This window comes from Ochotona curzoniae, unplaced genomic scaffold (genome assembly GCF_017591425.1).
Source record: "Ochotona curzoniae isolate NIBS_2020 unplaced genomic scaffold, NIBS_Ocur_1.0 scaffold_4683, whole genome shotgun sequence".
In the NCBI taxonomy this organism is placed as follows: domain Eukaryota; kingdom Metazoa; phylum Chordata; class Mammalia; order Lagomorpha; family Ochotonidae; genus Ochotona; species Ochotona curzoniae.
The window spans coordinates 32,569,447-32,641,349 of record NW_024467121.1 but is presented as its reverse complement, the minus strand read 5'-3'; the positions used below and the strand labels follow the sequence as shown (position 1 = coordinate 32,641,349).

The following is a 71,903-nucleotide window of genomic DNA, read 5'->3' as shown; positions in this document are numbered from 1 at the left end:
CCCCAGATGGCTCCAATGACCCGCAACAGGCCAGACAAAAGCCAGGAACCGGGAGCTTCTTCGTAGTCTCCCAGGTGGGACCAAGGACCCAAGCACTGAGATCTTCCTGCACTGCTTTCCCATACACATTAGCATAGAGTTGGATCAAAAACAGAGCTAGGGCCCGGCGCGGTGGCGCAAGTGGTTAAAGTCCTCGCCTTGCACGCCCGGGATCCCATAGGGGAACTGGTTCTAATCCCGGCATCCCCGCTTCCCTTCCAGCTCCCTGCCTGTGGCCCGGGAAAGCAGTCGAGGACGGCCCAAAGCTTTGGGACCCTGCACCCGCGTGGGAGACCCAGAAGAGGCTCCTGGCTTCTGATCGGCATAGCATTGGCCGTTGCGCTCACTTGGGGAGTGAATCATTGGACGGAAGATCTTCCTCTCTGTCTCTCCTCTCTGTATATCTGCCTTTCCAATAAAAATAAATAAATCTTTAAAAAAAAAAAAAAAACGGAGCTGTAAGGCATGAACGGGCATCCCGATTGGGATGCAGGCATTTCTCATGGTGACTCTATGTCCTTCCATTTACACACAGATAAAAGATCTGTGGCGTGGCCATAAAGTAAAATGCCACTCATCAAGAAAAAGAAATGAAGTATCGAGATTCAAAAGCATGAAATTTTCAAAACCAATATTTAAACAAAATAAACCAGATTCACTGGGTGTACATAGTGTTTGACCCCCTTGATATCAAACTCCAGGGCAAAATATCATCTATAGTGACTCAGAGCGAACAGGAGAGGAAGATGTGGAGTCAGATGTGGGAGAGGCACAAGGAATCTTCCTGAATCAGAGGAGGCAGTCTGTAATTTCATTATGGCAGTAATTAGATGTGTGAATAATTCATCAGATTTCACGGAAATCTGCGTTAAGTGAGCACATTGCGTTGTATGTAAATTACGAATGGGTGGTGTTACGAAGCAAGCTGAGAAAATCCCATCTAAAGAATTGCATCCCTTAACTGACACAGATTTGCATCACTGCACAGAAACAAACAAGTGTGTTAGGAAGGATGCCGGGGAAGAATGAGAGGAACAAGGACAAGGATTAGAGGAGCACGCGGATTCCTGCGCGAGCGGCAGCCTGGGCAGTTTACACACTCACTCACATACTTACACACTCACAGACACACTGCCGCAGCCACAACCCGACACATCCACACATCCATATGCTGTATTTATCCACACGCTCACATACGTGCACACTCACATACGAGCATGCTCACATACGTGCACGCTCAAGACATGTCCCACATACACATACACCAAAATTTTTTAAAAACATACTTCAAAGACCTGACTATTTTTCAGACTTCTCAGAGTCCCAGAGTCTCTGTTCAGTGGGAGTTCAGCTCAACGGCTGACCTATGGCTCACAGAAGCTGCAAGGTGGTCGAAGCTCCAGAGACGTGCGCTTGCACTCAGATTCTGAGTGCTTAACTTTCACGGGTCCCAGTTTCTGTGCCTATACAATAGCTCTAATAATTGTACCCACCGGGCCCGGCGCGGTGGCGCAAGTGGTTAAAGGTCCTCGCCTTGCACGCCCGGGATCCCATATGGGCACTGGTTCTAATCCCGGCAGCCCCGCTTCCCTTCCAGCTCCCTGCTTGTGTCCTGGGAAAGCAGTCGAGGACGGCCCAAAGCTTTGGGACCCTGCACCCGCGTGGGAGACCCGGAAGAGGCTCCTGGCTTCGGATCGGCATAGTATCGGCCCGTTGCGCTCACCTGGGGAGTGAATCATTGGACGGAAGATCTTCCTCTCTGTCTCTCCTCTCTGTATATCCGCCTTTCCAATAAAAAAATGATAAAAATAAATCTTAAAAAAAAAATAATTGTACCCACCTCACAGGGTTCTTCAATATATTGAGATAATTTGTTTAGAACACTTGGGGAAAGTGCCTGGCATGGCTGTCTATTTAGCAAGCATTATTTCGAATGGCTGTTTAGTTAATGTAAGCAGTAGACAAGAAAGGCATAAACAGTGACATAGTGGGGCTAGTGCTGTGGCATGCCAGGTAAAGCTGCTGCCTGTGGCACCAACGTTGCTTTACGGGTGCCAGTTTGTGTCCCAGCTGTTCTGCTTGCTCTCCAGCTCCATACACTGCACCTAGGAAAGCAGCAGCAGATGGCCCAAGTGCTTGGACCCGGGCACTCATGTGGGAAACCTAGAAGATGTTCTTGGATCCCAGCTGCAGACCTGCTTAGCCGTTTGAGGAGTGAATCCGTGAATAGAAGATCTCTCTCAGTCTCTGTCTCTCCCCTCTGTGTAACTCTGCCTTTCAAACAAAATTTTATATATATATATATATATATATATATATATATAATTTTTCAGTAACGTTTTAAGAGAAGCCCTAGTCTAGCCGTCCAGGGCAGGGTTGCCTCATGAGCACATGTGAGCTGTGTTAGCCTTGGCTGATCCACTTCACTCTGAAGTTAGACTCAAGGTCCCAGCCCATGCCCGTGCCTGAAAGGCCTGTCTCTGCTCCATATTGCTACCTTTCAGAAGAAGAAAACAAATAGGTAAAACAAACAAATAAAACATAAATGCAGATATTGAAAGGTACAATGAGGACAACAAAGTTGGAGTCCGGGAGCAGTGACGAACATGGATGGAGACTCGAGCTGACAGAGGGAGCAAGCCGTCCCTGAGGAAGGGACCCTGAGTCAGGACTTAGCGGGAGAAAACTGTACAGGAAGAACTGACAGAGAGCCTTCCAGACGGGGATGCTGCGAGGCACAGCTGCAGGGAGCAAGGGACCCTGGCACGTGCCCATCAGGAGAATGATATGATCCCAACCAATAAGTGGGTGAAAACTACAAACAAATGTCACATACAGAGGAAAATAAACAGAATGAACATAGGGCTGGCATAGTGGTATAGCAGGCTAAACTGTCACCCACAGAACCAGGATCCCATAGGGGTGGGAGGCCCACTCAAGTCGCAGCTGTTCCACTTTGGACCCACCTGCCTGCTAATGTATTGGGAAATCATCAGAAAATAGCCCAAGTCCTTGGACTCCTGCATGCACACAGGAGACCCGGATGAAGTGACAAACATGTATATATGTAACATGAGTGAGCATTCCAAAATGAATGGAAAAGCAAGAATGCTCTTCACAGCAAGAGCCACACCGGTCACCTCTTCAGCTCTAAATGGACCAGGGACCTAAATCTGCACACAGAAACTATCAAGCTATTGCAAGAAAGCATAGGCAGCACTCTACAGGATATGGCATTGATAAAGATTTCTTACAAAAGTTACCAAAGACGGGCCCGGCGCAGTGGCACAGTGGGTAAGGTCCTCGCCTTGCACACCTGGGATCCCACATGGGTGCTGGTTCTATCCCGGCAGCCCCGCTTCCCTTCCAGCTCCCTGCCTGTGGCCCGGGAGGGCAGTAGAGGACGGCCAAAGCTTTGGGACCCTGCACCCGCGTGGGAGACCCGGAAGAGGCTCCTGGCTTTGGATCGGCATAGCATCGGCCGTTGCGCTCACTTAGGGAGTGAATCATTGGACGGAAGATCTTCCTCCCTATCTCTCCTCTCTGTATATCCACCTTTCCAATAAAAAATAATAAAAATAAATCTTTAAAAAAAATCTGCTTTCTACTTGTCCCTTGCTGGACTCTGGGCTGCACCTGCTGCTTCTTGGCTCCTGCAAGGCTGATTCTATTTCTAATTACACTACGCCATGACTGTATCGCCATCAGTGTTGGTTAGATAGCTTACTCCCCAAGTAGTCACAAAGGCCAGAGCTGAGCTCTAATCTGAAGCCAGGATCCTGGAGCCTCTTCCAGGTCTCCTGCACAGGTACAGGGTCCCAGGGCTTTGGGCCGTCCTCCACTGCTTTCCTAGCCACAAGCAGGGAGCTGGATGTGAAGGATAGCAACCAGGACATGACCGGTGTCCATGCAGGATTCCGGCATATGCCAGGTGAAGATTAAGACATTGAGCCATCGCATCAGACCCTCTAACGTCACTTTCATCTACTACATTATTTGATTATATTGGGCCCAGCACAGTAGCCTAGTGGCTAAAGTCCTCACCTTGCACCACCAGGTTCCCATATGGGAGCCGGTTCTAATCCCGGTGGCCCCACTTCCCATCCAGCTCCATGCTTGTGGCCTGGGAAAGCAGCCAAGGACAGCCAAAAGCCTTGGGAGCCTGCACCCATGTGCAAGACCCGGAAGGGGATCCTAGCTCCTGGCTTCAGATTGGCTCAGCTCAGGACATTGCGGCCAGTAGGGGAGTGAATCATTGGACAGAAGATCTTCCTCTCTGTCTCTCCTCCTCTGAGTATATCTGACTTCCCAATGAAGATAAATAAATCTTTAAATGATTTGATGATACTACCAGTGATAAATTTCTTGGTTTTTAAAAATATATAGTCTATTTTGTGGTAGTACATTCTGAAAAACAAATCCTTAGAGAATATTGTTATATTGCAGTTTATAACATTTTTAAAGGTATGCATACAGTAACTAATAAAGTATAGAGGAGCTTAAGATGTGATATTGAAAATTGACAATAATCACAAAGATAGCAATCCAAGCATTAACCGTCAGTTGATAACTGATAGACTTAAGGGTTTGGGGCTTCTCCCCCTCGCCGTTTCATCCTGCTCCCCCTGTTTTTTTCTCCCTCTCTTCCTCCTCAGCCTTCACTTGTCCTTCCCTTCCTGTGTCTCCCCCTCCTCCTGCTCCACGTTCGCTCATGTCCTTCCCCTTGCTAGGGGTGGTTCGGGGAGTGAACCTCCGACCCAGCAGCTGCTGGATTCTCTGCCTGTGCTCTTCCTCCTCGTCCTTCCCCGTCCGCTGGACACTGAACCAACGCTCCAGATGAGTTAACTGTCATCAGAGAGGAAGGCAAGTCCGTGATGAGAGGATGTGCGTGCTCAAAGCTCGAGGCGCAGCCGGTGGCGCCTGGGATGGGTCCTGTGTGGAGAGCCCGGGAGAACGCCATCGGGAGCACGAGAAGCACTGCCATTGGGTAACTTGGGAGGTCCAGCCTCAGTGCCCCATGGCCGGGCCAGTGAGGGCCACGCTGCTGCACTGTGATGGCTGGGCCAGTGTTAGCAGCTGCAGCTGGGCTGGGGCACTGCCTTTTTGCAAGTGTTTTAAGCTTAAAGTACAGGTACAGCCAACAAAATAAGTGTTTTTTTAAAAAGATGCATGGCTGACCCACATTTTCTTTAAAAATTTTTCAAAACCAGTTTTCTTTTCTGTGGAGCAATCTGGTACAGCAGCATAGACAGAAACATACAACTGTTCTTTCCCGCCACCTCCAAAACACTCTAGTTTTGAGCTTACAGGCCATGAAGAAACTGTCTCCAGCGTTTGTGAGCCCTGTTGTGTGTCTGTGTGCCCACTAGATGGCAGAAGAGGATTAATTTGCATGGCTGCATCCTCTTGGCCATGAAATCAAAGGTTTTTCTGTTGCAGATCATTTTGATTTCATAGACAACACATCTCAACTGATTTTTGCACTGATTGTGAGAGGCAACCTTACGTGTCCACTAGGAGAATGGACTCAGCAAAAGCGAGACTTCACTAACAATCTTGCAAGATCAGGTGCCTGCTGGGCCAGCACGCTGCAGTCGTTTTCAGCAAGCTATTCATTTCCTTGCTTGCCTGTCCCTCCCCCAGCTCCTTATTGGCTGAATAACTACAGGGTTACAATCTTTCTGCAACTGTTTTGGCCACTCCGCACATCCTGTTTGCCTAAGAATGTTCCAGGTACAGGTACCCTAGCTGCTATGCCAGGCAGCTGCTTGTAACTTTCCACACAACACAAGCTGCCCTGCCGGCTAGTTGTCTACTCACAGTTCAACACCTTACTCTGCAAATGAAACAGACGCCTCCTTCCCACAAGATGGCAGCTCATCACGGCTGTGGTACATTCATGATAAAGTCTGGATAGTGAACTTTTAGAAATATGAAACATTTCATGGCCCGAATAAATTGCTCTTTATGTTACCAAAATTTAAATCCCACCAGCCTGACTAACAGATAGATCAGATTTACTGTTAATTAAATCCAATTGCTACTCAATGAATATTACTGTGGTTTTTGAAAACTGTCCTCTTATGTAGATGGAAAATATTGTTAAATTTGTTTTGGTATCACAAATTTCCTTGCTGACACACTGTTTTGTTTTTTAAAAGTCCAAAGAGATTTCAAAAATAAACTTCAGAATAAACTTAGCTTACTTTGAATTAGTCACACCTAAAAGATAGGGATTCTATCAGGCCCCTTAAACAATCATCACTGATTCGTTAGAGTTCTTGATATTACAGTGGGCATTTACAGAAGCCACTGGTAATCTACTAGCTTCCTTCCATCTCTCAATAGCCTTTGGAACAGGGAGTAAATGTTCCATATCACAATTAGCAAATACATAGGAATTTGAATTCAGCTGAATATAGACTATGATTACAAATTTTATCTGAAACATCTAAGAAAAAATACTCAAGAGTTGAAATTTAATCTTTCAATGGAATCTTTCCATGCCATTAGGAAAATGCAAATTAAACTTACATGTGATAATACTATATACCATTAGATTGCTGAGAGTAAAATTACTATGGATACAACTTTTGGTGAGAATACGGAAGCAACTAAAACTTTCCTACACTTAACCACCATTTGGCAAGATTCTCGGTTACGCTGAGGGTACATTTTCCAGGGCCGGTGCTGTGGCACAGCACAGGAAGCTGCTGCCTGCAGTGCTGGTATCCTATATGGTCACCAGTTCAAGTCTTGCCTATTCCACTTGTGATCCAGTTTCCTTCTCATGGCCTTACAAAAGCAACAGATGGCCCTGCACCCACATGGGAGACTCAGAAAATTCCTGGCTTTTGCAAAACACCAGCTCATGTCTGTTTTTGCAGCCATTTGGGGAGTAAACCAGCAGATGAAAATATCTCTGTGTCTCTCTCTAACATTGCTTTTCAAGTAAACAAATAAATAAATCTTTAAAAGAAAAGCAGTATCACCTGTCAAAGGATCTAGACATTTCATGAGTATGAAATGGAAACACGGATCCACACAAAGGAGTTCCCCTAATAGCCAAAAGCCGGAAACAATGTCAACGTCACTGAACTTTAAAAACATAGGGGTCAGGGGAAAGCAATGTGGCATAGTGGGTAAAGCTGCAGCCTGTAACGCAAGCATCCCCTATGGGCACTGGTCACGTCTCAGCTGCTCCATCTGCTATCCAGCTACCTGATAATGGCCTGGGAAATCAGGAGAAGAAAGCCCAGGTGTCTGGGCCCGTGCTACCGGTGTGTGAGAAACTTGAAGGAGTTCCCAGCTTGGCCTGGCCACTGCAGCCATCTGAGGAGTAAACCAGTGAATTCTCTCTAATTCTGACTTTTAAATAAATAAATAAATAATTTTAAAGCAAGAGGTCAAAGCCAGCCAATGAATATGCTTATCTGAATGTGTTTCTGCAGAAATTTAGAGAAAGCTGGCAATAGGCATGCCATCCCATGAGGCTTCAGCTCACGGATGTCAGTGAGGTGCCTGAACAAGGCCCCAAGAACAAAACAAACTAGCAAAAACTTCTCAGGGTGCCGTGTAAATTGTCACTTCACAAGGCTGTAGAGAAATTACGATTCTCCACTACCATGCTGGCAGCAACCAGACACCATGCTGCTTACCCTGAACCAGCACCCACAGGGAAAGAAGAGGAGGGCTGGGAAGTGGGTAGGCAAAAGAATGACACTCCAGCTAAAACCTTACTTCTGAATTTCACCAGAGGCATAGCTCATCTCAGTGTGTTCAGTAACACATGCCACTCAAAACCCCAGAGAGTAATCACCAGAAAGCCACAGATGGCCACCTTCCCCGAGAGCCCCTGTAGGATACAAGCAGAGACCACCAACATGGATTTCATTCCAAAGACCATTTTCTGCATCCCATGTCTCAAAAAGTTTCTCAAAAGATCCAGAAGTTCAAAGCCATTTTGGCTAAGAAAAATTACTTTAAAGGTAAGACATAGAAACCAGTCACAGATGCTGCACTTCCACTCTGGCACCATCATGGCTCCTAGGAACAGCTGAGCCTCTTCCAGGACAGGCCTGGCTGCGGCGTGGATGGAGCAGATGTGTTGCCGGAGTCATTCGATGGACATGGGTGGAAGGGAAGGATGGGTGTATAAGTGACACTGAGTCCATGCATCCGAGAACACATTGCCCACTCCTGGGAGCAAGAGATGCTGACCCCTGTGCTCTGGGCCCAAAGAAAGGTTACCTGCTTCACATGAAATCCTCTCCAAGCTAGTGTAATGGCCATTACCCTGTCCCTGCCCTGGGTGAACTCAACAAACCCCTCCTAGAACAAGAGGAAGTTGTGCTCATCAAAAGCAGCAAGTGCTGCTCTCCCAAAGCCATCTCTCTCTCTCTCTCTCTCTCTCTCTCTCTCTCTCTCTCTTTCTCCCCCTCCATCCTGCCCTCCTTAATCAGGGGCAGGCTCCTGCCTCAATTCCATCTCCCACAAGGTGACCACAAGCCAAAAGACACACACTCTGTTCCCACCTGAGGCAAGTTCTCCATGGTTTCAGACACCATATCCACCCAGTTTTCTTCCTTTTCAGCCTCTCCATTGCTGGTCTTCTGCAGCCCTTTCCTGAAGTTCCCACATGAATCCTGTACCCAGGCCCAACACCTCCTTTTCCCTACTCGTCCTAGGTTTCTTCCCCACACCCTGCCCCAGCTCTAACACTCCTGACCACGTACCAGGCCTTCATCGTGGATCCCACCCCTCCCTATTACGGTTCTCCCCAAACTCACCTGCCTTCCTCCTTACCCCTCTTCCCGTGGCCCACTGATACACAGATAACACCTGCTCCCAGCTCCCCACTCTCAGGTGATTCCTGGCCCATCTCTTCAGGACAGCTGATCCAGTTTCCCTCCAAACCTTATCATCCTGTCCTCAACTGTTTCTTCTAACTTTTTTTACTCTTAGCCAACAACAAATGCTTTTTTCCCAGGGCCACCTCCCACTCCTTGATGCCCAATTCTCTCCCTTGCCCTATGTCCGTAGCCCCTAATTTCCTACAGAACTCCAGGAGACACACTTCCCACGTGTCCCTTCCACGTTCTGTTTCTGTGGCCATCCAACTCTACTCTTGCCTTGTGGGGACCCCACACAGACCCACCTCATGCTCTGCCTCCTGTCACTGCTAGCGACTCCCTTCCCTTCTGGCGGCCTCCAGGCCAACTCACCAGTTGCTACTCCAGGCAGAAGGCGCAGCCCGCAGCTCTGGAAATGGAGAGGAGCACAACCCAACAGGTTGAACTTGTGCACCAGCTCAGGGTTCAGGACCACATCTATGCTCTCCAGGGTCGGCACCTGATCCCCATGACCCTGAATCCTCACAACCGGGATGCTGCACCAAGCCTGGGAATGGGGAGTTTTGCAGCTCCTTTGAGGCAGGTCCTAGGACCGTCACTCGGGCCCTCTATAAGGGGCCTACTTGTAAGTCTCGCCCATTCCTCCTCTCCCGGAAGCCCCGCCCACAGCCAATAAATGCACTTAAGAGCTCGGAAGCGCTGATTTTTTGTTTCATTTTGTAAGATTTATCTATTTTTACTGGAAAAGAAGATTTACAGAGGAGAGACAGAGAGGAAGATCTTCCATCCGATGATACACTCCCCAAGTGACCGCAATGGCCGCTGCTGCGCCAATCTGAAGCCAGGAGCCTCTTCTGGGTCTCCCACCGGGTACAGGGTCCCAAGGCTTTGGGCCGTCCTCCACTGCTTTCCCAGGCCACAAGCAGGGAGCTGGATGGGAAGTGGGGCTGCCGGGATTAGAACTGGCGCCCATATGGGATCCTGGCGTGTGCACGGCGAGGACTTTAGCTGCTAGGCCACCATGTGGGGCCCAGCATTGAGATTCTTTCAAAAGAGTTAAAAAAAAACTGGGCCCGGCGCGGTGGCGCAGTGGTTAAGGTCCTCGCCTTGCACGCCTGGGATCCCATATGGGCGCCGGTTCTAATCCCGGCAGCCCCACTTCCCTTCCAGCTCCCTGCCTGTGGCCTGGGAAAGCAGTCCAGGACGGCCCAAAGCTTTGGGACCCTGCACCTGTGTGGGAGACCCGGAAGAGGCTCCTGGCTTCGGATTGGCATAGTATCGGCCGTTGCACTCACTTGGGGAGTGAATCATCGGATGAAGATCTTCCTCTCTATCTCTCCTCTCTGTATATCCGCCTTTCCAATAAAAAAAATAATAAAAATAAATCTTTAAAAAAAAACTTATAAATTGGGAAAATTATTTCACCCTTTGAACCTAACGGATGTTAAAGCACAGGTGCAAGCGAAGGCCTAATCCAGGGCTTGTACACCCAGGATGGAGCGGCAGATCCGTCCTGCAAGCTCTAACAGGCGAAAGAACCCCCAAGAAATGCGTGAGGGACTCACAGCAATGCCTGTAGCTAAGCTTCAAGAAAACAAGGTCCCACAAAGAACCTGGCGGAACACAGTGCAGCCGGCACTCGCCCCCTGCAGGTGGAGGATGCCCTGTGCAGCCTGGGGCTGCAGCCAGAAGGTGCCGATTCGCAGCACCAGACTCCTTCAGGTCCAGCAAGAGCCAAACAGAAGCGGAAAACGCAAGAGCCAAGGTCTTCAAGGCTCCGGCCAGCAGTCAGGGGCTTTACGACAGGGTAGCCAACCCCGACTCAAGAGAACTGCAACGTAAAAATGGTTGGAAGGTTCTAGCCAGACTTCCAGGAAACAAAAGCAAGATAAAACACTTCCTCATTCTATGAGCCCAGCCTTGCCCCTATAACAAAACCAAGCAAAAATGCTACAAGAAAGGTACACTCAAGACCAGCATCTTTCTGGACCACAAACACAAAGTTCTCAGTGAAATACTGTGAGCAGTAATTTGAACGTCCCATCTTGGACCCGGCGCCACTTCCGGCTTCCACTTCCCACTGCTTGCAAAAGTCCACGAGCTCAGGTTATCCACCAATGAACTGCAGGGTCCTACAACGTCTTACCCGAGAACCTCACCCGCCGATCTCCCGCGGCCCCTTCCCCTAATCCAATCCCAGTCCACCTACCTGTGGCTCAGATAATTTCAGTCACCAATCCCTTGGGGCCAGCGCACAGCCTCTCGCCACTAAATCCTCACGCACTCCGCCCCCCCAAACTTTTCGGGCTCACCTGGGTTGTATAAATGAGCCTCCACACGTCCTCCTTTCCCCCTTTTTCCTGGCTCTCCCTGGTCCTTCTGCAACTTGCCCCCTTCCCCTGCCCTGCCTGCCCCCCATCCTGCCACCATGGCAGGAGACGTTTCCCTCCCCCTCCTACCCCGCTGGAATAAAGAACCTCCTAAGTACCTCGTGCATCTGAGATTTTGGCTTGTGGTAAACTTAGCATGAAAACAAGACTTGGCTGCGGAAATTAACTATGCGTAAGAACTTACGTGCCCTTAAAAAATAACAAATACCATGGGGAAAAAAATCCAATTTTGTGTAAACACAATGATATGCCATGGCCAAGTGAGACTCATTCCAGGTTTGCAGGGCTACTTCAGTCTCAAAATCAAGTCGTGGAATCCACAACACAAGCTACAGAGAAATACCCTATGATTACATCAAGGCAGAGAAGGGCTGGCATTGTGGCCCAATGGGTTAAGTCACCACCTGCAATGCTGGCATACGTAGGGACATGGGTTCAAGCCCTCAGTGCTCCATTTTTGATCCAGCTCTCCTGATGCATCTACAAAAGCAGTGGAAGATGACCCAAGTTCCACAAGAAGCATTATCTTTTAGTAAATACAAGAACAAGAAGGGAGAGATAATAAATTAGGAATGTTGCAGTGTGATGGGCTGAACTGCCACTTCAGATGCCCGCACCCTGGTTTGAATCCCATCTACCCCACACTTCCATTCCAGCCTTCCGCTAATGCACCTGGGGCAGGAGATAACAGCCTAGCCCTGGCTGCTGGGGGGCATTAGGGCACTCTCCACTCTCTTTTTCTACCACTCTACTACCTTTCAAGTAAATATCATTTTTAGAAATCTGGGGTTGACATTGTGGCATAGCGGGTAAAGCCACTGCCACAACACCAGCATCCCACATAGACACCAGTTCAAGTCCTGACTGTTCCATTTGTGACCCAGATCTCTGCTAATAGCCTGGAAAAGTAGCAGGGGGTGGCCCACATGCTTGTTTCTGCATGCACCTGTGAAACCTAAAAGAAACTACTGCCTCATGGGGCTTCAAACTGGCCCAGTTCCAGCTGCCTGGCCATTTGGGGAGTGAACCAGTGGAAGGAAGATTCGTGTGTGTGTGTGTGTGTGTGTGTGTGTGTCTCCCTCTCTAATTCTGGCTTTCAAATAAATAAGTCCTTTTAAAAAAAATTAAGCTAAGAAATAACATCCATAAAATATAAAATCTTTCTAACAATAGTTTGGCTCAAAATGGAAAACTTGAAAGTACTTTTCTTTAGAGTCATATTAAATGACTATTTATAAATGACACTATCCAGCACTTAAGTGTTCAAAATTTACCAAAAAAAAAAAGAAAAAAGAAAATTATTAAATCATTACCTGGAGAAATTGAAGCTTAATGGGCCTGGCATTGTGGTGTAACAGACTAAGCCTTCACCTACAACAACAGCTTCCTGGATGCTCCAGTTCCAATCCAGTTCCCCTTGCTGCTGTGCCTGGGAAAGCAGCAAAAAATCATGCAAGAGCTTGGTCCCCTGCACTCACATGGAAGACCCAGAAGAAACTCTAGACTCCCAGCTTTGGCCTGGATGAACTCTTGCCGTTGCAGCCATTCGGGAAGTGAACCAGCATATGAAAGAATCTTTCTCTCTCTCTCTCTCTGCCTATCCTCCTATCTGGGTAACTCTGTTTTTAAAATTAAAAACAAACAAACAAACAAAACACACGCTGAGGTGTATATTTTCTTAAAGATTTCTTATTTATTTGAAAGGCAGAGGAATAAAGACAACGGCAGACACAGAGATTCTCTCCCTAACTGGCACGAGCCAGGGCTGAGCCAGGTGCAATCCAGGAACTCAGAAGTCCATCCGTGTCTCCCAAATCAGTGGCCCAAGCTCTAGAGACATCATCTGCCATGTCCCCCGCTGCATCAGCAAAAAGCTGCACTGGAAGCAAAGCGGCTGGCACTCACAGAGGCACTCCAGTAATGGATGCCCGCCTTGTAAGCACAGCTTGACCCACTGTACCACATGCTGCCCTTGTATTTTCATTCAAAAGGCCAAGAAACTGATGTTTGTGTCAGCTGGTTCACTCCCCCAAAGGCTGTAACAGCCAAGGCTGGGCCAAGCCAGGCCGAGCCAAAAGTCAGGAATTCAATCCAGCTTTTGCACACGGAAGGCAAGGACCTGACTTCTGGAGACATTATCTCAGAGGGTGCACTTGGAAATGTATTACAGGAAGAAGAGCCAGGATTCAAACCTGGGCACTCTGGTACAGAGGTAGGCATTTCAAATGGTAGCAGAACAAAATGCTCTTCCCAAAAGTTTTGAACCATATCTTTCAAAGAGTTGCAGTTAGGAAAGAAAAAGATAATTTTCTATCACCACCGTATTCTGTCAATGTTAGGAAAGACATCAGCTGTTTTGCAATCATCTTTGAAAGAGCTGTTTGTTTGCATTGCTCACTCTAACTCAAGAATCCTTGCCACAATAAACCAAACAAAAAAGAAAAGAAAAACATCTGTCAGTTGATCTACGTTCTCACAGGCATCATCCTGGGGTTGAACAATCCTCATTTAAACTTTCAAGTTGTCAAAGAAGCACCTAAGCTACAATATGATGGATCCAAAGATTTATTTTGCAGCAAAATTTTTATATCAACTACCAATAATGATGACACAAGTTTTTCTAATGCAAAAATCGACATGTAATTTGGATACCACTGATACATACGTAAAATGGCCACCAATCTATAAGAAAAACCTGGCACCAGGGTTGTGACATACAAGATGACACCTCTGTCTGCGACACCAGCATCCACATGGGCTGTGGAGTGAGTCCTGGCTGCTCCACTTCTGACCCAGCTCCTTCCTCGTGCCTCTGTGAAAGCAGGTGGCCCCCACCTCCAGGAAGGAGAGCAAACCCACCTGTGCCCTGTACCTCTGACACTGTAGGTGCTGCCCACCCACACTGGTGAGGGCGCTGATTCCAAAGCCCTTGTCCTATGGAAGCCTCCTCCCCAGCATACTCAGGAATGGCACTGTGCCATCCTCCGGGATTCCCTCCACCCAGACAAGTTATCCATCACATTTGTTTTGCTTGAGTGTCGAACTGTTCCTCCTGAAGAAGATAAACCAGTTGCCCCAAACAAAGTAAATACGGAAAGAAAATTGTATTTCTAGTGCTGCACTTGTAAGGACATTCTGAGTAAGTACATAAACCTACTTTGCAACTATCAATTTTACACTGTCTCCAGAGAAAACAATTTCTTCCAAGGAAATTTAATGTGCAAACTGAAAAGTAGTGTGTTAAATTCACACTGGATTTTCAATTATGAAAAATATAAAATATGTCAATTTTAAAAAATTGAAATGGAACTAATATGAAAGTTATAAATGTATATATTTGATCTAAATATACCAGACACGATTTCACTGTGATTGCAGTTAATAGAAAAATTAAGGTTACACAGAGGTATGGTATTGTATTTCCACTGAACTGTGCTAGCATAAAATTTGCCTTATATACATATACATTTGCCTTATTGTACTTACTGATCTTTGCTGCTTGGCTTACTGATATTTGTCTTTTTCAGCGTGTTATACTCCCCCATGTTAACTTTGAATTTATCTATATCTTTGGATCATTCTGTCAAATTCTTAAACATTTAAAGGCATATAGTAAGATACCTAAACATAGAATTATAATGTACACTTAATGATATGACTATCATCATAAGATAAAAGTATTACCAGTAATATTTTTGCCCTAACGTCTTCATTCTCGGACATGAGTACTGTCAGGCCAGCTTTCTTGCTTTATCTGTGATATTTTATTTGTGATAGCATATTTTTCACTACACTGTTTTCAAATTTGCCAAATACTCAACACACTTGCCTTGAAAGCACTATGTATGAGGTCTATAGGAACATACTGCAGGGGCCAGGACCACGGTGTAGGGCCAAGTTTAAGCCTGGGGCACTGGCATCCCAAGAAGGCACAAAGTCGTGTCCCAGCTGCTCCCCTTCTGATGCAGCTTCCTACATAAGACCCGGGAAAGCAGTGAATGGCAGTTTTACTTTTTCCTTTCCATTAGAAACTCTGAGCCTAAATCCTTGCCTCATTTCTGAGCTGAATCAGTCATAATTAAATATATTAGCTCTAAATTTTGAGATTTCATCTATTTCAGATTGAGGAAGTTCCCTTCAGTTTCAAGACTAAATATTTTTATCCAGAAATACTTCCCAAATGGCCACAGAGTCCAGATCTGAGTCGATCTCAAGCCAGGAGTCAGGGAGCTTCTTCCGGGTCTCCCCGTGGGTGCAAGTTCCCAAGGCTTTGGGCCGTCCTTTACTGCTTCCCAGGTCACAAATAGGGAGCTGGATAGGGAATAAAGCAGTGGACACACCAACTGGCTCCCATATGGGATCCTAGCTTGTGCCAAGTGAGAACTTAGCCACTGAGCCATTGTGCTGGGCCTTTTTCTTGGTGAGATATACTGAGATCACCATGAATCTCCTGTCTTACAAAGGCCACAGTGACTACACGAAGTAGGGGTGGGGCCTGATGAGCAAACACCTGGCTTGGTTCTCCCAACTCCTCCTCACCTACTCACTTGAGGCTCACACGCCAGACACACCAAGTAAATGGTCAGGATTCTTCCTTGGCCCTTGAGTCCCTCTGCGTTCCCTACCATTGTGCTGGACTCAGGGCTTCAAAAGAGGCTTTCTTGCCTCTTTCACTCCAATGGTGTTCAAGGGGTCATCTTCTATGGTGTTTCACCCTTTCCCCCTGAACTCCAGCCTAGCACCCCAGCATCCTAACAGCAGAAGAACAAAAAAAGCCCTCTTCTAGAACTCCTAGGACAGGGCGGAGAGAAGTTGCTCTGATTTCCCTCCTCATGTGCCCTGGGGAGGGCCTTTTAGCCCATGTCTCTTGGGCAAGTGTTCCTACTAAATCTCCCTTCACAATAGAATGCTCTGGTGCTCCACCTGTCCCTAAGTTTATCAGAGTGTCTTAGAAACAGGACCACCCTCGGACCGTCTGCCCAAGGCTGGGGAGGCCTCAGTTTCCAGGAGGCAGTTAACCACTCTCTTCTGTTCTTATCACTGTATGCTGTGTGTGAGTAGCTAATAGTGCTTTGTTAGTGGTTTTGCTCAACATCCGACAGACCAGATATGCTCTTGGACTTACCACCACTAAGTTTCCTTCTGGCAGAAAGGTAAAATGGAATTGCCAACCCACCTACTATGGCATGTGTGCCTGCGGAGCCTCTCCAATATACGCCTAACACCCCACACTGAGGGAAGCTAGTCCTAAGTCTATGGACGTCAGAGACCTAAGAGAACAAATCAACCTAGACAAGAATTCATTAGATAGCCATGTACTGGTGTGTGAGGATGAAGGGGCTGTTCTCCACAAGCTGCTGGGAGTTCACATTATGTCACAGCAATCACCTGGGCCCTAAACATGGCTAGAACCCAAATTGCCTCTGATAAGGAACCTCAGCTCTGCTATAATATGGCCATGACCTTGGGCCAGAACCCCAGGAGCCTCTTCTGGGTCTTCCACATGGGTGCAGGGTCCCAAGGCTTTGGACCATCCTCTTCTGCCTTCCCAGTCCACAAGCAAGGAGCTGGATGGGAACTGGAGCAGCTGGGACACAAATCGGCACCCATATGGGATCCCAGCACGTGCAAGGTGAGGACTTGGCCACTGAACCATTGCCCTGGGCCCTTGATCTGTGTTCTAACTAGACCAGTGGAAACGTGAATGTTCACCATCACACCTAAGCATCTCCAGGCCACACCGTCTGCTTTCTCATGCCCTTCCTCCTGAAGGACTTACTCAACCTTTGAGGCCAGCTCAGACATGATCCTGGCCAATACACCTAAGCTCTTGCTGAGCCTCATTCCAGGCCTCAGGAGCCACAGATACCAGGCAGTACTTAATTGCATACGTTCAACTCTCGGCAGAGCTGTTAACATCTGCCCACGGCTCTTTATGCTGCTTATCTGTAAGTTCTCAGCGCTGGCTCAACTGTGACCCAGAAAAGCAATGTGTGAATGTGGAGTGGATGATATCAGCTAGGCTTGCAGGTCAGCTTGGTGGAACAGGGCCCTAACAGGCCCGAGGGAACTGCACCATGTGTGAACTGCGAGGCTTGCACTGCTGCTCTGTGCCTTTGGAGGGTAAAAACTCCTTTCTGATGACCATGGACTTGGACTCAGCTTCCCTCAGTTAATGCTACTTTGCCTTTGCACTGAATCTAACCTCAATAATGGCAAGAAAACCCAACTCTGAGCTTAAAAGTTACTAGTGCAACTATTTGCTAACTGTGGAACCTTTACAAGAATGGCGTGTTCGAACATAGAGGACAGAGTGGGCAAGCTGAGTAACTGCTCGTGATGTCACTGTCTTATCAGAGCACTGGTGGCTATCGCAGTGGTTCCCCTTCAGGCCAAGCTTCCTGCTAATGTGGCGCAAGTCCCTGAGTCCCTGTCACCCACATACGAGTCCCGGATGGAGTTTCTGACTCCTGGCATTGGCCTGGCTCGGACCTGGCTGTTACCGTTATTTGGGGAGTAAACCAGCACATGGAAGCATTCTTTCTGTCTCTCCTCCTCTCTGTTGCTCTGCCTTTCAAACAAATAAATAATTCTTTATATCACACACACACACACACACACACACACACACACACACACACACACACTGAGTTTGGTAAAATGCAACGTTCCTTGCCAAACTGTATCTATGAAAGTATGCCATGCATGGGTTTAAATTTTCCAGAAAATTTTACAAAGCGTGGTAGTTTATGTATAGGAGCCCTTTTACCACAGGTGTGAGGAAACTGCACGTCTTCCCAGCAGCGTCTTGGTTCCGTGACACATTCCAGTTCTGACAGCATTCCTGAAACTCAAAGGGATAGTGCAGCCTCACAGGTCCCGAAGAGCCCAGGGGTACCCACTCTGCTCCAGGGTGCCCCCCTGAACCCAAGCCAGCCTGGGAGCTTTACCTCCTGGACAGTGTGCTTGATCATGGCTCGGGAGGCTGCAGCAGGCTGGTCTTCAAGCAGCAAGGGGATCCTGGCGGCCCTCCAGAGCAGGAGTGGTCCCACGGGTGCTGGGCCAGCACTCAGCAGCACTTCCCAGCCTCTACAGGAAGATCATCAAAGGCATCTTGACCCCCAGACCAGGATCAGTGGGGCTAGCGTGTGGTGAAGTTCTGTGCCCCACACTTCTGAACACAAGTTAGGTGAAGCACTGTGTCTCAACAAAGCTAAGGGACCTTCTAGAACCATACACATATACAGGCCTCACTCCTTACTAATTAAACCCAGACTGGAGCGGGGAGTGGTATGCTAGAGCCCATACTATCAGTGTGTTTTCTAAACGCTCTCCAAGTGATCCTTAAGGTGGTCGGCAAAGAGCAGCTGAGTGAAGGGCTCAGCATAGTGTTGGGCAGGGCAGGTTCCCGTCCTGGACCAGACTTAAGCTGGGCTTCCTGTTTTCCATTTTCTTATCCCCCTAAACAGCTGTCACATGCTTAAGGCCACTTACTGCCACCCCTCCTTTTAGCTACCTGCAACATAAAAAAAAATAAGCCAGGATGCTCTGCCTTCTGTATCTCACCTTGGTTCCAAACATAAGTTGGTACACACAGAACAGGTGATACTTGATGGTTCAAGAGGGCAAGGTGAACTTCCAGCCTAAAGGGGGAACTAAGGAGCAATTACTGAATTGAAGGGAAGAACAGGAGCATAGCAATGAGATCTGGTGCAGCTGCTGGTCTACTTCTGAGGTGATGCAGGGGTTGTGCTCAACAGACCAAGGTTCCCATGTCACTTAGCGGCAAGGAACAGACCAGTTTGCTTTCCATGTTTATCTGGGCTCAATGCACCCAGGTTGGCAAAGCCGATGATTCTGAATTCAGAACAAAGTAACACAAGACAACAGGCAGCTGATCATTTTATCTGCATTTTTAAACCTACAAAGTATACAGTTTTCATAAAATACTTGAATAAATATATTAAGGCTTAAGGTAACCACTGTCTTGATGCCACCCACTAGTTTGTTCCAGTTTTGTTTTATGTAACGTACCTTCCGATCTCTCCTCCTATATCTGAAGAACAAGGAATGATAGAACTTTTTGGAAGCTTCAAGAGAAATGCTTCATTTCTCAGTCAAAAGCGCTCACCAAGTCACCTGACCAGTTAGTAACGCAGCTTATAAATAAATAAAACTGAAGTAAGAGGTTCAGAGGCTCATGAAACAGCGAGAAAAGCTGCAGAGCAGGCTGAGGAAGGGCACGGTGAGTCGCTGGTGTTCACACATCACAAACCTTACAACACTCGGGGTGCCAATAACCTACCGCCTTCAAGGAAGTCACTAACAAGCAGCCACCCCACACAGGCACCCCTGGAGGCCTTCTACAGATTCTCTCGCACATCCTCGCGAGAGATCTGCACGGCAAGTGTGTCAGGGTCCAGGGTCTCTCGATGAGCAACCCCGCGGCAGTTGCAGCCGGCCGCCGCCAGGTGTCAGTGGAGAGTCTCCTCCCTGCAAGTGGACCCGGCAGCCCTGGAGCTTTCTGGCAGGAAGAAGCAGATGCTGAGGGCGTGACCAGCAGGCAGGGAGGCTGCCCACTGTCCTCTACAGGGACCCCAGAGCCCAGTCGCTGCTGGAGAGGGAAGAGACGGGCAATGACCCGTTCCGTGATAGGCCTCCGTCTTTCTCATCCTGGAGGGAGCTCTGCTCTTGGAAGTACTCCTCATCCTCGTCGAAGAAGCCGTTCTCCAGAGCGTAGGTGCAGTCTGGGCTGGCCGCTGCTTGGCATGCTCCTTTGTATTCCTGGATCGACTCATACAGGCTGTAGAGTTGGCAGAGCAAGGACATATCCAGCTGACGGAGGCCAACCTTGAGGGGGAGGGCAGGGAGGCAACAAGGAGAAGTAAGGGTGGGGTCTAATTGCAGTGGAACCCGCAGCCAGCCATCTGCTGGCGCCAGCACATTCCTCCCCTACAGGAAACGCTGCAACGCATCCCTCGGGGGCTCTGGGTGTCCAGTTTTGAGGACACGTCAGTTGGGCTGTGCCCACACCTTAGACATTACTCAGTGCACCCAGCAAGGGTGGCACCTGTACACCAGCAGGCCAGCCTGTGGCACTGACCTTGGGCTCCTGGGCACACCCAGTGAGGAAGCACAGCCCATCTGGCCACTCCAGCTGGATTTTTGCTGGATGCCAAGGTACAAGCGTCACTTCCTCTGGCCACACTGGCCTTCCCCATACCATGCGGTCAATTTTCAATAGTCAGGGGGCTACAAACTGCCCCCTATCGGTAACAGCAGTTCCCCTCAGCCAAGGGGACACTGGCTCCTGCAGCACTCAGCTGGACCCTGGGCTCTGTAGAGGTGGGCTCAGTCGCCAGACGCCCTCCTCCAGGCAGGGTCAGGCTCTTGCCAAGATGATGGCAAGATCCTCCCAGTTCCCCGCCCAGAGCACCTGACCTACACAAGGCAGCCCAAGAAGCTGCAAGCTGTAGGGTCTGAAGTTGCTCTTGGAAACTCCTACCACGAAAGCACACCGTGACAGAGAAGGGATCGCTTACGGAAGCCTGTGTCTGTCTACAAGCCCTTCTTTCCCCAAGCTCCTATTGCATGGAAAAGAATGCACCAACCCCAAAGAGAGGGACACAACACACTCCCTTAGACCCACTACCCAGGCAGTCCCTTGGTGGGAACGCAGCACAGATCAGCACACAGGAGACCCACATGGGGATCAGACTGTGCACACAAGTGTTGGCTGCAGGGCTAGGACCGCTGGGAGGCCAGGGGCCAACAAGCTCCCAGGGATCACTGCCGTAGCGGCACCGTGAGCTGCAAGGGGCAACACTCTCAAGATGGAGGGAGACCTGTCCTCTGCTTCTTGGCCCCCATGCAAAGTGTTCATCACCTCGAAGACTTGGTTGATAGGAAAACAGAATCATAATTCCTCTCCCAGGCTATTGAGAGAATTAAATTAAATAGCAACCCACTTTAGCAAGCAGGAGTCAATTGCCTCTTGGGCTAAAAACACACAGGTACCTGCACACATGCAAAAAATATAGAAAGTGATGCAGGATCTGCCACCGTTACAATCACCAAAATGACTCACTGACCCAGCAATAGGCATTCACCTTGGGACCGAAGTCCTACACTGCAGGATGCTCCTCATGCTCTTCCATGCCCTTCCCTGGCAAAACCATGGGCTCTGCCCCAGCCTGAAGAGACCACTAAGGGCAGATGGGGCTGGCCCGCAAAGAAGACCGCCAGGTGGGGACACGGGGACACTGTTAAATGACATGACTCCTCAGGCTTCCAGCATCCCTCAAGTGGTCTTTCCCAGAGAGAAATCCTGGCCAACAGGTCAGGGGCCTAGCCTCCTGGCCAAGCTTTGCCATTGCCAACGGCAATATCGAGGTCCTTGCCCTCAATAAAAAAGGCTGAGATGGGCTCATGCACTTTCTTAGTTAGTGTAATCAAGCATTGCTACTTTACCATCAAAGACAGTTCCCTGGGCTGTGCTTACAAGCAAACCATGGGTCAATGGCACCCTGCTCTCAAGAGCACACCTTGGGGCCACCATGGTGACACAACAGCCTAAGTGCCAGCAATCCACATCAGAATGCTGGTTCAATTCCCAACTGCTCCGCTTCTGATCCAGCCCCCTGCTAACACACCTGGGAAGGTAGAAGATGGTTCAAGTGCTTAGATTCTTGCCACCCACGTGACAAACCCAGATAGGTTTCCCAGCTCCTGCCTTCTCTGGCCCAGCCCTGACTGTGCATCTATTTGGGGAATAAATGAACAGATGAAAGGTCTCGTCCACTCTCTTACCCTTGCATTCTGTCACTCTAAAACAATCAATCAAAAACAAAACATAAATCTTGAATGGTTAGGCAATGGGCAAACCGAGGATACCCAGGCAATACTTCCTAGATCAGACACCATTGCTCTTTTTCCTGGTTAGAGTTTGAGAGATTGTGTGTGTGCACATACCCCTATGCAGCCCAGGAGGCAGGGCCAGCACCTGGCATCTGTGCTTTAAAAACTGCTCTAAGGGGCCCTGCACAGTAGACTCTATAGTCCTCACGTTGCATGCGCTGGAACCCCATATGGGTGCTGTTTCAGGTCACAACAGCCCCACTTCCCTTCCAGCTCCATGCTTTGGCCTGGGAAAGCAGTAGAAGATAACCCAGTGCCTTGGGACCCTGCACCCATGCGGGAGACCTGGAGGAAATTCTTTGCTCCTAACTTCAGACTGGCTCAGTTCTGGCCATTGCGGCCATTTGGGGAGTGAACCAGCAGATGGAAAATCTTTCTCTCTCTCCTCCTCTCTGTAAATCTGCCTTTCCAATAAAGATAAATAAATCTTAAAAACAAACAAACAAACCTGCTCAGATGGGGGACCAGCACAGTGACACAGCAGCAATTCTCCACCTGTAAGCACCAGCATCCCAAATGGGTGCTAGTTTGTATCCTGGCTGCTCCACTTGCAATCCAGCTCCCTGCTTGTGGCCTGGGAGGGCAGTCAAGGACAGCCCAAAGCCTTGGGACCCTGCGCCCACATGGGGGACTGGAAAGAAGTTCCTGGCTCCTGGCTTTGTATCAGCTCAACTTTGGTTGTTGTGGCCTTTGGGAAATAGAGCAGCAAATGACAATCTTCTCTGTCCCTCCTCTCTCTGTAAAAATCTGCCTTTCAAATAAAAATGAATATTTTTTTTTCAAAAACAAAACAAACAAAACAAAATCCTACTCAGATGATCCTAACTACCAATTCTTGTGAAGACCAGTTTTCTTGGCATACACATCTTTCCGGCTTTCCTGAACCAACCTATCTTACTCTTCAAGGACTTCAAACTGGTCCAGGACTTCGAGCCGGCCAAACGGAAGACTGCAGAACAAAGACTACCTCTGCTGGGGCCAAAGCCTGGCCCGGTGCAGGTGCATGGTACAGCGGATTAAGCCCCTGCTTGGGATGCCTCCTCCTGTACTGGAGTATCTGGTTAAGTCTCAGCTCCTGTACTTCGGACGCAGGTGCCTGCTCACACACACCCTGGGAGGTGACAGTTCGAGTTCTAGTTCCCCTCGACACACACCTGGCAGGGAGACCCGGATGGTTTCTGGCTCAGCCTGTGGTTGTTCCTGCTTTCATGATTTCCTGGCTACCCTGCTAGCACACAGAGGCTCACTCTGAGCAGGTGCGGGAGCTTCCGATCTGTCCTTTCCTTCCTCTTCCCATTCAACACAGAACTGGAGAATAGCCCCTGAGAAAAAGGGCCACTCGCTCACCTCTGGCTAGAAGATAGCCAGCACAGGATGAAAAGCAGCCAGCCACGCTGCTCTGTGAAGGGCTATGCAGCGGCTGCAGACTCTGCACTAGGAAAGGATGCCCTACCCCACAGCCGACAAGGCAGGGCTTCCAAACCATGTGGCTATTCAGTACAAAAGCTAAATCCCCAAGCCTGAAGGTAGCCCTTAACAGCAGGTATTATTGTTTACCATGCAGGCCAAATGGCACTCTTTCCGAACCACCCTTTCAATATCAAGACCATTTTTATTCCATCAGCTCTACACCCGTGTGTGTGTGTGTGTGTGTGTGTGTGTGTGTGTGTGTGTGTGTGTAACTTCTCAGACTCTTTCAGCAGCTGCAGCATCAACATTCTGCTGCACTAATAGCCAGGGTCCTTTCCCATAGACCTGCTCTGACTTTCCAAGATTCCCCTGCAAGATCCTCAGATTCTAACACAGAAATCACAGCACGGAACTTAACTCAGCAAACTCCCACGCGCTTATCTTTTCTAATTAAAAAAAAAGTATTAACTTTACTAAATCCACACCCCTGCCCCCCAGCACCACACTGGCATTGGCTCAGAACATCATGGCAGAAGCTCATGGTGAGTAAGGAACTAAGTTCCCCAGAGTCACTGGGACACCAACAGAGCTGGGCAAGCCCCAGCCTCCCCGCTGAGTCACATATCGCCTGCCTCCGAGGCAGTGAGGGACATGCTGCCAAAACCAGTCTGATTCCCACCTGGCTGGGGTGGCTTCAGGTCAGCCAGGATGACAGCAGGAGCCTGGGCTTGGCGGTACGGACACCTTCTCAAGTATATAGGGCTCTCACTTCCCTGTGGCTCTAGACTTTCCCCGACAATGCCAGTTCCCAGGTACCTCCAGGGCCACGCAGGACCTGTGTGTCTGGCAGCACAAGGCTGAGTCAAGGAAGCAGGCTTGTGACTGGGTAAGACACCATCCTGGAAACAAGAGGCACAGCATGGCCCTGCACACACCTAGTAACACATCTACTACAAAATTATACACCAAGCACACAGGCCAATGGAAACATGCATCTATTACACAATTAAACACATGCCAAGCACACAGGTCAGTGGAACCACACATCTACTACACAGTTAAATACATAAAATAATTAAACTATACAATTAAATACATGCCAAGTAAAACAGGCCTATGGAACCACACAAGTTGCCTGAGAAAAGCCAAGGAGACCCCACCACATCTGCACTGTTGTCCACGCAAAGGGTAGCCATCTGCAGCTGCGGGGAGAAGCACCCAGCAGTGCCACCATCACAGGCTATGGATCAGGGCCACGGCTAGACAGGGCCTGTCGGAGGGGGATTAGCTGGTATGTATCCTGGCAGGAAGGCGGGTGTCCCCAGACCATGCTCACTGGAAAGCAGTGACGAAAAACACAGCAGTTCCAGACCCTGACATCTGTACTCCCCGACCGCAGCCTCCAAGTAAGGGACCAAGCAGCCGGCCTCCCTTGGCGTGGGCTGTCACTGCCAGTCCTTCCTCTCTCCCTTCAGGCTTCCTGCTTCCTTCCTCTTCATCCCCCAGCCTCCTCTCCCAGGCCCCTTTTGCCGCACACCCAGGTGGTTCCCCAGGCCGCAGCGCTCCCAACAATGGCTGGAGCCCTGAGCACCCTGGAAACTGTTTCCCTCTCCTTGTGAACAATAGGTTCCGCACAGGAACACACCTCAGACAGGATGGGGGGCCCAGCTGGGCTTCACATCCCACAGATGTCTTAGTATTTCAGGCGGCTGCAGTGGGGGTGGGAGTTCTTCAGAACTGAGCAATGTGAGGTAGCAACATGATTGCTGGGAGACAAAAGACAGGCTTGCAGGATGGGAGGAGCCTTCACAGGGAAATTTTTATTGATGCAAACAGCAGAGCACAGTCCAGGTCCTTGGGCGCCGTCACTCCCCCAGCAGCCAGAGCAGAAGAAATCCCTGCCTCCTCCTGGCTTCAGCTTGGTCCAGCCCTGGCTGTTGCAGCCATCCGGAGATAAGCCAGCAGATGGATGTTATAACCCACCCCTTCTCCCACCCCCTGTTAACTCTACCTCTCAAGCAAATAAATAAATGGTTATTTCTTCCTCCAGTACTTCAAAGAATCCCAGACTGCCAAGTTGTTGGAGGTGTTTCCAGGAGGATTGGGTGAAGAGGAAGGGCGGGGCAATGCTCCATCAGTCTCAGAAGTCCCACTGAAGCCTTCCTCAAAATGATGCCCGGCGTGCCAGCCCAGTGCAATTTCTCAACCACAGTGGAAAAGGCTTTACAGAAACCATGGCTACAGTGTGGGTGGACCATCAGAACTAGGTCATCCTTTGGAAGAACCTGCCAGCTGGGGAGTCCTGGAGAACAACGTGCAAGTCGACAGCTAGGCACCAAAGTTCACGTTGCACAGGAACATCAGGAGGGTCTCCCTGCACGTGTGCATGTGCGCACACCCACCCCACCCCCCACACACCCACCCCCACTCCCCACACACCCACCCCCACCCCCCACACACCCACACTTACCCCTCCACACCGACACACCCCACCCCCCTCACTCACATACACACACACAAGCTGTTGACCGCAGGAGGAAATGTCTGTTGCCAGGACCTTCTGCAAAGTGACACTGGGTGTAGGAGGCAACAGATTACCAGCTGTTCAATGTCTGTACTGCTTCAATATATTCCTAATAATTACACTTCTCTTTAACTTTCAAAATGCTTGTAATAAAATAGATAGTGGGTGTGCATGGCTAATAAACAAGAGAGCACACTTTTAAAAAACCTCTTAGAGAAAGAACCAACAATACCTGAAAGCCTTCAAACACCACACAACTTGTAAATGAGCTAACGAGTCTTTTCCCAGCGAATAGATCCTCTTCATTTTTGTGAGACAGACACTAAATTTTTTTTTAAAGAGTTATTTATTTGGGCCCAGCGCGATGGCGCAGTGGTTGGGGTCCTCGCCTTGCACGCCCGGGATCCCTTATGGGCGCCGGTTCTATCCCCGGCAGCCCCACTTCCCATCCAGCTCCCTGCCTGTGGCCTGGGAAAGCAGTCAAGGACGGCCCAAAGCTTTGGGACCCTGCACCCGCGTGGGAGACCCAGAAGAGGCTCCTGGCTTCGGATTGGCAAAGCATCGGCCGTTGCGCTCACTTGGGGAGTGAATCATCGGATGAAGATCTTCCTCTCTGTCTCTCCTCTCTGTATATCCGCCTTTCCAATAAAAAAAAATAAATAAATCTTTTTAAAAAAAAGTTATTTATTTTACTTGAAACTCAGAGATCTAGAGAGAAGGAGAGACACAGAGAGAGATCTTCCACCTGCTAGTTCACTCTGCAGATGGCTGCAATAGCTGGAGCTGAGCCCATTTGAAACAGGGAGTCAGGAGCTTCTTCCTGGTCTCCCACATCAAAGACATGGTCCATCCTCCGCTATTTTCCCAGGCCATAAGCAGGGCACTGGATCCTAAGTGGGGCAGCTGGGACTTGAACAGGAGCCTATATGGGATGCCAGCACTGTAGGCAGAGGCTCAGCCTGTCAGACCATCGTGCCAGTCCCAGCAGACATTAATTCTGTCAATGGAAGGAAACTAAGGATGGGCACTGGGCACAATGGTAAGATGCCACCTGCAATGTCAGCCCCATCTGGGGGCGCCTGGTTTGAGCCCCAGCTTCTGCACTTCTGCCTCAGTTTCCTGCTAATGCACACGCTGGGAGGCAGCCAAGGATGACTCAGGCACTCAGGTGCTTTGCCACCCAAGTGGCAGATCTGGATAGGTTTCCAAGCTCCTGCCTGCAGCAGACATTTGGGGAGTGAGCCAACAAGTAGAGGACTGACTCTCCCTCTCTCTGCCTTTCAAACTAGATGCAAATAAATACATAAATATTTTCTTTGCTGGGGAAACAAGCCCAGAGCAAGGCAGCAGCAGGACTAGTGGGCGGATGCGCACGACTGCAACAAGTGGCACCAGCCTGCATGGGCGACGCAGGGGAGAGTGGAAGGCATGACTTCCTGTCTGCACCAGTGTAGCAGGCGGTGAAGATCACAGGCCACTTTTACCTTTGGCTTCCCCGGATTTCCTGTATTTCCTATGATCCCCAAGTGTGAACTGACAATGAGAGAATTCCCACAGTCTCTTTTCTAAGACAAAAAGAATGAGGACACGTCATCCGCAGTTGGCCCTCACTCCGCTTCAGCCAGGACTCGGTAAATGCCTCCAAGCTAATCTAGGTGTCTAGTGTATATCCGCAGGACTGGGCTGTCCCAGAAGCAAGAAGGGACCCAATCGGACAGAACTTGATTTCACATAAAGGATGTGCTGACAGAGGAACACGGCCCTGCACCCCGTTCCCAGAAGGACACGGAAGGGGCGGCCTTCGCCAGTGCTGCATGGCGCGGGACACACTGTGAGCCACTCAGGTCTCACAGAAACACCCTGATGGCCTCTAAGTGCTAAGCTGTGGCCTTTAGCTTGGTACCCACTAGGGAAGCTTCCCCCAACAGCGACCATCTCCTCTCCAGGGCACAAGCACGTGGGCGGCCGGCCAGCCGGCTATTCTACCACTTGCCACTCCCAGGACCAAACTCACAGAAACCATGGGGTTTCTGGTCAGACTAACCAGGTTGTGGGGCAGCACCCTCACAGCGGGTCAGTCCTCAAGTCCGCTCCACACCCCACGCCTTCCCAGATTTCTCTACCAATTGAGCAGGTTTTCTATTAACCTTTAACAACTAGGCCATCTACACCCGTACAAAGCCCATTTTTGCCCCTTAGGATTCTCCTGTTTCTCTCTAACCCAAACTAACATCAGAACAAGTCCATTTCCTCTCATTCCGTCTTAAGGAAGAAAGGCAATCGACTATTTCTTTTAAGAGGTATCACTGCATATTTTCATTTGATTATAACAACAAAGCATTGTAATTACATTAAAACTCAAATAGTTTATAAGTATACAAGCCAGTCTTCCACAGCTCCCTGCTGTAAAGAAGCCAACTTCGAATGTTTTGGTCTTAGGACTTTTTAATACTCTCAAAAAAATGATCAGGGATCCCCAAGAGCTTTTGTTTATGTGGAATGACCTAATACTATTTACCTTACTAGAAATTAAAACTGAGAATCTTTATAACATGTACTAACCCACTGGTGCCAGTGTAGTAGCTTAGTACACTAATCCTCAGCATGCAATGTTGGCATTCCGTACGGACAAGGGTTCGAGTCCTGGCTGCTCCACTTCTAATCCAACTCCCTACCTATGAACTGGGAAAGCAGAGGATGGCCCAAGTCCTCAGGCATTGCACTCATGTGACAAGCCTGGAAGCAGCCCCCGGCTCCTGGCTTTGTTTCAGCTCAGCTCCAACCCTTGCGGACATTTGGGGAGTGGACCTGAGATGGAAGATCTCTTTTTCTCTCTGTGTGTGTGTGTGTGTGTGTGTGTGTGTGTGTGTGTGTGTGTGTGAGAATCTCCTCTATTAAATCTACCTTTCCAGTAAAATCCATTACAAACAAATAAACCTCTAGCTTTTTATAGATAGCATTTTGGGGGGAATCTTTCAAAATGCCTAGCTACTGTGCTTCCACATCTGGGTCCTAGGTGACATGCTGTTTCAGCTGACGATTAATGAAGAAAATGTGTCTTTGGAGATGGGTAACTGGAAGAGAAACCATTTTCATACCCTCTTCAAACAAGTGTGGTGAGTATTTCTTGTTGCCACTATTCTTCAGCTAGTTGTAAGACAGAATTTAAAGCTATACCCACACTCTCCACACTGTTACAGCTAACCCATCAGTCCCGCAATGTAAGCACGTTATTTCCTATCAACCACCAGTCATGGGGAAAATTATTTCAAGACACTGTGCAGATCTTTCAAATGTTGCCACATCTCCTAACATCTGTCAGTATTTTCAGTATCACCACCGTATAATTACGGACCCCAAAAGTCATAGGAACCTCCAAAAGAGTTCCCAGACCACATTTTAAAGAATCATTGTTTTGGGGCCCAGCTCAGTACCCTAGTGGCAAAAGTCTCCACCTTGCATGCGCTGGGATCCCACATGGATGCCAGTTCATGTCTCAGTTGCTCCATTTCCCATCCTTGCTGGTGGACTGGGAGTGCAGCAGAGGACAGCCCATGTGGGAGACCCAGAAGCAGCTCCAGGCTCCTGGCTTCAGATGGCTCAGTTCTGGCCATTGTAGCCACTTGGGGAGAGAACCAGCAGATAGAAAATTTTTCTGTCTCTCCTTCTCTCTAAATCTGACTGGCCATTCAGGCTAATGCCTGTTTCCTGAAATCCACTCATTGGGCTAATTCACTAGATATTTGGTAGCTGCTGAAGCTAAAATATGCTAAAGCTTATCATGATGAGTTTCAGAAGTCAAACATATTCCCCTTAGATTCAATTCCTCCTCCCACCACTGCAGATAAGGAACTCGGCCAAGCTCTGCATGGAGGGCTTCCCACACTCACAGGTGGGAGACTGAAAAAACTGACTGCTAGTTTTAAAGCAAAAAAAAAAAAAAAAAAAAGGCAAAGATATCCCAAGGTGTAGCTAGCTAGCAGGACCTGCCACTGCTAATGTCAGCAGCAGGATCCAAGAGCCAGATACACTGCTCGCTGCACACGCCAGCCCGTCTTTAGACTCAGGTGTGACTCTGGGATACGGGTATGCTTAATGAGCCACTGGATGGGACAGTCTATGTAGAAATCTATGCAAAGAATGTACACACCAGGGACCCACTTAGGCTGGCTCTGAAAGGCCATCAGAGTAAGGAGATTAAAGTCTTTCAAGCTGTGGAAGCCCCGGGGGCAGAGTGTTTTTGTGCAGAAAGGGGTCTGCAGCAAACACCTAGAATCTTGCTAGTCCAGTAGCCCCTGGCTCCAACCCTGGCAACTGCCCTCTCTGCACGAACACCCAGTCCCCGGCACCATCCATGTGGTAACACCATGCTACTAAAGCACAATCCTGCCCTTAGCTCTACTGGCTGGGGCGGGCTGCCCAGACTGGCCCGGGCTGGCCGACTGGTGTCCATCCACGGAGTTTACAAACTGGAACCAGGAAGCGTGACCAAGACTGAGTGGGGACACTACCTAGCAGCAGTGCTAAGAAAGGAAAAGAGTAAACCTTTGGGGGCCGCGAGAAGACTACCCTGACTTCTGGGGTCAATTTTGCTTTGGTACCCTAGGTCGCTAAGGAGCATGTGTGGATTTTAAAAGCTTTCACATCAAAGCAGACTAATAATCCCATTATTCCAGTAAGTTTTGGAAAAAACCTTTTATACACCCAAGCCTGTACCATGATTTTCCTCTGCTAAAGCTAGACTAGATTGAGTTTCTATACTAATATAATGAGAAATAAGCTAAGACTCATAAAAGGGAAAAAAAAACAGACTAAAAAACAAAATCATTTTGTCACTAATAATAATAATGAGCAACAAACAACATCGTCTCAAGGTCACCCTTATCTAGCATCTCTTCAGCTGTTAGGTATTCCCTGTTCAGCCCTGTATCTGCCACAGTACTTTATAATTAACATACACCCAAGTAAACTTATCCACAGATGTCAAAACATTTTTGAAAATGTTAGGGGCGGTTCTGGTCCACAGAGCTATAACCGCCTGTGTGACCTTTCCAGTTTCCAACAGGAAAACTCCCTCTCTGGGGCAAAGACAGGGACTCACGGGGGTGCAGCATTTCACAGACAAGGGGCTCCTCAGAGCAGGGACTCTCAGGGCAGAGCCTGACGTCACTGGTCATGGGTCAGAATCCACAGCACTCACCCCTGCCCTCTCAGCCTGGCCTCGTCTCCCCAGGCTCGAACCCAGGCACCTCCTCCCCTTGGAGAGTGCATTTCCTTCCTCAGCTCCAAGCATCCTGGCCCCAAGCTCCGCAGGTGCAACACCCAGCACCCTCTTCCCCCTGAAGCAGCCAGTTGCCCTTTCTCCACCCCCGCGGCTGTAACCTTCCCAAAGGCTGATAGGCCACCTTCAAAACGTCACTTAGGAGGTCACTGCACAAAGTCTGTGTAAACTGGACTTAAAAGGGAATTTAAAAACTGGAGTTAAAAGATGTTTACTTTGGTGCAATGTAAGTTTGAAATGCAGCAGGCACTGAGCCTAGCCTGGTCCCCAAGTCCTGTCCAAAGCCCCCCCGGGAGGCAGCAGTGATGGCTCAGCACGCAGGTGCCTGCCACCCGTGTGGAAACCTGGACTGACCTGCCTGCTGCAGTCAGCCACTGCAGGCTCCTGGGCAGCCCGCCAATAAGCAGGAGCCCCATCTTTCCCTTTGAGTACATAAACAAAAATTAGAAGATAGATTGTAAATAACATAAAAAAAGAATTCTTTTGAAATCCATGCAGTTTTTAGGGTAACACTTTCCATGAATTTTTTTTTTTTAAGATTCATTTTTATTTGAAAGGCAGATTTACAGAAGAAGGAAAGCATGAAAGCTCTTCCATCTGCTGGCTCACTTCTCCAAATGGCTGCAAGAGCCAGAGCTAAGCTGAGCCAAAGCCAGGAGCCAGGAACTTATCCCGGGTCTCCCATGCAGGTACAGGGTCTCAAGGTTTTGGATCATCATCTACTGCTTCCGCAGGCCATAAGCAGGGAGCTGGATGGGAAGTGTGGCCGCCAGAACACAAACAAGCACCCATATAGGATCCCGGGAGTGTGAGGCAAGGACTTCAGCCACTAGGCTACTGTGCCAGCCCCATGAATGATCTTAAGTTGGTTCACTTAACTACACTTCCCACAATATAGCTTATGCCACCGTGGATTCCTATCTCATCACTTGTCCCAACTCACAGTTTCTGCCTCGGAGTCCTGATGGGGTGCAGGGCCCTCCCATCACCTGGGGGTCAGCCATCTCCCCAGGGAGCCTCCCAGCTCCAGGTCTCCCCTCTGCACCCTGCTAGTGAAATCACTTCTTCAGAGTCCAAGTCTGACCTGGCCGGGCTCCCGCTGGAACCCCTCTTTGCTACTTGCCCAGCGCACGTGGGCCATTTGCCCCGGTCCCTGCTCTTTCTCAAGGGCTGGCTTTGCTGCTACCCTCCCAGGGTTCTTCATTCTTAGTGAAATCCTGTTACTTACTGAAGTTTTCCACACCAACAGGGAGCTAAGCCTCATGCAAAGGGGCCCAACCCACTCTTGCGGGGAGCTAGTCCTCTTTCTGGCCTTCTGTCCCTTCTGCCACTCTGTCTAATTATGTCCCTTGTCTCTGACCTGGAGCCTTCCAAGTTCAAGAGATCAACACTATTCTGAGTGAAGTCAGAAATGAACTCCCAGTTCTTATCTTGCAATGTCTCCCTAAGGGGGGCTCACTGGGGCTGAGACTCCCAATAGCCCATGTCAGCAAATCTCTAACCAGTGCCATGTAATAGCAGGCTAGGGCCAGCATCCCCTGTGGGCACTGGTTCAAGTCCCGGAGGCTCCACTTCTTGTTCCTGGCCTGGAAGGCAGCAGAGGAGGGTCCTTAAACCCACATTGGACTCGGAAGAGGCTCCTGGCTTCAGGTCAGCCCAGCTCTGGTCATTGCAGCTATGTGGGGGATGAACCAGCAAAGGGAAGATTTGTCTCTCCTCTCTCTCTGTAACTCTGCCTTTCCAATAAAAATAAATTAATCTTTAAAAAAAAAAAATCCAGCAGATCAGACCTTGTGACATTTCTTGAAAGCAACCCGTCAAGACCTGCCCAGTGCTGTTCACCTTCAGCCCAGCTGAGTGCCGGGCCAGCTCCAGCGACTGTTTATTTTCCTGACAGTGCCAGCAGGCTCTGGCAGGGCTTAGGTCCAGCACGTAATTAGAAGGTTGTGGCTGAACTTCCATCACACCAGGAGGGACCTGGAAAAATACTCTAGGGAATGTCTGGTGACTCCCCAAGCCGCCACCACAACAAGATGCCCTGAGCTGTTTACAAATCCGAGCTGCCTGGGAGTGGCCCAGCGCTGCTGCTGCCACAGCAGGAACCAGGGGTGCATGGGCTTCCTCTCACACCTTGGGGTACACTGGGTCTACTTCCACCCTGGGTGCAGCTTTACTGAATGAAAATGCAGCTCACCTATACTACTGCCTGCTCCTGTCAACTAATGGTTGACTAAAATGTAAAAATGGTCGGCCTGGCCTTGAAGGGCTTCGCTAAGAAGCTCAGAGAATCCTTTCAGAGAGCTGGACATCGCCTGCACGCCCGCCAGAGTGGGAAGATGACTTAGCCAAGTGATGACAAAGTGTTACAGCTGCTTTTTGGACTCAATTAAGCCTTAGTTTTCAGGACACAGAAGAGTCTCAAAACAAAAATATACACACATTGAATTTTTCTAAACCATATTTTAAATGCACCAGTGACACATTTTCTGGCAAACTCATTCTTAGGAGAAAAAGTAATGTCCCTCTATTCGATTTCCTTAATACCTACCCGCCCTAAGAGAGGGAGAGAACCCAGACTTGATGAAGGTAAAGGGTAGTGCTTAGAACTGGGTGGGTGGAGTGACCAGGAACCACAGGAAAGGAAGTTTTTCCATCCCCCTTGAGCCAGGCCTGTGCCTACAAGTGATGGTTATTAGCACCACCTGCCTGTCCCATTTCCCAAACACCTACTGCACTATCTGAAGACCAAGAAAAGCTAAGTCCAGTGTTCGGCGCGCAGACACAATCCCAAGAACCCACATGAACCTCAGCCACACACACAGGCTGACTGCCACATGGCTCAAGTGAGAGGCTAGGGAATCAGCTTTACCAGGTGCACAGGGGCGCAAGGCGTGCTGGGCCATCCCAGGGTAATCGGATTCTAGCCGAGCGGCCTGTGGCGCGGGGCAGCGGGATAGCCTGTTCCATTCTGCTGTCCACACTCGGGGCAGACAAAACCAGTCTTTTTAGAGCAACAAAACCCAAACGCGAACAGCTCCTGGGGTTGCGAGAGAGACAAGGAAGGCGTTCCCTCATCAGGAGTCTGGTTTCCCGCGGGAGATGGGGCACAAAGCTGCCACCACCCCCTCCACCTAGACAGAGCGCAAACCCCGCACCGTGAGCGCCCGCGTCTTCGTGCCAGCTGGAACAGCAGTAGGGGTTCTGGGTGTCCGGAAGCTGCCCTCAGAGAGCAACACAGAGAGGGCTAGTGAAAGTGGGTGGATGGACGATGCTTGGGGCCCAGGGGCCAAACAGCGGAGGGTGGGCGCGGGGACTTCCGGAGCAAAGCGCGGCTGCCAGCGAACTTTCTTGGGACAGCGAGCCCGGACGGGAAGAAGCCCAGCCCACGGAGCCTCCTTACCATCTCCTTGCGGAGCAGAGCCAACGCCGCGTCCAGGTTGGGGGGCTTGGAGGGCAGCGCCGACCCCCGGCCCCCGCCGCCGCCCGCGCCCCCGCGGCTCAGCTCGTCCTGGATGCGTGACTTCTGGGCGTAGAGGCGCTCCAGGTGGCGCCAGCCCCCCGACGCGCCGCCGCCCGACGCCGAGTGCAGCAGTCCGCTCAGGCTCTTGGGCAGCGGGGGCAGCCCGTCCACGCGCAGCCCCCGGACTGCGCCCGAGCCCGCGGACCCTGGCCCCGCGCCGGCCCCGCTCATCGCGCCGCTGCCCGACCACGCGCCCTGCTGCCCGCCCGCGCCCACGACTCTCCACTGGCCCCGGCCCGCCCCCTTCCCGGAGGCGCCCGCCCACTTCCCTCCCCGCAGCCCCGCCCAGCCCACGCGCCCAGGCTTCCCCTCCGCACCCCACCTCCCCGGCCTCCAGCCGAGCCCCCAACCCGTCCGGGCACCGCTCCTCCGACCGCCGGTCCCCCTCACACCTCCGCTCCGCACGCCTCTCACCTGATGGCGCTCGCGGTGTGTGGCCGAGCCCCAGTCCTTGCCCCACTTCCGGTGAGCCAGTCCGCAGAGCTGCCCCGAATGACCGAAGGGAGGTCATTGCTTCAGATCCGCCCCGACGGGGCTTAGCCGGTGCCGGCTGGGACACTGGGCAGGAGGATGGAGTCCAGCCACAGCCCCCACCCCCGCCCCAGGACGGTACGCAGAGCTCCGCTGGTCACGTCCACCTCGCTGCGGGCCAGGGCTGGGGCTGCCGCAGACTGTCCACTCAGGTCATCAGACATAACTCAGAGAGGAGATGGAAACAGGCTTGTCCCTTCCAGAAATAATGGAAATGCCAGCCACACAGCTCAACCACAGACTGGAAACCAGTGCAGCAACTGCCCTATAGAGTGAGCCACTTTTTAATGCCCCCTGATGAATATAAAGGATCTGGACTATAAAGGAGCTGGTTGTTCTAAATATACTGTTCCACGTGCTTCAGACACCCTGCATGAAATAGATCTGCACCCCCAGGACACATTCTCTCTTTAATCTGTCACCCTGTTGAGCTGCCCTAGAAGCAAAGTCTTTGAAACTGGCTCCCTGGCCCTCTCGGTGAGGCTGACAAGCAAAAGCCCCAGACAGGCACTGTGATCTCAGAGCACCCAGAAGGCATCCCACCCCAGCCACTGCCCTAGAATTTTCCACCTCCGCATGGTGCAGTGCCTTCCACTGGCTAGCCAGTCATGCTTCCAGCTGCCAGCTATTCATTCATTCACCTGTTTAAACACTGGGTGTCTACTGGAAGCTTACCAGTTTGCCCCATGGGAGAGTCAGGGAGAGAAGGGGCGAGAGGCACTTTGACCTGTGGTTCACACCTGGGCCTGAATTTCTGTTGCTTGGGTTGTCATCTTGCTGTCTTTGCTAAGATACCCAAGCCGAAATCGCTCAACATAGAAGTGTCTGTTCTGTGAGAATGCTTTCAAATCATTTATGAAACATAGATTGCAGAAAGAGGGTTCTGGCCAGCTGGATGGCCACTTGTGAGGTCCCAGGTGTCTGGAGCTCTGTGGGCACCGCATGTTAAGCAGCCCCCATTCAATGCTGGCATCTCATCTGAGAGCCTTCCAGTCCTCAGTTGCCTGCAGATACACCTGGGGAAACAGCAGAGGGTGGCCCAGGCCCTTGGGCTCCTGGCACACATGTGGGAAACTCAGATGGAGTTCAGGCTCCTGGCTTTGGCCTGGCACAGTCCTGGCACAGTCCTGGCCCAGTCCTGGCGATATTGTAGCCACTTGGGAAGTAGACCAATGAACTGTTATCCCTCTCTCTCTCTCTCTCTCTCTCTCTCTGGCTCTTCTTATCTCTGTGACTCTTTCAAATAAATAAAAGAAAGGACAGCTCAGACAATGCCAAGCTCACATATGTCAAGGTTGGCTCTGTGGCCTAGTGTATAGTGAATAAGGTAAACATACTGAATCAAGCATCAACAACAACATGCCAGTATGAATGGTACTTTTTACAGAATTCCTGTGATTATGGCAAAGATTTTATTTGTAGAAACCTGAAACTATTACGCAATAGCCTACCAACTATTTTGACATCATGGGGAGTGTGAGTCTGTGCCTGCCTATTCAAATGCCAATATAAATCTATTTGAAAGGTGCATGTATTTATTTGAAAGGCAAAGTGACACACAGAAAGAGATCTTCCATCCGCTGATTGACTCCCTGAATAGCTTCAACAAACCCACACTGGGCCAGGCCCGAGCCAAGAGCTGAGAACTCTAAGCCAGTGCCCTGCCCACATGGCTGACAGAGACTCAGATATTTGAGCCAACATCCACTGCTTCCCACACTGATGTGCCTGAGAAGGCAGCAGAAGATGGCCCAGAGTACTTGGGCCCCTGCCACCCAGGTGGGTGACTCACATGGAGTTCCTGGCTCCTGCTTTTGGCCTGGCCCATACCTGACTGCTGTAGCCATCTGGGAAGTGAATCAGCAGGTGAAAGATTCATCCGTGTCTCCCTCTGTTTATCCATCTGACTTTCAGGTAAATATCTTTAATAAAAATTTCAGTTGATCAGCAAAGGAGGCACTGTAATGGCGCTGAAATCAGACCCTGTGGCCATCTCAGCAGGGAGACAGCCTTTGGCGGGGTCCAGCAAAGGTGTGCCAGGAAAGTGTTTGCTTAAGAGGGGCTGTAAGTGAAGCTAGGGGATGGACGGAGGCTGGAGGAGACCTGGGTAGCTGAGAGCCGGGATGGAACAGTGGCTTTGACCTGGGAGTTGGAGTGATGGGAAGCTACTGAACACAAGGAACTGGGGTGGGAACAGACTTCCTGGGCCGGAAGAACAGCTAAGAGGCTATTACACATTTGAATTGAGAGGAATTGAGACCTGAATGCAGTTGTGGTGGAAAGAGAAGGGTAGGATACTTTATAAAGCACTTTCTCAGAGAGCCTTGGTCATTTGATCTGCATAACTCCTGGGAGGTATTAGAGTTCCACACGACAAAGAGGATTCAGGGAGGTCTGGCTAATGAGGCCCTTGCCACTGGAGGCAGAATCCAGGCAGTTGTTTGGTTGTGTAAGGGCTGAAGCAGAAGCTTGTGAAAGGGAAGGAGTCACTGAGAGGGTCTCAGAACTGTTTAGAAACACTTTGGGGTGGGCATTGGGCACAGTGTCTAAGCAGCCACTCTGGACTCCTGCAGCCCATGTCTGAGTCCCTGCATCTGATCTCAGCTCCGGCACACCTGATCCAGCTGCCTGCTGAAGGTCAGGCAGAGGCAGCAGGCCACGGCTCCACTGCCTGGGTCCTTGTTGGCTCCCTGGGGGATCCTGGCAGATGCAGAAACTTGAGGAGTGAACCAGGAAGAAAGCTTTCTTTCTCCCTTTTTGCCCCCTTTTCAAATAAAATGAAAATTACCCCCCTCCAAAAGTACAATAGCTTTCACTCATTAGCCCTCAGGATTAATGGGAAAAAATGCCAGAGAGAATGCAGAAACCTAGGAAAACATTGCAGATGGATGTGCACCCTGGCTTTTCTTCAGTTCCAGAGTGCAAGATGAAGTCTTGGTGAGGAGGCTTAACCAGATAATGGCATGCCCTCGAGGAAGAACGAGAAATGAATAGAAGGCTTTCAGCAGTAATCAAATGCAATGGATGAGGAGATGAAGAGTGAGGTAGAGAATTAAAGTAATAGGTGTCAAAAACCAAGACAAGAGGAGTCTGAAATAAATGGGAAAGCCGGCAGGGGAAAAAGGACAACAACAAAAAAATTGCTTAAACTAGTATCAGTCCTTTCCTCCCTTTCTCCTTTGCTTCTCCCTGCCCCCACTTCCTTACACTTTAATCTGCTGCCAACCAGGTAATAAACCAGGATCAAAGAAACAGAAAAAAATACCTTATATAAGTACATTACTTTACGTGAATAAATTACTTCATGATGAATGAAATACTATCAGAAACAGAATCACTGTTTTTAGCAATAAGTCACCAGCCTGTCCTTACCCGTGTGAAAATGACCTCGTGGCTCACACCTGGTGAGACCCTGCCGTTAGAAATTTAGACATTTCTCATTCTTAGCCATGTTTCTCCTCCCTGCTGGCTTCCAAGTTACGAAGCACTTTGATAGGTGATCCTCTCTTCAGCTCTGTAAGAGCTCCGACTGCCCAGGTCACAGGACTGTGGCTGAGGCCTGCTCCCCGAGGGTATCTGAATGGCTGTTTCCCCTGGAACGTGAAAGGTTAGCACATGCTTCTGACTTGTCCCATGGAGGGGCTGAACCTCAAGTCTGACAGCCGGTCATCTGTCCCCACCTGGCTGTGAATTCCTAGGCCTCCTCAGGCACACCTCTCCAGACACACACAGCTTCTCAGTATTGGTCTAAGTGCCCATACGGATGTGAAAAATTCCAGATGTGTTAGACAAGTTCTCAATAGCACTGTACCGCTTCTCTTCACTTTTGCTCCTTTTGTAATTTAAAATCCGATTAGAATGTGGAGTTGACATCAGACATGTCTGAGTAGTTTTGAACTCTAATCCAACTTTAGTTTTAACCCCTTTCCAAGTAACTTGCATAACAGAATAATAGTGTATCCCCATAATGGTTAAAAATTAAAAAGCTGTGGGCCAATTGCTCCCCTGGTGAGCATGTGATTCAGACCTGTGTGCTGGTCAGAACAAGCAGGATAGATAACACCTGTCCGATTGTGTGTGGAGTAGTTTCAGAAGGGGGTGAATCAGGCAAGGCTAGGCCACCTTAGCTCACAGGCAAGTGAAGGAGCCAGGCTGGAATGCAGAGCATGCTAAGCTATGCTATCACAACTGCTGGTTTGCATGAGTCAGGATGGGAACAGACTGAGCAGGGCCAGGCTGAGGCACTCACGAGCAAGAGTTGGGACTAGGGGCAGGCAAGGTCAGGTTAGGCTGCAGCATCTGATAGCAAAGGTCAAGACAGGGGATGGACTACGAGGGCTGGGTCAGAGCACCCACTGGCATGAGCAAGATCTGGGACTGGGAACAGGCCTGGTTAGGGAGCAAAGGGTACACCTTGGCTAGGTTGTGGTTCCCCCTGGTGAACGCGAGAGCCAGAAAAGGAGTGGTGGTTTGGGCTGGACATGGCCGAAGTCTCCCTCAGCATGGGCGTGGACAGGGCCTGGGGCATTCCAGACTGGGCTAGCATCCACTGGTACACGTGAGAGCCAGAGTAGGCGTAGGACAGGTTGAGCTAGGTTTCTGCTCCCACTGGGCCACAGGAGAGCTGCATCAGGGCATGGACTAAGACTGGCTGGGCTGTAACACCCAACAGTAAGAACCGCAGCACCCAGTGGTTTGCAGAGGATGGAGGGCAGAACAAACTACCCCAGGGGCAGATCAGCTACCCCAGTGAAGCTTGACAGCAAATATCTGGGCTAATGAAGACCTGGAGGTGGACTATAACAGCCAATCAACCTTGGAAGGATTTTTTTATCCGTAGAGAGGGGATATCAGCAGCATCTCAGAACTATCAAAGCCACATAAACAGAACCTTCAGAAAATGCTCCACAATGGGGACGCTGGGATGACATCGGGTGGCATTTCCCCATCTCCCAGGTAATGCCATGGTTGGGAGGCTGGGCATAGTTTCTCCTCTTGTATCCCCCTCCACCATATATGGGAAGAAGAAAAAGAGAATGTGTAAACAATGGTCTTACCCACTTTCCCCTGATCCTCAACCCTTGCCACCCTGATCCACTATGTAAACATCATTAAAATAATAATAATTTAAAAAGCTATGTGCCAGCATTGTGGCATGGAGGGTTAAGCCAGTTCTGAAGTCTCCCGTGTCGGAATGGAATGCTGGTTCAAGTCCCAGTTGCTCCATTTCCAGTCCAGCTCCCTGTTAGTATGCTTCAGAAGGCAGCAAAGATGGCCTAAGTGTGTGGGTCCCTACCACCCGTGTGGGAGACCCAGATGAAGTTTCAGGCTCCTCGCTTTGGCCTGGCACAGACTTTGCTGCTGTAGTGATCTGGGTGTGAATCAGTGCATAGAAGATCTGTCTCATTCCACCTTTCAAATAAATGAATAATTAAAAAAAAAACAAAAAAAGGACAACTAAATATATCCTTGTTTAAGCTTAAGAAATATATCCTTGTTTAGGTTTAATGCATATCTAAGGGTATGTAAGAAGGTGTTAATAATGACTCCTAAGTTCCACAGAGTAGAAAGGGGAAATTTTAATTTATTTACTTTAGGCTTTCTTGTAGCGTTACATTTTCACAGTCAACATGCAATAAGAAGTTTTAAGATAATTTGCTTATATGTTTAAATGAGCTACATTTAAGTCTACATTTAAGCTACATTTAAAGCTTATTTTTATACATTTGGTTTTGTTTTTTTAAACATATATTTATTTGGAAAGCAGAGCAGTAAAGAGAAGTGGAAACAGAGAGATGTTCTGTCTGCTGGTTCACTCCCCCACGTAACTACAATAGCCAGGTCTGGGCCAGATTGAAGCCAGGATGCAGGGATGCAGGGGCCCAAGTCCTTGGGGGCATCTCAGCTGCCTTTCCAGGCACTCTAACAGGAAGCTGGATTGGAAGCAGAGTTTCCAGGGTCAGAAGCAGCACTCCACTAGAGGGTGTTGGTTTCACAATCAGAGACTTAACTCACAGCACCATGATGCTATTCCTTGTGGCTTAAATTTTTAACCAAATGCAATTCCATAACTTACCCATATTAAATTTAAGCTTAATTCAATAGCTCCAACCTTTTCCAGGAAAAGCTTCTTGAAACTAGATCCTTCCATTTAACATTATACCTAGTCTCTGAATCATCTCATTTGCCAAATTGATCAATACACCACTTGTGGGGCTGGCAGTGTGGCATAGCAGGTAAAACCATTGACTGCAACACTGGCCAGTATCCCATATAAGCACCTGTTTCTATCTTGTTGCACTACTTCCAATCCAGTTCCCTGCTAATGTGCCTGGGAAAAGCAGCAGAAGATGGGCTCATGCTGCCTAGAAGAAGCTCCTGGCTCCTAACTGTGGTCTAGCCCAACCCTAACAGTTGTAGCCATCTGGGGAGTGAACTGGAAGATGGAAGACCTCTGTCTCTAACTCTGACATTCAAAGAAATAATTTTTAATTTTTATTTTTTAATTTTTAATTTTTATTGGAAAGTCAGATCTACAGAGAAGGAGAGACAGACAGGAAGATCTTCTGTCTGCTGCCCAAGCAGCCACAATAGCCAGAGCTGAGCCAATCTGAAGCCAGGAGCCAGAGGCTTCTCCGGGTCTCTCACGTAGGTGCAGGGTCCCAAGGCTTTGGGCTTTCCTGGAATGCTTTCTCAGGCCACAAACAGGGAGCTGGATTGGAAATGGAGCTGCCAGGACACAAACCAATGCCCATATGGTATACTGGCACAGGCAAGGCAAGGGCTTTAGCCGCTAGGTTACCACACTGAACCCAAATAAATAAAGCTTAAAAAATAAACAACTCTTGGTGTGTTAGTAATAGTGGTGGTACTTAATAATCCTAAGAGCTTAATGTATTATGTGTCCTGTGGTTAGCATTTTATTGGTAGTATTACATTTACTCTTCATAACACTCCCTTGAGGTCAATTTAATTATACCCATTTATAGATGATGAAATCAGAGTTAAGAAAATTCACTTGTCCTTGTTCATACATGTAGTTAGTTGTGGAACTGAGGTTTGAAAGTAAAATCTCTGACCTATTGCAAATTTTCTTTTTTCTTTCATTTTAAGTTGTGGTAAAAAGAATGCCTAACATTGAATCTACCCTCTTAGTAAATGTTTAACTGTACAGCACAGTATTAACTATGCACACATTACAGATGTGGTGTCCTTGACCATGGCCACCCCCAAGTCATCAATAAAAACGATAAGCAGGATGGATGAGGTCAAGGTCAGTAACTAGTGCCAGAGATCCCCCTTCAATGTAACAGCACTCTGTAAAATCACCTCCTTTGTGTACATTCTGCTGTTTCCTAACTATGGAGTCAGGTGCTTTAATCTAGCTGTCTAAATGATAAGCAAGAACCACAAGGGGCTGCTGAGCCTTGTGGAAGGTCTGGTCCAAACTGAGATGTGCTGTATGTGTAACACACACAGTGGATTTACAAGACCTAGAGAATGTAAAAGATCACTTTTCTTAAAATCTATTAATTGAAAGTCAAGTTTCAGAGACAGGGCAGAGACAGAGAGCGGGGCAGGGGGAGAGTCCATCCTCTGGTTTATTCCTCAAGCCGTCATAACAGCAAGAGTTAGGCCACGTTGAAACCAAGAGTTCTATCTGGGTACCCATGTGGGAGCAGGGGCTCAAGGACTTGGGCCTTCATTGGTGCTTTCTCAGGTACAAAAGTGGAATAGCCAAGACTTGAACTGACATTCATATGTCCATAAGTCACTGGCACTGTAGTCGGTGGCTTAACGTACTGCACCAAAGCACTGTATCATCTGTTTACACTGATTGCATGTTTAAACAACATTTCAGCTGTATGAGACATATCTTTAATTTCATTTGCTTACTTTGTTTATTTAACTATTAAAAATTTACAGCTATTAAAGCCAACATCATAGTGTAACAAGCCAAGCTTCTGCCTTCTGCCCTAGCATCTTATATGGGTGCCAATTCAAGTTCTGATAGTTTCACTTCTGACCCAGCTCCCCACTAATGCACCTGGGAAAGCAGCAGAGGATGGCCCAAATCCTTGGGACCCTGAAACCACCTGGGAGATCCAGAAGAAGCTCCTGGCTCCTGGTTTCCAACCAGTCCAGCTCTGGCCATTTTAGACATTTGAGAAATGAACCAGCAGATGTGTCTCTCTCTGTGTCTCTCCTTCTCTGTCTGTAACAGCCTTTCAAATAAAAGCAAGCAAATGTTTTAAACATATATAATTACCATGATGCTCATATTCTATTTCTGTTGGCCTGCCTTGGTCTAATATAAGCCCTGGATACTCGGAAACATACAATTCAGATATACATATACCAAAGCATTTCCAAAAATAGAAAGCATAAGTAACTAGTATAAATACCAAAGTAGAGTACAACAGATTGACCCCCCAAAACAAACAAAACAAACAGGGAAAATGAAGAGCTACAGACAAGGAATTCCAAACGGGTACCACACAGAAAATGGCCTTGGAGAACAAGTTGGACTTCCCTGAGCTCTTAAGGAGTAAAGCAGAACAGACAGGGGCAGCCTGATGGGCAAGGTGCAGGCACGTAGCAAGGCACATTGATGTCAGAATGGTGAAATCTATATTTTAGAGGACTCGTGTGGCAGATGTACAGAACGGATGCAATGGCGGCGGGCAGGAGAGGAGGTGGAAAGAACAACGAAGATGCTCATGTTTCTGTTTGTGCTGGTGTTGTAGAGCGAGAACCTGGCTGAGAAGAGAAAGAAGAAAGCAGGGATCAGAAAGGTGTTTTGTTTAGAACTCAGAGTCCTTCTTCCAGTGAAACAGTTAAATATACCGCAATATACACTAGATTTTCTACCTTTCTTTATACTTACAATGTCAAGATATGTGTGAATAGTAGAAAGTTAAACTTGTAACTGTTAATAAGGACTACACTACGACAGAGGAAAATGGTGGCAGGGAGGACACAGGGAGGGAGGAAGAGAAGTGAAAGGGGAGAATCCTTATACCTACACACCCGTGTCATGGAAAATAACAAAAATAATTTACAAAAAACCTCAGAGTCCTGGATGTTGACTGCTTATTGAGCTTTGAGAATTATCCTCAGAGACTATTTATTCATGTCCTCTCTCTTTTCTTTTTTTCATCCTGAATAAATAAGACTGCCACACAGAATAAAAATCATCCAGTTTGACAAGGTTCACATTCAAATAACTCATTGAACATCCCCCAATCACTACAGCCAGAGTTTCAAGAATGACCCTGCTGGCAGATAACAGTACCTTCATCAAAACTTTGCAGTTTCCCCACATGGCTTTGCTTACAGTCTAAACTAAACATCACTTCATGGGTTAAAATTCACTGAACAGAAGGTGGAGGAAGGCTGAAATCTCTCAGCACTCATTGGCCAGGGATCTGCACAAAGAGGGAACTGGGCTGTAAATAGAATCGGAAGCACCAGACAGAATTAATTTAGACAAAGTCATTAGTGTTTTGTACAGCAGAGTGAAAGCAAATCGTGCTTTGTTGGACTCTGCAGATTAGCCAAACGGAACTCTATAATCAGTCTCATGTGGCAAACAGCAGTGTGGTCCAACCAAGGGTTGGTGGCAGGTTTTTTTCCAAAGTTCAACAGGCTCACACTGAAGAAATTCATTATAAAGCAAACATGGCTCTTAAACAATGGCCTATCTGTCACCTACCCTGGAGACCCTAGGAGATGCCCTTTTTTTTTTTTGTTAAACCTAGTTGGTTCATTGACTTTTTATTTACAAGTAGCTACCATGTGCCAGCCATTGTGCTCTGCAGTAGGATACAAACCAACCACCAGCTTCCCTCCTGAAAAGGCAGAGACCAGTGTATAAACTCAGGAGTTAAACAGACATGCAGTTGAGGATGGCCTAAAGCCTTGGGACCCTGTACCCGTGTGGGAGACCCAGAAGAGGCTCTAGATTCGGATCAGCTCAGCTCCAGCCATTGTGGCTACTTGGGGAGTGAATCAACAGACATGAGATCTTTCTCTCTCTCCTTCTCTCTGTAAATCTGCCTTTCCAATAAAAATTTTTTTAAATCTTTTTTTTTTAATAGTATGTTCATGGTCAGTAAACACAACTTTTTTTTCCCCCCTGAATATTTTCCATCTGGTTGAACTTGCAGGTAACGAACACACAGATCCATGGTAATCAGTCCTATGACTGAAGGGAGGCAGGCAAAGCACAGTCCCCCAGAGGCACTGATCGCGTCACTGATTGCATGGGTGGGGGAATTTTTCATTCTCACTATTCCCAGGAGCTGTATTCGCTGATGGTATATTTGTAAATTTTCATACTGGTCCAGAGTTATTTGTACCTTTGAGATCAAGACATGAGGTGTTGGATGGCTCCAGGTTTACATATACAGAAAGCTGAAACTTTTTTTTTTATCATTAATTACATTGCATTATGTGACACAGTGTTATGGGCACTGGGTTTCCCCCCACCCCTCCCTGAACCCTCTGCCCATGGTGGATTTCTCCACCTTGCTGCGTTACCACAGTTCAAATTCAGTTAAGGTTCTTTCATTGGAAGTATTTACCAAGCATAAAGTCCAGTGTCTTATTATCCTAGTGGGTTCAACAATTCCTTGGTGAGACCATCTCTGGTCTGAAGGTAAAGCCAGCAAAGTATCATCCCAATCAATTAAAAGCCCCAACATAACATCAAATACCATTTACAACCTTATGGCATTAATTGACATGGTAGTGATTAGCAATATGTTAATAGGAAAATGCGGGTGCTTAACTACATCCTGTGATTTCTTCATAGACATTTTTATTTTTTGGTTTATATTCAACCAGATTCCATACACCTCAAAATGGCTATAGATTACTATTCAGCTGTCTCGTCTATTTTTATTTTAGTATTTAGAAAGCCGAAACTTTTGAATCACTTCTTGCACACATTGCCAGCTAGGATGGAAAAAAAAGGCAATGTGCTGCCTTCCTAGGCAGCTACCAGGCAGGGCACTTTTCACAGTGAATTTGGGCATCATGGTTCCCTCCCCTTCTATTTGCATGTTTTTAATTGGTGATTTCCCAGTTTAACATGATCCCCAGGGACCAGTAAGTGTGACACAGTGGGTAAAGCCACCATCTTCAACATTGGCATCCCACAGAGATGTCAGTTCAGGTTTCAACTGCTCCACTTCCCATGCGGCTCCCAGCCAATGTCTGGGAAAAGCAACCAAAGATGGTCCAAGTCCTTGAGCCCCTACACCCTCATGGGAAACCAGGAAGCAGCTCCTGGCTCCTGGTTACAGCCTGGCCCAGCACTGGCCATTGAGGCCATTTGGGGAGTGAATCAATAGATTAAAACTTTTCTGTGTTCTGTCTTTCCCTCCCTCTCTAATTCTAATGTAAATGTACAAATCCTTCAAAAATGAGTAAAAAAATACATAAAATGTAGTGTTAAAGTGCTATCCAGTGTTCCTACCACAACAAAGACTATGTGCCCTTTGTAAAAACAACTGTGTTAGATAAGCTTTGTTCAGGTGTGAGTTATGCTGCTGTTGGCTATGAAGTAGTGTTAATGACTCAACAGCATGTGCCAATGAAGGTGTCTGTAGGCAGAGACACATGTAAAACAGAGCCATCCAAGGAAGCTTCAGGAAGGTTCTGTGAATTAAAGTGTGCATTAGAATTTCAAAAGAGCTTGCAGCAAAATAAACTTATCTTTTAATTCCAGTTTTACATAAATACCCTTATCCTGACAGGAGTGTAACTCTAGGAACCGTGCCCTCGTAGCAATGGTTCAGCATTCACTCATTTGGTGTTTGAGGTAATTTCATGGAACATGACTGCTGCAGATAGCAAATATTGAGTGCATTTAACTTTTTTATTAATAAATATATTTTTTAAAGATTTATTTTATTTTTTGGACTCAGTGCAATAGCCTAGTCCCAGTGCAATAGTCCTCACCTTGCATGCGCTGGGATCCCATGTGGGTGCCAGTTCTAATCCCGGCAGCTCCACTCCCTATCCAACTCTCTGCTTGTCGCCTGGGAAAGCAGTCAAGGACGGCCCAAAGCCTTGGGGCTCTGCACCCACGTGGGAGACCTGGAGGAAGTTCCTGACTCCTGCCTTTGGATCGCACAGCACCAGCCGATGCAGTCACTTGGGGAGTGACTCATCAGATGGAAGATCTTCCTCTCTGTCTCTCCTCCTCTCTGTATATCTGACTTTGCAATAAATATAAATAAATATTTTTTTAAAAGAATTAAATATTTTTAATTTTGTTAAAAAGTGCTGATTAAAGAAAACATAAGGATAAGATAAAGATGGACTAAACTCGTACCACTCACAGGCACCCATTCTTGGTGCTGCATCATGCTTATGGAGTGCTTTCCCATACACTGTCTCATTTGGTCATCACTACAACCAGTGCAGCAGATGGAATGTACATTAGTAACCACATTTTATGGATGAAATTAAGCAGCCTACCTAAGGACATGTTGCTGAATGGCCAGGAAGCCTGAGCTGGGGTCAGATGCTCTGAGTGGTCATGCTTCTAGCCTAGGGAGATTGTACAGCAAAACAGGGTTTCGCTTTTGCAGGCAGTTAAAAAGGCCTGAGAAAACATCTTAGCTGTAATCAGTAAACTTTTTAGCCTTCAATAATTTGGTGAAACCTTTGAAGAAAATAAAGAGAAAAGTGTCCAGAGTGAGCCATCTCTCCACAAATCAGAGACTGGTCTCATTCCATATTCAGGTAGCAGATTTCATTATATATTTTTTCAAAGATTTATATTTTTTATTGAAAGCCAGATATATAGAGAGGAGAAGAGATAGAGAGGAAGAACTTCTGTCCGACGATTCACTCCCCAAGTGACCACAATGGCCAGAGCTGCATTGATCCAAAGCCAGGAGCCAGGAGCCAAGAGCTTCTTCCTGGTCTCCCACACGAGTGCAGGGTCCCAAGGCTTTGGACCATCCTCGACTGCCTTCCCAGGCCACAGGCAGGGAGCTGTATGGGAAGCAGGGCCACTGGGATTAGAATCAGTGCATACAAGGCAAGGACTAGTTGCTAAGCTTCCACACCAGGCCCTATATTCTTATATTATGTTTATTATTTTGTGTTTATTTGAAAGCCACAGAGACAGTCTCCAGTCTGCTGGCACACTCCTCAAAGGCCTGCAACAGCCAGGGCTGACCAAACCAAAGCTTGCAGCTTTCAGTCAAGGTCTTCCACATAGTGACAGGGTCCCCAGGGCTGAAGCCATCACCTGTCGCCTACCAGGGGGCTCATTAGCAGGAAGCCACAATCGGAAGCAGAGCCCAGATTCCAACCGAGCCACTCTTCCACTCTAAAGTGGTTCCTTAACTGCTATGCCAAATACCTACCCCTCCAAGTAGCAGCTTTGAAGAGGGAGAGCAGGATATTCTGAATACACATATTGTATAAAGCTGATTTCCAATCTGTGAGAGAGAGCAAAAGAATCCACATGCAAACCTACACTGCAATCATTTGAGACTGTGATGGAGTAATTACTAAGAGAGTGAGGGATTCTGAAATGAACACAGAAATCTCAAAGAAGGAAAAACTGTCCCCGCTGTAAAAGCTGATTCCTTAGTGAGGAATATTTCCCATTTGAAACTGTTCTTTCAGTTCTCCTTCATCTTTTTCAGCCTTCGACAGTCCTACAGGGACTTCTCAGCAGCCTCACTCCTTCCCGGCTTCCCCATGTAGGAACTTGGAGCCCAACACCTTTCCTTACAGCAAAAAGTTGTCCCCAGAGCACAGCAAGTCAAAGCCACAAGGGAGGTTTGTTGTCTTTCTCTTCATACTCATCCACTCTGTCGTTTCTACTTTAAATTATTTGAGTACACACACACACACACACACACACACACACACACACACACATTCTCAAAATTTCTACAACAGGATGTCTTAGTCAAAGCCAGAACCAAGAACACAATCCAAGAGTACCACATGGGTGGCAGAAACACAGTTACTTGAACTATCACTGCTGCCACCGACGGTAGGCATTTGTAGGAAAGCTGGTGAGTAGCCAGAGTTGTTTATTTGAAAGGCAGAGAGAGGAGAGAGGAGAGACAGAGAGAGAGTGAGAGAAAAATCAGAGATCTGTTACCTGCTGGTTCACTCCCCAAATGATCACAACAACCAGGGTAGGCAAGGCCAGAGCCAGGAGGCAGGCACTTCTTCGGGGTCTTTCATGTGGGTGCAGAGGCCTACACACTTAGGTCATGATTCGCAGCTTTCCTAGGTGCATTAGATGGATCAAAGTGGAGCAGCCAGGACTCAAACCAGTGCCCATGTGCATGCTGGCATCTTAGATTAACCTACTGCCCCACAGTGCTGATCCTACAACGCTAAACATCTGCCTCCACATCATTTCTATTTTAAAGGAAATTTTCTTCCTAAACAACAAGCAAACAGATGAGAAGGCATTATATAGAGAGCCTAATATTTGTATATAAAGGGTGAAGTGGGATACGCTGCTCTGATTTAACTTCCCCTCACCATCCTTGATCAGGCTGAGTCCACACCAGGAATTTCTGCTGGGAGCAGGAGGCACCCTTGCTTCAAAAGTGTTTCAAAGTCCTGAGTTATCAAAAATGCTTGTCTATTCTCCTTGTATATATTAACCCCTTATCTCCAGCTAAACAGCAAGTACTGGGGAGCATGGTGTGTTCTCCTATCTGGGCAGATGTTGCTAATTGAGTACTAGAGATAAATCCAGACCCAGGAGTTATGGTTCAGCAGGCTAAGCCTCCCTGCATCCCACATCCGAGTGCCTGGAATTGCGTCCTGCTTTCACTTTGGATCCAGCCTCCTGATAATGCACCTCAGCGCAGTGCATGATGACCGGGGTGCTTGGGCTCCTGCCACCCACAGAAGGACCTGGATGCAGTTCCCAGCTTCTAGCTTTGGCTTGACCAAACCCAGGCTGTTGGAATCAATCAGACGATCAATCACTCTGTCATCTGACCTTTCAAATTAATAAAAACTTTCCAAAACATAGTGCATTTGGGCCTGGTGTAATGGCCTAGTGGCAACAATGCTTGCCTTGCATCCACTGGGATCTCATGTGGGTGCCACTTTGCGTCCCAACTGCTCCATTTCCTATCCAGCTCTCTGCTTTTGACCTGGGAAAGCAGTAGGTGATGGTCCAAAGCCTTGGGACCCCGAAGAAGCTTCTTTCTCCTGCATTCAGATCAGATCAGCTCTGGTGATGAGGCCACTTGGGGAGTGAACCAGCGGATGGAAGATCTTTCTGTCTCTTCTCCTTTCTGTAAGTTTGTCTTTGCAATAAAAATAAATCTTTTTTTTAAAAAAAAGAGTTGAATTTGTTACAGAATATTTTCCCAATTCAGTCTTTTTTAATCACTATAATAATACATATGTATTTATCCTATAGAGTTCACAGAGCCTTTTATTTAATTTTTTTCTTCAAGTGACACATAATAATTGTAGGGACTTAAGAAACACAGTGTGATACTTTCACACATGTATATAACATATAATGATCTGATCGGGCTTGTTACTACCTCCATCACCTCCAACATTTACTAAGTTATTATTAACTCTCATTTCTTACTGTGCTACATAAAGGCACCAGGAGTTAATCCTCCTGGCTAACTGTATCTTGGTGACTGCTGTTAGCTCTCCCTGGCCTCTCACCCCTTACCTTTCCCAGCCTCTATGGAAGTTACTTGTTCTTCTCTGTGCTTCTCTGGAATCTGCTTTTTTAGCTTCCACATATGGCTCATTTCATTTAATGTAATGTCTTCTGAACTTAACGATGTATTCCAGCTGCAAGGTTGTTGAGTGCATAACTTGTCTATTGTGGAAAGGGGTACCATAAGCACAGGACTGCCGCTGTATCTTTGGCCTACTTACTTCTTTTCCTTTGGATGTTGATCCAGGAGTCGGGCAGCTAGATCCTGTGGTGGTCCTTAGGTTTTTGTGTTCTAAGGGACCAGCATACTGTTCTCCACAATTGTAATAATTTCCATTCCTACTAACACTGTACAAGGGCTTCTTTTTTCCACATCTTTACCAACATCGGTTGTTGTGTTTTTTTCTTTAAAAAGCACAGTGACATAGAGGGAGAGATTCCATCCTCTGGTTCACTCTCAAAATGCTGGCCAGCCAGGCTGCAGGCAGATTTCAAGAGCTCTAACTGGGTCTCCCACATTGGTGATAAGAGCACAGGGTTTGGGCCATCATCTCCAGCTTTCCTGGTACTCCAACAGAAGGCCAGGTTGGAAGCAGGGCAGTCTGAGCCTCAGCTAGCACTCTGGGATGCAGGCACCTGAAGCCCCAGCAGGAGGGCTGCCCTTGCTCTGCACCTGCCTTCTTCCATCTGTGGATGATTTCTCCTGCGGGGACCAAGCTTTAGTTCAATATAACTCCATTGATCAATTTGTCCTACTGTTATGTAAGCTTTTGAGATTTTTTTTAAAAAAGAGATCTTTTCTTGAAAGGCACAGTTAGAGAGAGAGAAAGAGAGAGAGATCTTCTACTTTTAAGTCATTCCTCAAGTGGCTGAGGTGACTAGCATCAACCAGGCCAAAGCCAGTAACCTTGAACTCCCTGTAGGTCTCCCAAGGGGGTGATGGGTAGGAAGGAACTAGATCAGAAGTGGAGCAGCCAATGCCCATATGGGGTACCGGCATCACAGGCAGTGGCTTAACCATCTGCACCACAATCCCAGCCCCCTTTTAAGATCGTATCTAGAGGGAAAAAGTCACCTATTCCAATCTCCTAAAGCAACTCCCCTGTGCCTTCTTTTGATAGTTTCATAGTTTCAGGTCTTATTTTTGCATCTTTTATCTATTTTGAATTGAAGTTTGTACACAGTGAATGAAAAATTACACTTCATTATCCAGGGTTTTAAGAGAAAAAAAATCTAGGGAATGAGAGAGAATATTTGCACATCATATATTTGATAAAGTCTAATATTCAAGGGGCTTATCTGGTGGCATAGCATGTTAATCTTTGCTTGCAGTGCTGGCATCCCTTATGGCACTGGTTCTAGTCCCAGCTTCTCCACTTCTGGTCCAGTTTCTTGCTAATGGTCTGGAAGAAAAGCAGTAGAGGATGGCCAAAGACCTTAGGACCTTACACTCATATGGGAGATCCAGAAGAAGCTCCTGGTTCCTGGCTTCAGATCAGCTTCCACCATTACGGTTATTTGGGGAGTGAACCAGTGGGTGGGAGTACTCTCTCTATATAAATGTTTCTCTCCCCTCTATAACTTTGACTTTCAAAAAAAAAACAAATGATTTTTTAAAAGTTTAATAATCAGAACATATGAAGATAAAGAACCCTTACATTTCAACAATAGAAGTTGCAATACAATTAACCTATGGGCAAAGGACTTGAACAGACAATAAGCACATGAAAGATGCTGGGCAGCAGTAGTCACAGCAGAAATAGAAAGAAAAGTCACAAGTACAAAATGGATGCTCGGGTGGTTAGAGATCAAACTGCTGCTCGGGACTCCCACACCTGCTTTAGGAATGCCCAGTCTGAGTCCTGCGTCTGCTTCTGACGCAGCTTCCTGCCAATGCACACCCCACTAATGCGTCTCACCTGCAGCAGCTCATGCCCACATGGCTGAGTCCTCGTCAGCCCCATGGGAGATCCTGACTGAGTTCCAGGTTCCGGCTGCAGCCTAGTCCAGCCTTAGCTGGAGGGCATTTGGGAAGTGAATCAGCCAATGAAAGATATCTCTTTCTCTGCTTTTCAAACTAAAAATGAATAAACAACTGATAAAAAAAAAATTTAACCCACAATGAGTCAGTATTTCACCTGTATTAGGATGGCTGTTTTAGGAAAGCCTGGTGTTCACAAATAGAAAGCCAAAAGCAGAGGAGGGCTGAAAAATGGATCAGTGAATACAGGATTACACAGTTTTTACTGAGGACTTCCAGACAGATGTGTAGACAAGGGTTGCTGCAACATAAATGGATCTCTGCAACCAGCAGGCAGAACAAAAAAGATTTTGTAGACAAAAGTGTCCTGGGGCTAACTGGGGTTGAGATTTTCTCAAGAAATAATAACATCTCAGGGGTCAGATAAGAGTCACTCTCCATCATACAAGACCAGGAGGTTTTTCTAGTGATTTTGTTTATCCCACAGGGTTTGAGATGACTGTCAGTGTCATATAAAGGCCAAAATGACCGTTTCAGTGTCTGGCCCCACAGTATAGCATGTTAAGTCTCTGCCTGCAGTAGCAGCATTCCATATAGGTATTGGTTCAAGTCCTGGCTGCTCCACCTCCAATTCAGCTCCCAGCTGTGGTCTGGGAAAGCAGTAGAAGGACCAAATCCTTGGGACCTTGCACCCATGTGGGAGACCCAAAAGAAGCTCCTGGCTTTCAATTTCAGACCAGCCCAGCACTGGCTGTTGCCACTTGAGGATTGAACCAATGAATGAAAGATCTCTGTCTCTTTGCATATATAACTCTCCCTTCCAAATAAAAATGAATCTTTTAAAAAAATTTTCTGTTTGAGCGACAACTACAGTCATAACAAACTGAATCCATACAATGGCTATCATTTAAAGAAAGAATAAGTATTGGAGAGAATATGGAAAATCAAAAAACTGACATATTGCTCGTGAGACAGTAAAGTATAAACAACGTTTTGGTTGTTCCTCAAGAAGGTAAATATTTGATGGCTACATGACTCAGCAACGCTGTTATCAGAACAGGAAAGACATTCATACTATATACAAATATGTACAGCAAAGTGCATATTCAGTATTATTCACAATAATATGAAATAAACCCAAAATAGAAAAGATGCAATTGACTATTCATTGATGAATGGTAAAATGTGTTACATACTTATCATTCAATCTTAAAAAGTTATGAAGCTATGATACAGGCTATAACATCGATTAACCATGCAAACATTATGCTAAGTGAAGTTATACACACACAAAATTGTATATTATTCCATTTGAGGCAGAATCCAGTTTCTTCTCTACCCCCTTAGCCCAAGATGTTTTACCATGTTCTTTAGCAAAAGGAACTTAGGGTTGGTGTCACAGTGTAGCTAATCCTCGGCCTGGGGCACTGGCATCCCATATGGGTGATGGATTGACTCCTGGCTGCTCCACTTCCCATTCTAGCTCCTTGCTTGTGGTCTGGGAAAGCAGTAGACACCTGAACACTCAGGCAGCTTAGGAATGAAGTCCTAGCTGCCTGGCTCCTTGCTCTGCACTTTGCAATAAACACCTACTTCTTCTACCATCCTGATCAGATGTTAGAGTTTGGTTTTCTGCATGTTGGGCAAGCAGATCCAGGTTTAGGAGTTCTGTGGCAACATTTCCATCTAGCTTGGGAGGTCATCTTGAACCAAGGATGGTCCAAGGACTTGGGACCCTGTACCCACATGGGAGATCCAGAAGTTCCTGGCTTCGGATCAGCTCAGCTCTGGCTGTTGTGGCCACTTGGGGAGTGAACAAGAAGATGGAAGATCATTTTCTATGTCTTTCCTTCTCTCTATAAAATCTGCCTTTCAAATAAAAGTAAATAAAGCTCTTAAAATATAAAAACTTACCAAGAAAGATTTGGCTGCCATGCATGGCTGAATGTGCTTTATGGAGCATGGGCTGCTCTGTACACCAGAAATACTTGAAATGCAAATTTGGGGAGATTTTGCCATCTAAATGCTTTGCTGGGTTAAGTAGCTGATTGGGATGGTTTTGCAACAAATTGGAGTAACCATGTAATCAATTATTTGGGAAGCCTGTGGCTCATATCAAAGTATTTGGCTTTTTAAAAGATACATTTACTTTTATTGAAAGCCAGATATACAGAGAGCAGGAGAGACCTCAGAGAAGAAGATCTTCTGTCCTCTGATTCATTCCCAAGTGGCCGCAATGGCTGGTGCTGAGCCTATGCAAAGCCAGGAGCCAGGAGCTTCTTCTGGGTCTCCCACGTGCGTACAGGGTCCAAAGGCTTTGGGCCACCCTCTACTGCTTTCCCAGGCCACAAGCAGGGAGCTGGATGGGAAGTGGGGCAACTGAGATAAGAACCACCACGCATATGGGATCCCAGCACGTGCAAGGCAAGGACTTTAACCACTAGGCTACTGTGCTGGGCCCCAAAGTACTGTTTTTTAGATTTGTTTATTTTTATTGGAAAGGAGAACTTACAGAGAGAAGGAGAGACAACAGAAAGATCTTCCATCTGCTGGTTCACTCCACAAATAGCCATAATGGCTAGATCTGAGCTGATTTGAAGCTAGGAGCCAGGAACTTCTCACAGGTCTCTCACGGGGTTGCTGAGTTCCAAGGCTTTGGGTCATTCTCTGCTGCCTTCCCAGACCATAAGCAGGGTTAGGAAATTGAGTAGCAGGACTCAAATTGGTGCCCATGTGGCATGCTAGTGCTTGGAGGGGGAGGATTAGCCAATTGAGCCATCATGCTAGGCCCTCATCTTGAAGTATTTTAAGGAAGATCAACACTAACCCATCTTCAGTTTGGTGCCCAAAAGTTCTGTTTCAGCTCACCAGTCATGAAGTAGAATGGAACTCCCACTCAGGAGAAGATGTAATGGCATCTTTGACTGACACTGGATGGGAAGCCAGAGAAGAAAAAGAGGAGGAATGCTCATTAAGACTAAGCACAGAGATCAGGGCAAGGTCAACCCTCCAGGCCGACTTCTTTACCACATGTGTCTCAAGAAGAATCACAGCTAAAGACTACAGCACTGGCACATGAGGCATGGTGTGATCCACACACTGGGCCTGGAGCGATAGCGTAGTGGTTAAAGTCCTCACCTTGAATGCGCCAGGATCCCATATGGGTGCCAGTTCTAATCCTGACAGCCCAGCTTCCCATCCAGCTCTCTGTCTGTGGCCTGGAAAAGCAGTTAAGGATGGTCCAAAGCCTTGGGACTCTGCACCCACGGAGGAGACCTGGAAGAAGCTCTGGGTTCCTGGCTTCAGATCAGCTCAGCTCCAGCTGTTGCGGTCGCTTGAGGAGTGAACCATCGAATGGAAGATATCCCTCTCTGTCTCTCCTCCTCTCTGTATATCTGAATTTGCAATAAAAATAAATAAATCTTTTAAAAAAAGAAAACAAACCTGTTACTCTTGGATCTTAGATTGCCGGAAACGTCACCCTTCAAGTGTCGCAAAACCTCACTGCAATGACCTAGATCCTACCACATTCATCTACACAGAAGCTGCAAGCCCCCACCACGTCCTCCTCCACCATCCCTGCACCCCAAAGTCTATCTGCTGTTTATATGATTCCCTTGCCACTGACATCCATAGAGATATTAGCTCAAGTCTGGGGCTGCTCTATTTCCGAATCCAGTTCCCTGCTAATGGCTTGGGAAAGCAGTGGAGGATGGGGCTCTTGCATCCCTAGGGAAGATCAGAACAAACTCCTGCTCTTGGCTTTGGCTGGGCCTAACACTGGCCTTTGTGGTCATCTGAGAGAGTAGACCAACAGGTGAAAGACCTCTCTGTCTACAACTCTGACTTTCAACATAAATAAATACATTTTAAAAATAATAATCCAGAGAAGCCCATCATATGCAATATGCTAGAGATCCTTAAAGATATGAACAGTGTTAAACTTTAAGCAGTAAAGAAGCCAGAGCAAGAGGTAATGCCCAAGTCAGCAGATGCTACTGCCCTGGGTGCCCTGCTGGCAGAGGATCTAAAAAAGGGACCTGCCTCTAGGTGTTGAAATGATAGCCAATGCGAAGCTGAAAAAGGAGTTCCAAAGTATCTGGCAGAGTCCACCATGTGTGATTTGGGCCCCCATATGTTGAAGTCTACAGGAAAAATGGAAGTTTCATTTGAAAATGTCTCAAACTCCTAGCAGACAAAATGTTGAGACAAACTGAGTTCAGCTGTTGGTTTATGGGGGCGGTGTCTGGCTAGCTGAAACCAATACTAGTTAGTAAATCCTGACTATAATACTCAGTGCGCTACTTTAAATATATATATATATAAATTAGAAAGTCAGATATACAGAGAAGAGGAGAGACAGAGAAGATCTCCCATCTGCTGATTTACTCCCCAAGTGACCACAATGGCTGTAGCTGCACTGATCCAAAGCCAGGAGCCCATAACATCTTCCAGGTCTCCCATGCGGGTGCAGGGTCCCAAGGCTTTGGGCCGTTCTCAACTGCTTTCCCAGGCCACAAGCAGAGAGCTGGATGGGAAGTGGGGCAACAGAGACATGAACCAGTATCCATATGGGATGACAGGCATACAAGGCAAGTACTTTAGCCACTAGCCTACCATGCTGGGCCGCTGGTCTACCTTCTTAACCTAAGGAGAGGATGAAGCAGTAAAATAAGTCCGAGAAGTTTGGTTTTGCTTGTATAAGATGGTCCATTCTGGAGCTCTCTATAGTGTTGTATGTTCTGACCTGATTTCTAAGAGGTAGCCAGGATGTTCAGGTTCTATAAGATTTTAGCACATTTAGAAAGGACATTTGTGAACCTTTCTGTACATTTGAAATTAACACACTAATTTACCTATCTACATATTTTATGCACATGCATCTGGATAAAATACAATTTATGTAAACATTAGGAAAGAACGGCAGGATCACCTGGGCCTCTTAAGGTTACTGTTCTCAGTGGCCATTTCCTAGTGGGTGATGGAACAGCTGCTGTAACATAAGTTGTTGGAGTGAAATATGGTGATCAGATGCCTCCTGCCTTGAGCAGAACTTGAATCTTAGCTTCTCTTTCATATTGTTTTGAGCTGGGCCTGAGAAGTGATTGCCAAGATGTTGCAGAAGAACTCCCCAGACTAGATGCAGGTATTACCATGGAGCCACCGAACCTGGGCCGGTCTGCTTGCTCATCATACAGAAAGCCAATCTCTGACCCTGGAGTGGCGCAACAAAGGGAGTGTTTATTGCAAAGAGCAGAGTAAGGAGCTGGGCAACTATTGCCTCATTCCCAGGCTTCCTGAGATGTTAGAGATGAAGGTTCTTACAGCTTGAAACAGTGGCTGAGAGGCGCATTCTCAGATTGTTCCAAGCTTCTGGTTGGTCAGTGAATGGTTGGTGGCAATGTGCTCTTTAGGGGAGTTTGATGAAGGCCAGGTAGGCTTCAGTTTTCTGGGGAGAGAAGAGGTTCCATGGAAATGGTGGTTATTTTCTGTCCTAGACCTGGGATTTCCCTGTCTGGACCTGGAATTTCCCTCAATAAACTCCTCTGGACAGTACTGGCCATCAAGTCTTTATCTATTGGAGTCTGCCGATTTGAACCTTGTAGGACCAACTACACCATTCTCTAGGCACAGTGAATTCCTTTTGACAAAGGACAAGCAAGGACACCATAGGTTAAAGGAAAGAGAAAAGAGGCTGCACTCCCCCCCCCTTATATTTTAGGATCTATCATTCTCAGGCTTTGTTAAAGTCACACAGGGCATGGCAATTTCAGAGAAGCCGGCAGAAAGACACTGGTGGTAGCAGTCAGTGAGATGGAAGAATATTCTGTCTCTTAATTATTGGACTGGGAAAGTTTGAAAGGTCTTGTAATACATCAGAGTGAGGGATTTGGCTCATGGAGGCAAAACATGTTCCAAGAAATGAGCTTTGACAAAATTATAACTTTTTTTTTTTTAAGATTTATTTTATTTTCATTACAAAGTCAGATATACAGAGAGGAGGAGAGACAGAGAGGAAGATCTTCCCTCCAATGATTCACTCCCCAAGTGAGCGCAACGGCCAGTACTGCGCCGATCTGAAGCCAGGATCCAGGAATCTCTTCCAGATTTCCCACACGGGTGCAGGGTCCCAAAGCTTTGGGCTGTACTCGACTGCTTTCCCAGGCCACAAGCAGGGAGCTGGATGGGAAGCCGGGCTGTCAGGATTAGAACTGGCGCCCATATGGGATGCTGGTGCGTCCAAGGTGAGGACTTTAGCCTCTAGGCCACACCACCGGGCCCCAAAATTATAACTTCTTTGGAAACCTTATATTCTTTCTAATCTAAAGCCATGAGATTGGAAGGTAGAATCAGATTCAGAGCTCTCTTCATCTTTAGAACAAACAAAAGGTCACACAGTGGCTAAGAATACAATCACAGGGAAATGCAAGATTCTTGAGGCCATCGTTAAAGACTTGGCAGGCTAGGAGGACCCAGTAAATCCCGAGGGTATAATAGTCTCTGTGTTGTTGATTTCCCAGCAAAGTGCAAGCAAGTATTAACTGTTTTGATCACACTGGACACTGAGAAAAACAGAACACTTACCTGTACTGCTAAATCTGAGTCCTCAGAAGGCACCAACATGAAATCACATTCAGGGTTGATATGTAGGGAAGTAAGTTATAACTATTTGATGTATGCCTTGAAGCCCCAGATGAAGTCATTTTTCTGTGCACTGGCCATTTTGACAGAGAGGACAGGAGTGTTCCACAGATTTGTATAAGCCATGATTGATCAACTTTCGTCTTTTTGGCTTTTGTTTTTAAGCCTTTGGGTTTATAGGACATTGTGAACTTTTGGATCGAGATTGAGATAACTTTGTCTGAACCATGGTTGTTTTAGCTCTAAAATCTCACCTGTATCTAAATTGTTTTTGTTTTGTTTTTGCCTGTCCTTGATATCTTCAATTTGGGCTTGATTTGGAGAGTCGGGTAACAGTAAAGCACTATCCAAATGAGTTGCATAACCTGATTGTGAATAAAAGAGTCCTTGGGATTTCAAGGAGACCTTCAGGAAAACATTTAATCTGGTTTTTATCTGCACAGTAAACTTTCTCTCTGAAGTTAGCACTGTGGTGTCACAAGGAGAAATACTTCTTCATTAAAAGCTGAGAGGGTCAGGTTATTGGCTGGGACATTGGGATTGTCAGAAAACTGGTAAAGATACTCACCACCTAACTAGCTTGTTGATTCCAAGGGAGAGATTTGCAACAGTGGTAATGTTCACGTATAGCACTTGAATTATTTAAAACTGTAAGGTCTCATTTAATATTTAGGGAAAGTTCTTAAGCCTATGAGTGAAAAAGGAAATTAGGTATTTAAATTCCCTGTTAGAGAACTTTAATTAATCTCACTTCATTTTTCCCCCTTAATATTAAAAAAAAAATCTTTCCTGCTAAGAGACAAGGGAACTACAAGCTAAGAGAGAGAATCTTGACATCCAAGTCATCAGACAGACAGAGCTCATTTTCAAGAGGTTGCCCAGCAGTTTCTGCAAAGGAGTTGAACTAAACATCTTAGATTTTGAAAGCTTTAATATCTCTGTTGCAATGATTTCACTTTAGTTGTAACAGTAGCTATAGATAATACATAAATAAATGATGGTGGTATTCCAGCACAACTTCATGAATATTTACAAAAACAGGTGAAGGGTCAGATGTGGTCATGTGCCCCTGTTTGATAAGCCTTTTGTAAGATTATTAATTTATTCTGAGCCTTATTTTGTCTTTTTTTTCCCAAAAGATTTATTTATTTTTATTGGAAAGGCAGATCCACAGAGAGATGGAGAGAGAGAAAAATCTTCCATCCACTGGTTCATTCCCCAAGTGGCCCCAACAGCTGGAGCTGAAAACAGGAGCCAGGAGTCAAGAGTTTCTTCAGGGTTTTCCACATGAATACAGTATCCCAAGTCTTTGGGCCTTACTCTACTACTTTTCCAGGCCACAAGCAGGGAGCTGGATGGGAAGTAGAGCAACAAGGAATCAGGCCAAGAACCAGTACCCATATGTGATGCCAGCACTTGTACCGGGAGAATTAGCCATTCAAGCCAGTGCACAGGGCCCCTATTTTGTCTTTCAAAGTGCCTGTGAGGAAGCGAGTGTTCAGCAGTGCAGTGAAGATGGTCATAACCCACATGAGAGTACCTGGTTTGATTTTCAGCCCTGGCTCCTGACTCTAGCTTCCTGCCAATGCAGACCCTGGAAAGCAGCCACAATGGCTGAAGTCCCTGGGTTTCTGACAGCTGGCATTGAATTCCCAGCTTCCGGCTATATACCCAGTTCATCTTTCACTGTGACCAGCATTCAGGGAGCAAAGCAGAAAATGGGAGCCTTGTCCCCCATCTGTCCCTCAAATAAATAAATAAGTTCAATTTCATAAAATAAAACAAAGTGTCCTTGAGGAATCAGAAGTCTAACAATCAGACTCTGTTCCGGGGTTTAAGCTTATGAGTTAAATACCTTATTTCTAGATCAAAGCTATTCCCCCAAAGAAGAAGACAGACAGTGAAAAAGCAGCACTTTTAGGGATAAAGACAGATTTCCACTAGAGTTTACATGTTTCAAATATGATCCAATAGTAAAAAAATTCCTAAGAAAGGATTTTTTTTCTCAGAAAACAAACTGGGCATTTGTGGAACTCAAGCAAAAGAAATCAGAGTTACTATTATCTGTCCCATAGGAAGTGCTAAATGGATGTTGGCTATTATATTCATTTATTTTCTAGCTGTTGAATGCCTTTGACATAGGATGCTCTGTGATCTAGCAAGGTAAGGAAGACAGACAAGTGAACAAATGAATATAAGTGAGGGTCTACCACGTAGAAAGAAGTTACTGGAATGAAAAAGAAGGATGAGACCCAATCTGAAGGGACCAGAAGTCTCCTGGGAGAAGGAAAAGGCCTGGAGTCAGGTAATGGGACTATCTTGTGTGAATACCCAGAATTTTCTATCTGTATGACTATAGATCAACAAATGGCCAGATAAGAGTGGATAATCCTAGCCCGCAACACTTTGATGATATGCGCTATACAGGTGGATTCCACTATAGATGTGGCTGCCTTCCATCCCTAAACTATTACAATGAACCCAACACTTGAGTGACAAAGCAGCTTTGAAGGGAAGGCAGAAAGCAGGAACCTGACACTCCATCCGTGTAAAGGCCACAAATAAAGGCAGATGTGCTCACACTACACCTTGCCTTCTACCTGGATTTTTTTTTTTTTTGTCTTAACTTGGTGACCTGGCTCCCCAGTCTCAGAATTCCATGTATAAACAGGTGCTGGCAGGGAAAGGAAGATGGGCATCCTAGGCAGGTGTGTAGGAGTGGGGAGGTAGGCAGATTGGTCAAGTTTCCAAGATACTTCCTATTAGCCCTAACCACAGACCTTTCAAAAACAGAAGCAGATAAAGAAATGTGACTTCTCTAAGCAGTGTGTGCTGAAAGAGAATTCCTTCTTTTCTGCCATGGAGAGATTAAGGCCCTCTCAGAAGTTACCAGGAAGAAATTTAATTAATTTGCCCTCTCTTCTCTTTGAACTGGTTTCCTATGGATTATCTAGTGAGTAGGTTTCAGAAAAGATGCACACAGGGTCCAGTATGACAGCTCAATGACTAAATCCTCACCTTGTAAGCATGTGGATCCCATATGGGTGCCAGTTTATGTCCTGGCTGCTCCACTTCCCATCCAGCTCCCTGCTTGTGGCCTGAGAAAGCAGTCGAGGATGGCACAAAGCCTTGGGACCCTGCACCCGCGTGGGAGATCCGGAAGAAGCTCCTGGTTTCTGGCTTCAGATCGGCTCAGCCTTTGCGACCACCTGGGAAGTGAATCAACAAATGGAAGATCTTTCTGTGTGTCCTGCATTCCATAAAATCTGTTTTCTGACTTTCTAGTAAAAATAAATAAAGCTTAACAAAAAAAAAAAAAAAGTACACATAGTTCTCGTTCTCTGGTTTGTCACCTTGGAATGTTTCCTAATTCTCCTTTTCTTTCTCCTGTCCTTCCCTCCTTCCTTCTGACATGGGACACCTAGGTAATAATTTTGGGTCTGCTGAGCTGGGTGTCACAAACCCCCGTGTAATTCTATCCTCCCACTTACCAATCAAAGTGTCCCCTTTCTTCAGCACCTAGAGGGTGGGCACCCTGAAAATATGGATATTGAGTTCCATGTGGCAGTGCCATATAATTAATTCCCACCGTGTCAGGAAGTACTGTGGGAATAGCCTGTCTCCGCTTCCCCTCCATTCCACTTCACTGCTCTCTCATGTCAGATATTTCTGTGTGGGCCAATCCATGTCATGTGTGCATGTGTCTTCATTTCCTCACCTTTTAAATAAAATTTGCTGCCACTTCTTGCATCTTATACATGTCTGTACTTAGAATGCTTGTCTATTTTTTAATTAATTTTATTTTTGATGATTTTTACATAGTTGAATAGGGTGTGGAGGGTCAAGGGCTAGGGTAAGGTGGGTGAGACCATTATTTTCACATTTTCTTTTTTTCTGTATCTGGGGGCAATGGGGATGATAAAGGGCGAAGCCACATCCAGACTCCCAACCATCCTAGGTCCCAAATGTGGGGCATACTCTGAGGGTCCTGCTCAAGTGGTTTTGATAGTTCAATAGTTCTGAATTACTGCTGATCTCACCAATCCAAACATGATGAAATCTCTCCAGGCTACTGACATAGTCCACCTTAGAGTCTCTGTTTGCCCAGATATTCACTGCCAACACTTGGCTGAATCAGTTGATTAATTTGCTCTGTCCTCCATCTTGCATTATGGTACCAGGTGTCCTATGCAGGCTCCAGTGTATTGCCATATCCTCCATGTGCACCTGAATATGCTGACCACTGCTCCATCTAAGCCACTGAGGAGGCCCAGCTTTGACACATGCACTCCACGATCAGACCATGTCCATGGAACTTGCAATTCTCTCCATGGTTGGGTTCTGAGTCCAGCAATTCAGTTGGGAGGATCCCCAAAGAAACTTCATCTCAGGTGATCCCAGACCTGACTTTTGTGTGTGCTTACCAACACAGTTTCAGCACAGTCTGTCGCCCAAATCAGCCTATGCACACACTGGTGGTTGCAATTGCTAGGTCAGTCATGGCTCCAGCCCTGTCTTCTATGCAAACCAGTGGGTGTTGCAGCCCAGCCCTGTCCTGTCCACCACACACTCAGCCTTAATGTAAACCATGTGGGAGCTGCAGCCTAGTCAGAGCAACTTTGTAAGGCAAGAGGAAGGTACGCTGGCCCATGTCACTTTCTCCTTCTCTTTTCTTTCCTCCTATTAGGTGGCAAGGTAGACATTAGCTGACATAAGAAGGGCTGTAGGACCACAATGGGGATTTTTGTGTGGTTGAGTAAGGAGAGAACTGGAGAAGCACCCCTCAGGGCAGACTAGCCTTTCCACATTAAGTCTTGCTTGCCCTAGCTCCAAAAGCCTGTTGGATGGGTTCAGCCCTTCACTGGGGACAGCTTAGGGGAAATTTCCCCAGGGATAGTAGGTCCAATAACACTGTTGATAAAGTCCTAGGAGGAATTTTGGGAATTTCATACCCAGAAAGTCCTTGGACTCACTAAGATCCTAGAAGAGGGGGCCACACCTATATCCCTAAACACTCCAGTTTGAATGCACATTGGACTCCTGGTTGTATCCTGAGCTGCCTGCTGGGGCTTTCAGGTGGATTCTCTTTCGTCCAACTTGACTGCCTCGCTTACATCTTCCCTTTGGCCCACACCTGAGATTCATTTCCTGTGCGAGGATGAGAAACCCTAGAACAGCACCTCTGGTCACGTGCCTACTTCCCCCTCTGGCCTTCTTTCTTCCTTCCTTTTCAAATAGGGCTAGATTTCTTGTCTTTCACTGAAAAGCATTCTAAGTGCAGCCACAAATACTGCTTACAAAGTTTGTTTAAAAAGGGAGTAAATCACAGACACATGTGGGCGATGTTGAGGCTGGGAAGGGAAGATGGGAAAGAGACAGTTCTAACATGCATCTTCTGTAACAGCAGGAAGACGGGAAGAGAGCTCTATCCTCCCTGTTGCCCAGACTCCTTATGAGAGTGGAAAGGGAAGTGACTAGGTGAGTGGATGTACGCCCTGGGTTGGAGAAGGGGTCATCTTATTGACAAGTGGATGGATAGCATTACACAAGACAGGTATGTGTGTGTGCACGTGCATGCCTCCATGTGTGCCGTGTGTGTGTGCGCGTGCCTTCCAGGTCATGACATTAACTCACCTACCTGCCTATTCCACATCATATTTAACATCTCTATCCAACCATGTAAGATGATTGTGTCACACAGCATCCGGCAGCATGACCTGTTAACCCCAACCTTGCCATAGACTCTAGCCAGAGGAGGGTCACCTACAGCAGCATGGGACCAAGGTTTGAAGGAATCCTGCCATGTGATGCTCAACCTACTCAAGTCACAGAATCATCCACCCATGAATTAGGAAAGAAAAATTCGTTTGAAAGGCAGAGTGATGGTGAGAGAGAGAGAGATCTTTCATCCAATGGTTAAGGTTATTCCGTTCCCAAGAAAAGCCCTAAGGGCCATGGCCAATGTCAGGAGCCAGAGTTTTCTGGGTCTCTCATATAAGTAGCAGTGGCCCAAGCACTTGGGCCATCTTCCATTGCTTTTCTAGGTGCATTAGCAAAGAGCTGTATCAGAAGCAGAACGTTTGGGATGCATTCAAGTTAAGGTAGGCAGCTACATCAAGGCCAGGCGCTGGAAGCCACACCTCCCCTGCCCTATGCAACCCTATTCACCTGGAAGGACCTAGTACCGGAATCTAGATCCCAGCTCCCCTACAACACAACTGAAACTGGTGTTCCCGTAAAGGACACTCACATTGCTGGTGGTGGCCTGGTTCCCTGGGCCATGATGCCAGCCACCCAAACTGTTTAACATATATGTTAATGACAAGTAGTAATTATATGTATTTGTGGAGTGGAGGGAATTCTTACCAAGTGCCCCTTTTCTCCTGCTCTGGCCACTGTCTCCACATCTACCAGCTGACATCCTGGGGAATGCTCTACTCCAAAGGCTAACACCTTTAACTGATTTCTGAGGCTAAATTGTTCCTCTGTTAGCACCCAGGTAGGTCAGCCCTTCCCAGTCTTCCCTCACCACTGCTCTGGGAAGGGGAGGGTCTTTATCGCTGGGATAACCTGTCCCCAGAACCCAGTAAAGAAAAAGCTCTCACAGGGATTGCCCCACCCCAAATTACCTAAAGTAAAACCTTTACAAAAAGGAATCCCAGGGGGAAGTAGGGAGGGGCCCAGAGGAAAGGGCAGTAGCTAGCTATTGTCCCTCAGAACAAAGGAAACAGCTGGGGGCCTCTTCAGCCCTCCCAGAGGAGGAGCTGGGGCTGCTCACTGGTGTGCAGCCTGGACTTGAACACCAAATTCAAAGCACCAGCCCCATCTGTGCTGAGCTCTTACGCAGCTCCGTGCAGGCAGTGGGACTGCAGTAGCTTCACCAAAAGGCAAAGCTGTGACACTGAGGTCGACCAGGTCCCAATGCCAAGGCTACAGACTCTCCAAAGATCTCACTAGAAACTGCTAAGGTCTTAGGCAGTTCGTCCCTCCCCTGCCTATGTAATCCTTGCTGTCCACCTGTGAACTGAGGGAGTGGGCAGTGTTCCACTGTTGCAGGACCACTCCCCTCCCATGCCTCTTAAAGCCCTTGACTGTTAGGGAGGGCTCACACTCTGGCTCCCATGCCTTCATGGCTTTAAGTCTTTGAGGCTCTTGGCCTCTCATGCACCTGTGTGCTCTCTTGCTTCCTGTGGATGTACTCTGACACCGCAGGTGGCCCCTGAACATTGCCCACGTGTATCAGTATTCCTCACTCACTCTCTGTTCACCGCTTGGGTGAGTCAACAAAGATGCAAATGCTAAGACGTTTTGTATTTCTGATTTGTGTTCTTTCAAGAGTTCCAGGAGAGGTGAGGCCTATGCAGACTTCTAGTATTAATGGAATGTGGGCAGAGAAGCAAGAAAAAGGTGAATTAGTTTGTAGATAATTGCAGTTTTATAAGCATGTCCAGGTTGTTTGTTAGGCATTTCTTAGGATAAATTTTTATTGCTAGAATGAAATTCACATAAAGGGGTTTTTCGATTTTAATTTATTTTATGAGAGGGAGAAAGAGAAATGTATCTCTTCATGGCTGGCTTAACTCTCCAAATGTAAATGAGACAGAATAAAAAATGGACTTGGGAATTCAAGCCCCACCTTTGTAATGTCAGGAACGACTGAGCCTCCAGACCCTAACTTCCTGCCGCCGTGTGTGTGTGTGTGTGTGTGTGTGTGTGTGTGTGTGTGTGTGTGTGCAGCACGCCCCATCCTCTGCAGCTGGGCCACACACCAGCACCTTGCTGTAGTCCCCAACACGGCAGCCCCTAAGACCTATTTCACAGTGATTGGTGATATGGAACTTGGACCGTGTCCATTTTCTTTCTTTTCTTTTCTTTTCTTTTCTTTTTTTTTTTTTTAAGATTTATTTCATTTATCTGAAAGGTAGAGTTACAGATAGAGGAGAGACAGATTAAAAATTTCTATCTGCTGGCTCACTGCCCAAAAGGCTGAAGCGGCTGATTGAACCAGATCGAAGCCAGGAGCCAGGCAGTTCTTCTGGATCTCCCATGTGGATGCAGGGGATTAAGCATCTTCTGCTTTCCCCCACGGTCATTCGCAGGGAGCTGAACTTGAGGAAGAACAGCCAAGATACGAATCAACACTAAGATGGGATACCAACGCTGAAAGTGACGGCTTAATACACTGATGTCACAACACCAGCACCCACATGCATTTTCTTATTAAACTTTTTCTTAAGATTTATTTATTTTTACTGGAAAGTCAGATATACAGAGTGAAGGAGAGACATAGAGAAAGATGTTTTACCCACTGGTTGATTCCCCAAGTGGCTGCAATGGCTGGAGATGAGTCAATCTGAAGCCAGGAACTTCTGGGTCTCCCATGCAGGTGCAGGGTCCCAAAACTTTGGGCCATCCTCTACTGCTTTTGCAGGCTTACAGGCAGGGAGCTGGATTGGAAGTGGAGCAACCGGGATACAAACCTGTGCCCATATGGGATCATGGCACATGCAAGGCGAGGACCTTAGCTACTAGGCTACCACACCAGGCCCCTATTAAACTTTTTGTTAAGCAAACTTTTGTTACAGTAAGAAGGAAGGAAGAAAGAAAGGCAAAGAAAAAAGAAAAATGAGTTTTTATTAGCTCAGACTCCCTAGTCCTTCCCTTTCCTGGAGGTCAGTGAATAGCCAAAGGTCCCAACACTGCTCCCTTGGTCTTCCTGGCCACCAGTCCCACCCAGCTGTCTACGGGTCCCACGCTAAGTCATTGCATGAGCATAAACTCAGGTGGGATCAAAAGAACTGTTCCAAGCAACTAACGGCACTGCCATCACATGGGGAATCCCACGGATTTTGGATCTTGTGTGCCAGGAACACCGAACAAAGAGCACACATAGTTCATGTCACACCAGCAGGTCTCTCAGGGCCAAGAGGGAGGCTGAGGAAGCAGGTGTCCTGCAGACAGGGTGCCCACAAGGTCCTGGCAGGAAGCTCTCTTTGTGTGCCAATGGATGGGAAAAACCCAAGCCTTGCTTCCATCGTCACATCTCTTTTCTCAGGGCGTCTGGAGCCAGGAAAGTAAGACGAGCACACACAGGGCTGCCAGGTCCCGGAGGCTGGCAAGGGATTAAATGTGGAGCCAAAACAACAAGCGCCCATCACAAACCATGGTTAGATAATAAAGATCACTAACCAACCATTTCTGACCCCACCAAGACATGGGGCTGGCACTGCCACTGATCTTAGGGGCCCAAACTGCAGCTCTCCTGATGTTTTAGGGGCTTGTGCTGAGCCAGACCAGCTGGTGGATTTTCTCAGCTTCTCTAGGCACTCGCTGTAGGAACCCACTGGATCATTTCTGCTATTCTTCCTCTGCCTCTAAAGACTTCACCTAACCAGCTCCTATACAATGTACTAACACACCAGAAATCCTTCTTGATGCAAGACGCAAGAGAGACATGGCCTGGGTCTCAGAGAAGGCAGTAAGGGGCAGGAAAGAGATGGTAGCAAAAGCAAATACATGAAACCACCACCCACGGCAGAATGAGTCTTTTGGCTCCTTCTGTATCTGGAAGCGTGTGCTCTACCAGAGGTACCTCAGCACCTGACAGGGGATAAATAGGACCCAGCACACTGGGGCCAGCATGGAGATTTAGCAAGTCAAAGCGCCATTTACATGCCAGCAACTCATGTTGGAGCCCTGGTTTAGGTCCCAGCTGCTCTGCTTCTGATCCAGCTCCCCATTAGTGCACCTGGGAAGGCAGCATACAATGTAATGGCCCAAGCGCTTGGCACCTGCCACCCATGTAGGAGACCTGGATGGAATTTGTGGCTTCTGGCCCTGAACCTGCTCTTCCCATGATTTTGGGGAGTGGACCAGTGGGTGGAATTCTCTCTCTTTCTCCTTTTTCCCTCTCTTATTGTCTGTGTGCTGTCCCCAAATATATTACTATACTAAATGATAAATCTCTTTTTTAAAAAGACTCTTAGAGCTGTCTTGATGCAGCCAACTTTGTAAGAATATCTGGGTCACCGAGAGTGTGTACTAAGTACACACACTGCAGGCAGGCCTGTAGTAGGATGGATTACACGCGTGCCAAATCCAGAGAAGAGCAATGGTTCGGGTAACCAGGCCTGCAAGGCCCTTAGCAGAATTTGCCTCAACTGAATCAAACTACTCTAATGAAATTATAATCATTTTCATAAAATAATGATGAATACTGAGCATTGCCAGCAACCACTTTCTTCTTTTCCTGGAGAAATAAATGAAGCTTGACAATGGCTCAGTCAATGGCCAGGCGACAAGATGGCCACAGTTCCTGATTCCCTGAGGAACGGGAGGTAAGGTAAGCAGCGCCACTTCAGGTGCCCCCTGATTTGCTGACCCACAGAGACCTTCCTACTGATCCATTCCGATTAAGGGGCACACTTAGGAGTAACTCATTCCAAAGTAGCCCAGAGAAATCACAGCCTAAGCTTGTTATGATCTGAAGGGGTATGTGTGTGAGTGTAAGAGAGAATGTGTGTCTCCTCAAATCTCATCATGCTATAATCCTAGTCCGCTTGGTGTTGGTATTATAAGGTGAGGATTTGCAGAGGTTATTAGATCATGAGCCTCCTGACTGGGGAGGAGTCCTTCCTGCTTCTACCATGTGAGGACACAGTAGGAAGGTGCCATGTGTGTGACCAGGAAGCAGGGCCTTGTAGACACCAGAGGGATCTGCGTGTACCTACACTTTGGACTTGGCAGCCTGTAGAAGTGCAAGGCACCATTTCTCTTGTTTATATTCCTTTAGTCCATTCGTATGCTCTGAATGAACTAAGACAAGTCCTTCGGAGTTTTTCTTAATAACTGAATTTATTACTAGGGGTGGTATTCTTTTTTTAATGATTTATTGGAGTTGGTATTGTGGCAAAGTAGGATCAAGCCTGTGACACCCACATCCCATATGGCTGTTACCTTTTCAATCCAATTCCCTGCTAATGGCCTGGGAAAAACAGAAGATGGCTTCAGTATTTGGGACTTGCACCCACGTGGGGGCCCCAGAGGAAGCTCCTGCCTTTTGTCTGGCCCAAATAAATGTATTTAAAAGAATTTTATAGGGCCCGGCGGCGTGGCCTAGAGGCTAAAGTCCTCACCTTGAATGTGCCGGGATCCCATACGGGCGCCAGTTCTAATCCCGCCAGCTCCACTTCCCATCCAGCTCCCTGCTTGTCGCCTGGGAAAGCAGTCGAGGACAGCCCAAAGCTTTGGGACCCTGCACCCGTGTGGGAGACCTGGAGGAAGAGGCTCCTGGCTCCTGGCTCCGGACGTGCATAGCACTGGCCATTGCGCTCACTTGGGGAGTGAATCATCGGACGGAAGATCTTCCTCTCTATCTCTCCTCCTCTCTGTATATCTGACTTTGTAATAAAAGTAAATTTTTTTTAAAAGAATTTCACAGAAAGGGACAGACAGAAAGAGACCTTGCATTTGCTGGTTCACTCCCTAAATGGTGATGATAGTTTGGGCTGAACAAAGCTGAAGCCAGGATTCAAAGGTTTCACCCAAGACTCCCAAGTGGTGCAGAGGCCTAAGCACTTACGCCATCTTCTGTTGCTTGCCCAGGTATATTAGCAGGACACTGGTTTGCAAGTGGAATAGACAGGACTTTCAGGCGCAGTAACCTAGTGGTCAAAGTCCTCAGTTTGCATGCGCCAGGATCTCATATGGGCACAGCTTTGTGTCCCAGTGGCCCCGCTTCCCATCCCACTCCCCGTCTGTGGCCTGGGAGAACAGTGGAGGAGGGAACAAAACCTTGGCACCCTGCACCTGCATGGGAGACCCAGAAGAAGCCCTTGGCTTCTGGCTTTGGATCGGCTCAGTTCCAGCTGTTACGGCTGTTTGGGGAGTGAATCGTCAGTCGGAAGCTCTTTCTCTCTGAGGTCTTTCCTTCTCTCTGTATATCTTACTTTTCAATAGCAAAAAAAAAATTGTTTTTAATCTTTAAAATAAAAAACAAGAAACTGGAATAGACAGGACTTTTAACGGGTGGCCACATGGGATGGCAACATTACAGTCTGCAGCTTAATCCAATGTGCCACAACACTGGCCCCCCAATTATGGGGTTATCAATGGGAAAATAATAC

At 47.4% G+C, this 71,903-nt stretch overlaps 1 protein-coding gene and 1 non-coding gene across 2 annotated transcripts; one reads left to right on the top strand and one right to left on the bottom strand.

The window, feature by feature from the left end:
- Positions 1 to 7,448: 7,448 nt before the first annotated feature.
- LOC121148238 lies at positions 7,449 to 7,578 on the top strand. Its single transcript, XR_005882525.1, has one exon. It is a non-coding gene; the product is annotated as a small nucleolar RNA SNORA33 (small nucleolar RNA).
- An 11,518-nt stretch (positions 7,579 to 19,096) lies between these two features.
- On the bottom strand, positions 19,097 to 35,104 carry FAM89A (family with sequence similarity 89 member A). The gene is made up of 2 exons (XM_040967919.1): positions 34,814 to 35,104; positions 19,097 to 20,131 (listed from the first exon to the last, which is right to left on the bottom strand). Exons 1-2 carry the CDS (start codon positions 35,102 to 35,104, stop codon positions 19,868 to 19,870), a joined length of 555 nt encoding a protein of 184 aa, XP_040823853.1. The 3' UTR covers positions 19,097 to 19,867.
- Between the last annotated feature and the right edge of the window lie 36,799 nt (positions 35,105 to 71,903).

Excerpts from the sequence above, each read along its gene's own strand:
- FAM89A (XM_040967919.1), bottom strand. The coding sequence starts at position 35,104 with ATGAGCGGGGCCGGCGCGGGGCCAGGGTCCGCGGGCTCGGGCGCAGTC. Across the intron at positions 20,132-34,813 it reads CTCTGCTCCGCAAGGAGATG|GTTGGCCTCCGTCAGCTGGA; the intron begins GTAAGGAGGCTC and ends CTCCCCCTCAAG.